General features: G+C 41.4%; 1 protein-coding gene and 1 long non-coding RNA gene across 2 annotated transcripts; one reads left to right on the top strand and one right to left on the bottom strand.

The window, feature by feature from the left end:
• Positions 1-13,940: 13,940 nt before the first annotated feature.
• On the bottom strand, positions 13,941-24,690 carry LOC116914890. Its single transcript, XR_004389786.1, has 3 exons — positions 24,551-24,690; positions 20,096-20,318; positions 13,941-14,109 (listed from the first exon to the last, which is right to left on the bottom strand). It is a non-coding gene; the product is annotated as an uncharacterized LOC116914890 (long non-coding RNA).
• Positions 24,691-33,708: 9,018 nt separating this feature from the next.
• On the top strand, positions 33,709-34,730 carry LOC116914992 (palladin-like). The gene has a single exon (XM_032919400.1). It carries the CDS (start codon positions 33,795-33,797, stop codon positions 34,728-34,730), a length of 936 nt encoding a protein of 311 aa, XP_032775291.1. The 5' UTR covers positions 33,709-33,794.
• The last annotated feature ends 37,359 nt before the right edge of the window (positions 34,731-72,089 follow it).

Below are 72,089 nucleotides of genomic sequence, written 5' to 3' on the forward strand. Positions count from 1 at the left end.
GAAAGAGAACATAGTCAGAAAATACTGGACCAAATTAAATCCAAGAACCATCTGGGCAAACTCTAAACTCTGCACCTCATGTATGATGTCAAAATGATTTTTAGATCTGCAACTCCGTTCTGCTTTGTTGACTGCAACACACTTCATTCTCTTGGGCTGTTTCTACTCCCTGTTACCAGCTTTCCTTGACAGGTATCCCACTGCTCTCTCATCTCTAGCATCTGAGGGTCTCCATAGCAACCCGGCTTCACCTTCATACCTTCCCACAATGGCCTCTCTAGGCCTCCATGAAAGGACACCCCACACACATTCCTGGCCCCAGAGACTTTCCTTAGTCAAGGAGGGAGATTCCATAACTCCTTTCTTGTATCCCTGACTCTAAAGCCAGGATTGTGTGGCCAAAGCAGCCAGGTTCTGCTCCTTGCTGGGCCTGAAACATGGCCCACTTGTTCAAATACATTTTCACCAGATTTCCGGTTTTGATGGTTTCCTTCACTGCCTAACTGGGCTGTCCTGAAACTTCCTCTGTAGACCAGGCAGGAAGATAGACTGACATACTGAGCCTAGCTCGAGCTTCTGTAACCTCAAAGCCTCCACGACACACTTTCTTCAATTAAGGACACATCTACTCCAAACAGAACACACCTCAAACATCTCATTTATGTCCATGTCTTTATTCCTTTCTGAAAACGCTTTGTGGAATATTTTGAGCTCTTAAAGGCCAACTTAGTTAAATAAATACTTATATTTATTTTCTTTAAAAGATTTTTACATTTGTAATCTGTGACACAGGCTCAGCACTTAGTGTAGGCATGATGTTTTTCTTTTCCAGAAAAGGGCACATACTTACTAACTTGTCTTTTTCATTGCTCCCTCTGCCGGGATGGGGGGAGTAAATGACGTTGGATGGGAAGGAGGATCTGGAAGGAATTGTGAAGGGAAAATGTGAACAAAATGTATTACATGAAAAAAATGTATTTAGGCATGTTTAATATACTCTGATTAAGTCACTCCTAGAGCAGGCTCAGTTTGTTTATTTGAATGATACCCGTGGAGTGTTTGTGTAAATGCATATCTTATAAATTTAGTCAGTTGTTTACGTATTTAGAAAACCGTGTCCTAGTGTCTGACCCCAGGCACACAAGAGCAAAGGTTCTACTAGAATTGCAGCAGTGTAGCGGTAGGTGTCATCCCAGGTCAGGGCACACTGCGTGGCTTTGCTGCTTTCCAGTTACTCCATTAATAGCTACTGGGAATGGAAAAAGCACAGGACCCAAAATGATGACTTCATCAAGTCCTCTCAGCTACTGTACTCTTACTACTTAGAGACAACTTGACTTCAGCCACCCTAAGCAGAGTCAACCATATAAAGGGATCAGCCATCGTATGCAGTAAAACTCCCGGAAATCCTGTTCTGCACATAACAGAATATCATTGAAAGTCCTAAAACTAAGCAGTGTCTGTTCAATGTCTATATTTTAGGCATAAGGTTGGGAGTGGAGAGAGGCCTAGGTAATGTGTTTTATTTCACGTGGTATGTATGCATTGTTAAGAAGGAAAGAAAAAGGCTACATAATAAAATAGTGTTTTAACATTTCCAGAAAAATCACTTCTATATGAATTTTATATAACCTCAATCATCAGAGGTCCACATCTGTGATAGTATCCCCATTCAGCCCTTCACCCATGCATGAAGTCCTTCACTCATGCATGCAGTTCTTCACCCGTGCATTTAGTCTTTCACCCATGCATGCAGTCTTTAATTCATACATTCAGTCCTCCACCCATGCATTCAGTATTTAACCCATGCATTTTGTCCACAAGCAACTCAGTATTAACAGTGGTTAGAAGCATCAGGCTTCACTTGTAGAATATTTTCTCTCATGTAGAGAATATTGATTTATATGCATATATGACATGACAGAAGACCTGAGTTGAGACAAAGAAGTCTAAATAAAGGATGACAGTAGGTGGCAACAGGAGGAAGAAAGACAAATATCGATTGATGTTTTCTTTCATATGCAGTCTAGAGGAAAGAAACCTACAGGAATGAAGGAGGAGGGATGAAGGGCAGTAGCGGTGAACAAGAACAAGATAAAGACATTCTTGTATTTAAAAGGTCACATTAAACATTATTTTACACTACAACAACAACAATAAAACAAAGAGCATCAGGTTCTGGTGTCAGGCCCTCTTAATTTATATCTTAGCCTGACAATGACTAATGACTCCTTTGGAGAGTTAAAATACCTTCCTATCCCTCTTCTGATCCATAGATTGGGGATAATCATAGTATCTATTCCACAGATACTGTAATGATTAAGGTTCATGGGCTGTGCTGACACCTGAAGTCCCATTGATGTCTCTGGTCTGTGTTGCTGCTAGAGGCCATGCTGATGTCTATGGCCTGTGCTGTCACGAAGGGCCATGCTGGTGTCTGTGATCTGTGATGCAGCTTTGGGCTGTGCTGATGTCCATGGACTGTGCTGCTGCCAAGTCCCTGCTGTCCCCTGAAGCCATGTGCGGGAAGACTATGATCCATACTGCTGCTGACTGTGAAGGGCAAAACTTCCTTCACGGTGGCATCACCCACTGCTGACTCATGGTTGAGAATGAGAGACATAGAAGGCTTCTGTCACAATCTCTGTCCACCACCCACATCCCACCCCCTTAAAAGGAAAGAGTCTAGACAGGAAGCCATTGAAGAGAACTCTCTAAAAGTTGTGATAGGGATCCTCAACTGTCACTCATCATAATTGATAGCTTCGGGTGGGCAAGCAGGTGGGGATGGGGATGAGGGAGGACTCAGTTTTCTTTAAGAGGATGGTCATTAGGAGTTTGGCCATGTTCCAGTGAGGATATGGGCAACACATATTGGACTTAGCTTTTCTTCTTCTTCTTCTTCTTCTTCTTCTTCTTCTTCTTCTTCTTCTTCTTCTTCTTCTTCTTCTTCTTCTTCTTCTTCTTCTTCTTCTTCTTCTTCTTCTTCTTCTTCTTCTCCTCCTCCTCCTTCTCCTCTTCCTCCTCTTCCTCTTCCTCCTCCTTGGAAAGAACACAGGGATGGGGGCTGGACCTGGAAACTCTAGGACAGGAATGTCATATGGGCACATTGTGTGAAATTCCCAAACAATTAACAAAAATATTATGTTGGAAAAAACTAAAAACAGAGAAAAATTAATACAAATGATAAATAAGTTTTCATAGATAAATGCTTGACATGTCTTCATTTCATGTATACTTATTAAGTAATATTTATGTCTGCAGCAATCCAGGGATCAAAAAGCACAAAGCTATTTATTAATTTGAAAATATAATGAAAAGATAAAACATGTAAACAAAGCATTGTGACAGCCAGATGGCCACTGTTTCATAGAAACTATAAATGACAAGTAATAAATTATATGATAAGAAGACAACCTTCACTTCATGTGGAAATGACAGAAGGACTTTAGAAGAGTCATGGGAGGTTAATGGAAGCTCAAATCCAGATCAAATATTTCATCTAGAAGGAAATATTCCTGCTCCAACATTCAACATTTGGAAAGGACAGTGAGCCCAGACTCTGGGAGACCCTGATTACTAAACTCAAAAGCTGAACATTGCTTGTTTCCAATGAGGAGCTATTAAAGAAGAAGACAGAGAGAAGGATATATATATAAAATGAAAGGAATTTTAAAGATAAGATGTAAAGAAGACCATACTTGCTGTATGCCTTTGAAAAGCTCTGAGATCCTGTTATAAAAATAGGATGACAAAAGAGAGATAAGCAAGAGAGCTCAGTAAATCATCCCACACTCACTATCCAATTCTCAACTGAGATCGCAATCTACTGGGGGAGAGGGAGGTGTTCTGTTATCCACTTCTTCCCCTGGGGTGTCCTGACACTTCTGCAGACCAGCCGGTAAGGACAAATTGGAGTCTGGAACAGGTGGGTCGACAGGATCCCTGTACAGAATGAATGCTGGGGGAGAAGGCCTTCTCAAAGGATTTTAGTGTTACAGCTCTCTTAGATATTATTCAATGAAGCAGCTCTTTTAGACCAGGTTCGATGAAACAGCTTTTGTACACTTTATTCAGGCTGAATCAAAGGATATATATATATATATATGTATGTGTGTGTGTGTATGTATATATACATATATATATTGTAAATTATATTAAATAAAACAGTATTTTACCCACTCTAGGTCCAGCACCTCAGTACCCCAAGATATCTGCTAGGTATCTTGCCTGAAATTCATATCCCAACTCCGTGGCGACCCCTCTGCCGCCACACACTCTCCCAAACTCAATTCTCCACAAGAAAGAACACAGAACATATAACCTTTGATCTAATTGATAAGATATAATTCCCCACCTAAGCATACAAAGCTCTATACACATCCATTCCTTAAGAACATTCATAACAACCTGTAAATACACAGAGTGGAATCTTAACGTCAGCGTCCATGTTCTCTCTGCCATAGCTTTTCCTGTCCCTCCTGTCTCTTCCTCTTTTCCCTTCCAGTCTCCTCCCCGTCCCTCAAACTTTTCTCCCGCCCATCCTTCCTTCTCGTCCAATGACAGGCCTCATTCTATCTTGTACCTGCCTCACCTGTGACATCATCCCACATATATACCTTGGAGAGTAGGAAAGGGTTATTCTTTTTAAATTTAATTTTGTTTTTTTACTTATTCACTTAGTATCCCACCCACTGTCACCCTCCTTGTCACCCCCACAATCCTTTCGCCATCCCCCTTCTCTTCTCTTCTGAAAGGGTTGGGTTCCCCTTAGGTATCCCCCCACCTTGGTACTTCAAGCCTCGATGAGGATAGACACATCCTCTCCCATTGAGGCCAGATAAGGCAGTTCAGCTAGAAGGACATACCCTATGTATAGACAACAGCTCTGGGGATGGCCTCTGTTCCAGTTGTTCAGGACCCACATGAAGACCAGGCTGCACATCTGCTACATATGTGCAGAGAGGCTTAGGTTCAGCCCAAGTCTGTTCTTTGGTTGGTAGTTTAGCTGAGAGCCCCCAGGGTTCAGGTCAGTTGACTCTCTTGGTGGGAAGAGGTTATTCTTAGGGTGATATTTCATTGGCTGAGGTTTAAGGTTCTGCGGATACTTCATTTGCACATAGACACCTTCCAGGAAGTGGAACCTGTAATCTTGCCCAAAATTACTTGGTATTCCTCAGGTAGAAGATGAGGGATCTGACTCTTCAGATCAGATAGAGAAGATGAAGCTCCACTAAGAAAAGGGAGTCCTAACACATGAAACTCAAGAAGGATGACCACAATGCGAATGCTTCACTCCTTCTTTAAAAGGGGAGCAAGAATACCCTTGGCAGGGAATAGGGAGGCAAAGTTTAGAACAGAGGCAGAAGGAACGGCCATTCAGAGCCTGCCCCACATGTGGCCCATACATATACAGCCACCAAACTAGACAAGATGGATGAAGCAAAGAAGTGCAGACTGACAGGAACTGGATGTAGATCTCTCCTGAGAGACACAGACAGAATACAGCAAATACATAGGCGAATGCCAGCAGCAAACCACTGAACTGAGAACGGGACCCCGGTTGAAGGAATCAGAGAAAGAACTGGAAGAGCTTGAAGGGGCTCGAGACCCCATATGAACAACAATGCCAAGCAACCAGAGCTTCCAGGGACTAAGCCACTACCTAAAGACTATACATGGACTGACCCTAGGCTCCAACCTCATAGGTAGCAATGAATAGCCTAGTAAGAGCACCAGTGGAAGGGGAAGCCCTTGGTCTTGCCACGACTGAACCCCCAATGAACGGGATTTTTGGGGGAAGGGCGGTAATGGGGGGAGGGAAACACTCAAAAAGAAGGGGGGGAAGGGTTGGGGGGATGTTGGCCCAGAAACCGGGAAGGGGAATAACAATCAAAATGTAAATAAGAAATACTCAAGTTAATAAAGATTAAAAAAAAAAAAACAGACTCACTTCAAGCCTTACAACACCCTCATAGAAGAAGGGGGAGAAGGCACAGGATGGAGGTTTATGAATGGGAAACTGGGAAAGGGGATAATACTTGAAATGTAAATAAAAAATATCCAATTAAAAAAAACATGAAAAAAAAAAAAGAAAAGAAAAGAAAAGGGAGTCCTCCATTTTGCACTGAGCTCATGAAAGCTGTCCAGACATGACAGACTACAACCTTAGTAACAAGTTACAACAGAGTTAGGAAAAAGACATGGAGAGATTTTTCTGGTAGTCGGAAAATGTTTCTTCCTTGGTTAGATCAGTTGCTGGAAAGTAAATTATGACAGGAGTAAGGGTGTCTAGCTTAGTGGTAGCTGCCTCATTAGTGCCACAGAAATGGAAGTGAAGAGATGATGCTAAGGAATAGGTTGGCATGGAAATAAAGGAAACAAAGGAAAAGAATAAACAATTACAATTCTCTGTTACTTCTTCCCAAGGGTTATTATAGAATAACATAAAATATATAATTTTCACTTTTTTTTTTTTGAAACAGGATTTTACTGTGTAGCCCTAGCTGGTCTGGAATCTCTATGTATACTAAGGTGGCCTTGAACTTAGAGTTATGCCTGCCTCTGCCTTCCACCCAATCTCACCTCTTAATGGTATTTGATATGTCCTATTTAAAAACTCCACTCTAGGCGTAAGTACTCCATCTTCCAGTTTGAATGACTTGATTTTTCTTCCTCCTTTTGATTATTTTACTCCCTAAAGATTTTTTTACTGAGGTAGACGAAAGCACAGTGAAATTTGATCGCCTGCACTCAAACTCGCTTTCCGCCTCAGAAAAAATAATCTTTAGGGTCCAAATGGAGGAAGAGGAAATGATGGGATTGGAAGAGGGAGGAGCCAAGCCTAAAATGGAAAGAATTTTTAAATAGGACAAGTCAAATACCACTAGGAAATGAGAGAACTTGGGAAGGAGAGATAGGCATAGCTCTGAATGAAAGACCAGTTTGGTCTACATAGAGATTCCAGGCCACATAGTGAGACCCTACTCCTACATAAATACATAAAAGATGGGTGGATGGATGGATGGATGGATGGATGGATGGATGGATGGATGGATAGATGATAGATGGTTGGATGGATGAATAGATGATAGATAGATAGATAGATAGATAGATAGATAGATAGATAGACAGACAGACAGATAGTAAAATAGGGTTAGTTCTCGAAAATGCTGCAAGACTACTAAGTAAGAAAGAGAAGAAAGTAGAGAACCTAACAGCTATTGTGTATCTGCTATGGGCTATGGGGTTGTGCTTGGTGATTAGTCATACCATGAGGACAAGAACAGTCTGCCACACTCAGATAATGTATATCCCAGAAGGAAAAGTGTTACTGAAACAGAAGATATCCCCAAGAAACAGACCTTTCAGATTCAACCCATGTGGTTAAGAACAGAACAGCCTGGCAAAATCCTCAAGTCTACATATGCAAAGCACTGGAGTAGAACAAGACTTGGTGTGCTCTAACAAGGTAGGCTGTGCAGTATAAAGGATGCGCTACAGTACCCACATTTCCAGCTTTGAATAAATCAGCTTAGTGAGTTTACAGGGAGCCAAAGGAAAAGGATAACTGCAAGTCACAGAAAGATGGCAGAATATCGTCAAAGTAGGAACATAAACCATGCAGCAAAAATCAGCTAGGGAAGTCCGCTCTAAAGCCAGCAGCTGGCATGCCCAACAGGAAGAGTCTCCAGGCAGAGAGGAGTGTCCTGTGGGGTGATCTTCCAAGTGAAAATAACAAATAACAACAGATAGAGATCACATCCTCTAACGGGGTGCTCACAGCATCCAGTAGAAAACCACAGCCGGACTTCCCATGAGCTCTGTCTTAGCCTCCAAAGGCTAAGTGTCCTATGAGTGAACTCCCCACTTCTCCTACATGCTGCAAACACCTTTTGATTTTTAAATCTTTCAATTCTATCCGTGGGCGTGTTGGCCTGCTTGTCTATATATTCACTGTACGTGTGCAGTGCCTGTGGAGGCCAGAAATGGGCTCCATAGCCTTTGGAAATGGAGTTAAAGTTGTTGGTGAGCTTTCTGGTATTTTTGGTATTAAGGGTAGGCATTAAACTGGGTCCTCTGCAAGTCCAGCAAATGCTCCTAACTGCTGAGCTGTCTCTCTATCCCTTGCAGGTTCTTTAATTTCATGCAGTAAACAATGTGATGTTAGTGATGTTAGAAACAGTTTACCTTCTAGATCTCCCAAAGGCACAACATCTTTATCGGTTAGACTTTTTCCTCTCCCTGCCACAAAGTTTGAGGGACCAGCTCGACCTCAGGCAAAGGGTCCCTGGAGGATATTTTGAGATGAGCGTACTTGGCTTTGAGAAGGGGAATGCGCACACCTTTACTGGTAGGGTCAGCTTCTCAGCCTACACCGCACATGACAGTTTGGCAATATATAGTGATATACGTTCTTGGGAATTAAGAACTTAAAAAATTGTAAGGGCTGGAAGTTAACTCAGCAGTTAAGGAAGCTACTCTTCCAGAGGCTCCAGTACCAACCTCAGATGGCTCACGACCCTCTGTAACCCAGCTCCAGGAGATCCAGTGCCCCTAGCCTGCACATAGACCTGCACTTAAACGCACAGACCCACTCACAGACAGACACAAAAACATACACATAATTTATAATGATTCTTAAACTTTATTTTTAAGGAATGAAAGTGTGAATCATTGGAAATGACGAGTCCAACAAAATCAGACGTCACAAACATTTGAAGAATGATATTTGCAGATAAACCATAAACTGACTTAAAAGGGATTGTGCCTGTAGACTGACTCTCAGATCTCCATCCTTGGAGGGGCAGGAAAGGAGCTTGCAGGAGAGAGGAGGAGAGAGACTACGATCCAGATAACAAGTGTACTGAAGGACAATTAGTGAGAGATCTGGTGCATTGTTCAAAGGCAGAAAGCTAAGCCCAGGAAGAGCTCTGGAAGCATGCAACCAGGATTGGAAGAGGAAATGGAAAGACTTCAGAGCTGGAAGTCAGCCAACTTAGACAAAACAATAAGGCAACAGAACTGCAAGACGTATATTTGAACCCCTGAAGATCTGCATCAAATACAAATGATCTGGGTAGAATGTACTTCTTTATCTGCTTCCCTAATCTGACCCAAAGGTGGACAGCTTTGCTATAGGTCTCTGCCTAAGGACACCCCTCACTTCAACAACCCCAAAATGTGACTTATAAGCACTAATTCTCTCTCTCTCTCTCTCTCTCTCTCTCTCTCTCTCTCTCTCTCTCACACTCACACACACACACACACACACACACACACACACACACACACACACACACACACCATTCCTCACTTGGGAGCTTGGGAGTTCAGATCCTAGACCTACACATGAGGGAGTGGAGAAGAAGGACAGAGTTCAGAGCTCAAGAAGGATGTTTGTGGAGATGCCGGACCTTGGACTCCACCTGTCAGAGCTTCCAGCACGGCAGCTTCTGCACATATAGGATGAGTTTCAGTTTCTTTTCTCCTCCTTGTCACCCTTCTGGTTTCCCTTTCCCCAGTGTATAGGAGACAGAATATCCGTTCAGGACTGGTGTGTCTGAGAACTTTAATGAGTCAACATCAGATGCACAGAAGTGAATAGGACAGAGAACAGGCTGGTAGGACTCTAGAGAAATGGAACACTGAAAGTAAGTGCAGTATACTATGTACTTGGAAATTGTAAGGTGAGATGTGTTTTCTTTTGTCTGGGAGGCACTGGAGAATACAAAAACAAAGTAAAGGAAGGCACAGGCTTCAATTCATTTCTGTGAAAAATGTCTGTCAGCAATTCTACACTGTGGACGTTGGAAACACCAGCCTTCCTCCAGAAAGCACTTCCACTGAGAGAAAAGCGGATCTTCAGTTGTATCCTTGTTCCTGTTGTTAATTTCCTTTAGATGCCACTTGTATAATCTCAGTGCAGTAGTCAATTCATATACCAAAAATAATATATACTATTACCAAATGCAGAACCACAGAACAACAATGATCTTGAAGTGATTGACTTAGCATTTATTCTGCTGAAAGCCTCCTTGATTAAAAAGGATCCACTAAACAACACTACAGTCACAGCCCACAGATGTCAAAGGAGCACACTGGGTCTGTGATATTTCTGCCACAGCCTTTTTCGACACCTGTTGATCATTCAATCAGAGGAAACCTCGGAGCTGAAGATATGCCAACTCTGTGGAAATTCCTTCCCAAAATAGCAAGAGCTGAGCAAATTGCTGGGCAGGCAAGTCCTGGTGGGCGGGGCTCGGGGCTGTTTGCGGTTCAGCAACTGTCTTTCGGGATTGGCATTTTTGCACTGTCTAAATCCTCTGTAGGTCCAACAGCTGATGTCCTCCTTTGTCCTGCTCTTCCTTTCTCATTTCCTGGGGAGTGGCAGCCACGTCCTTCAACAGGCCAGTTCTTTGGAAGCAGTCACTGAAATGGTCACACAGCTGTCTGCAGTTGTCTGACAGTGACCTCTGCACTGGAGTTTGCTGTTCCCTCACTAAGCCTATGAGCTGTCAAAAGAAGCAAACTTTGGGAGAAATAAAACACTGAGGTCTAGCTCTAAGTCAAATGATGTGCTAAAGCCATTTCTAAACATTTGCTGGGTTTGTCTTTCTCTTCCTATGAACAAAACTGGAGGTGGGGGGGGTGTCAGGGGCTCAAAATCCTAGGGAAGTCTTCATATTTCAAAACAATGTTTTAAACTGTGTGCTTGAACTGTAACCGTGTAAAGATTCGTTATGCTTATGTTACATATTCAAACCACAATTTTTGTGTTACCTTTTAAAATAAATAGCTCAAGAAAAATCACATTTTATGGTTACAAAATTTTATGAGTTTACTAAGCCATTCCGTAAAATACACATGTACTTTTGGGAGGGTGTTCTTATAAATTTTTAAATAAGGGTCTCTTTTAATAAGGAATGTGTCCTCAGTAGGTCTAGGATAGAGTAGGTCAAAGGATATGACATTTCCAAGGTAGCCAAATGAAGGTAGATCTTCATATTGCAGACTGTGGTCCAGTGGTGACTGACCAATCAGCATCGGGAGCCGACTAAGAAGACAGGGAGCCTCCGTTAACTATTTATAGTCAACGAAGTTTATTTTTAATTCCCAAGGCAAAACATGCAAAATCACAAAAAAAAAATTTTTTTTCTCTACTTAATATCCAAAGAACTTGAAGAATTCTGAGTTAGCTAACAGGTTATGTACTATGAACAATGTTCTAATGACTGGCATGACTTAAGCTTATTGAGTGAATGGAATCTTTCCTTCATGTTTTTCCTAGTAAGGAATCAGATATGGATTTCAAAGATAAAAGTAGAAGGGAGGCGGGAGGGAGGATAGAAAGATTCCTGGAATCTTACTTCCCAGCAATAATAACTGGCAAAAAAAAATTTTATTGGATGGTAAATTAAAGTTATCTTTTTCATATCATTTTTTTTCTATTTTCGAAATGCATCTTAAAATACTTCATATTGGGCTGGAGAGATAGCTCAGCAGTAAAGAGCACTCTCTGCTCTTCCAGAGGTCCTGAGTTCAATCCCCAGCAGCCAATTGGTGGCTCACAACCATTCATAATGCAATCCAATGCCCTCTTCTGGTACATGAAGACAGTGACAGTGTCCTCATGTACATTTAAAAAAGTCTTTGTAAAAACATTTCATATTGATGAGGAAAACAGAGAGAGTGAAAAACAGTAGCAGTCAACTCTATGATGTCATACGAAAAACAACAAGGCATGAACATGGCAATCAAGTTCTCCATGCATCCTGCTCCAGTTAATGCATAGTTTTGAAGATGAACCACTGTGGTGATACTCTAAACTAGGAGAAGAAAAGAAGCTGTAACCATAGATATGGAGTTGCTATTCACATTGTTAATTCAGACCATAATTCTATATTGAATATATCCCTATGACTACATACTTCTTAATACATTCCACTCCATTTTCCCCATAGACCCAAGGAACATTTATTTTACTGAATAAAGTGAAATATATAGTTCCCTTTTCAGATTTACTTTTATTGGGTATGTGTGTGTGTGTGTGAGTGCGTGTGTGTGTGTGTGTGTGTGTGTGTGTGTGTGTGTGTGTGCGCGCGCTTGTGTGTGTGTATGTACATGTATGCACGCATACCTGTGCATCCCTGTGGAGGCCAAAAGAAGACATTGGAACCCCTGAGGCCAGAGTTGCAGGCAGCTGTGAGCAACCTAATCTGACGCTAAGAACTTGTGAACTCTGGTCCTCTGCGAGCATTCCCAACCGTGTGCCACCTTTCCAGACCCTACACAAAATCCTTAATCTACAATAAAAGGGCGATCAGTGGAATTGTGCAAAGCCAAGAAAAAAAAATTGCTGCCACTTCAAGGGACCATTCCCACCCAAGCATTTTATATGTTGTTTTATCAGAATTCTCTGTCCACGTCTTCTTGTCCCACCACAGGCATGTGTTGCTTCGGGCTTCTTCAGCTGCACCCTTCTCACAGTCTTCCTGTATATTTGGCTATGGAAGATTGTCTGGATAAAATCTTGTATTGCTTTTCTGATTCCACAAAACAAAGTGCCTTTTGGATTGAACTTCTATGGAATTTGTAGGTTTTTTCCTTGTGAGAACTGGCTTGCCACTGAATCGATCCTTCCTGGGACATGTGGAGCATAACATCCCACTTCTTCTAGGGTTGCCTTCCCATCTGATTTCCCCCATCTGCTAAGGCTTGCAACTGGGAGCTGAAGAAATGGCTCCATGGTAAAGAACACTTACTGCTCCTCCTCAGGGAGCCTGCGTTCAGTTCTCAGCATCTACACCAGAGGCTCACAACCACCTGTGACTCCAGCTTCAGGGGATCTGATCCCCTTTTCTGGCCTCTATAGGATCCTGCACACATGTACACATACTCATACACACAAATATACATACATAAGCATAAATAAGTATAAAATATTTCTGAAAAGATTTGTATACTTGTTGATAGTATTTGGTGTTTCATATCTAAGTACTATGTAATATCATAATTAAATGTGTATATATGTACCATGTACATGCGTACATGCTCCTGTGCATATATACTTTAAAATTTGAGTTAGAATCATTTTTCTCACCTTCCAAAATTATATTTTAAATAAAAATGGATGTTAAATTTTGTTTAAAGACATGCTAATAACTTATAGAAATAGCCACATGGCCTTTTCCTTTTGACTTATTAATATGCTGAATTAAATTCTTTACTTTTGCCTCATAAAACAACTATTACAACTTGGATAAATTTAACTTGTAATATATTTTTATTTTAATACACAATTTCCTTCTACTTGTTAATAATTCTTTCAAATATTACCTAGTACTCTTCAAAACAATACTGTGTGCTTTTACTGTATTCAATTTGACGTTATTCAGCAAATAATGATGTGATTGTAATTTAATACATGATTTATTTCATTATTATAAAGGCATGTGTTTATTTTTCTTAAATTACATATGGTCTGTTGAAACAAATGTTTTTGTTCAGCTCTGTGTGGAACTTTACACTTTCTCCCTGTAGGCAGATTTAGAAATGAGATTTATGGAACTAGAAATATAACTTTATGGTAGAGTGCAAGGTTCAAGTCCCAGCACTGTGGGGGCTTGAGCAGAAAATACCCAACGGTGCCCAATGCTCATGTATAAATATAAAGTATAGAGTCTCATCTCACTTTTCACATACAATTTCAATTCTATTTTCATTACTTTGGCCTTGGGTCATTTTATCTCTTATCGTCTTGTGCATACACAGTCTGTCAGGTGCCCTGGAACCAGAAGGGCAGCCACAGGATCAGGCAGCACATGGACAGTGGGTTAAACAAGCCTCAGGAAACCAAGTCTACGGGCAGCATGTGAAGTCCACTGCTGTGCACAGATGAGCACATGCTCAGTGTATGTCATACTTTATTCCGGAGAGTGTATCTCAGCCAGATACAGTGCAAGAGGAAGGTGTCTAAAGATGGGCCGTGTTTGAAGGATTTGTTTCTGAGCAAAGTCTTCATGCCTCCATTTTCATTGTTTCTTGATCAGATTCATTGGTTCCTACTTCCATTGCTGCCACACCATGCCAGTTTACTGATGGAGTTTCCTAAAATGGAGGAAGAAGAAAATATGTGTTCACTAAAAGATTTAAGGGAGAAAGAAGACAAAATGAAAATATCATACATTTCCCCCATGGCCTCTCCATGGATATCGTCTGTACTTTGCATCTCTGCAACTAGAATCTGCTCTAAAGTTCCAGAGAGGCAGCCTCCTGCCAGCCCAGGCGTGGGAAGGAGCCTCCTAGCTGTGTAAAGCAGAGACAAGAAGGAGCATCTCATGCTCCAGAGGGATTTTCTTAGTCTGGACCACAGGTCCTATCCCAGTCCTACCTGCAGTAGTGAAGTTGTCAATTAAGATTATGCACGAGACAAAGTCGGACTGAAGCCTCCCACTGCTGAGTTCCTCTGGGATTCCAGGGTAAATCTCGTCTTTTCTATCAGCAGCCCCTCTGTAGGCATTTCAGTTTTATAACTTGGACTGGTCCTCATAATTACCACTTTCCACCATTTTATATACACTCTCCATCATCTTCCCTCTCCATCTCTGCCCTTTCCAGTTTTGTTAGTCCTTTTGGGATAAAAGCATATTAGACAAATCCTTGTTTGTTTAATTCATGCTAAGGTCTGAATGCCCCTTCCAAGGTCCACATTGAGGCAGCAAAGCCCCTCAGGCTGAGAGGCTGAGGTGTTCTTTTCCTCCTGTGATCTGTAAAATCAATTATTCCTTGTTGTGTTCTCTTGGCAGGCATGGTGACTGATGTACACTTTCTATTGTCTTGAACTCTGATTTAAAATTTAACTGCTTAGTTTTCTTTTAAAGGTGTTGAACTGTATTCCCAACGCAACAATATTAACGGTGTGGCTTAGGAGTGAAATTATGAGTTTTGACACCACAGGGAGGATTAAATACCCTTCTTTAAATTCTCTTGCCTTCAACTTTGTGCTGTGTAATTGGAAGTGTCTCCACAAGAGGATACAGAACTCAAGGTGACAGCTTAGAAACAGAAAAAGGACTTTCCCTGGACAAGGAACCCACGGACATCTTTTAGCCTCAAGAAACATGAGTCAACATCTGTTCTGTGTAAATTAGTTCATCTTTATCATTTTCTTACAACAGCAAAAGCAAACTAAGACAATCGGACTTAAGAGGCGGGTACCACTTTTGCTCTACAAAGAGTAAGTTGTAAAATGTGTAAGGGCAAGTTGGCCATGGAAACACTGTGCCAGGGATCAGAACGGAACAGGGAGCAAAGCACAAACTTCACTATCAGGGACAGAGTTCTTTAGACCTGAAACCAGATCAAAGGTCATGAGATCCAAATCAAGTCTCGGTACTTCCTGAGTTTCCTGGGACCTTCCCTATGATTCTCTCCACGCCCTTAGATCTTACTCTAGAAGACAATCTTAGATCAGAAAAGTGCTTGGCTCCTCCTACCTCTATTTGTTATTAACAAGAGAACAATACAGATTAGGTCACAGTGAGCTGCTGTAAAATAGTTAAGAAAAGGATTTGTGGTGTATATATATATATACATACATATATGTATATATATTTATTTACAGTTGAGACAACTTCATACTTGTATGAGACAATGTTCATTCACCATGTGCTCAGATTTTTCAGGAAATTATTCTTTAAGTGTTTTTAATGCCTCAGGCTCGCACTCTGAACTGTAAGACACAGTCTCCATTTCTTGCACTATTCCATTATGCCTTGGACTATGTCTTTAATACACACTCTAGTCATAAGACCATTTTAAATTAACACGATGAAGTAAGAAATCAATTGGCATATCCACTAATTTGGCAGGTGGCTTAATTTTTAAATAGCTACTGAGTTTACTATTTTGGAAGAACCCACCACATGGCTAAAATTTAATCATCCCAGGGCTCTTCCTCCTAAGTTCTTTTTTTTTTTTTTTTTTAAGTGAAAACCATAAACATACTTATAAATACTAAAGGCCTGGGGAAAGGCTGACAAAGTCAGAGGGTATTATGTTTAAATGTCATGTCATTTTCAATTCATAACTGTGTTTCCTTCTATACTAAGTGGCTTTCATTTCTAAGAACCCAGCCTCAGATCTGGGGCTGCTTCCCAACCCACTACTTGGAGTCCTGATTGTGGCACTCAGCTGAAACATGAGTTCAGTTACCAAATATAGCCGAGTAGAGTAAGAGAACAGATGAGAGTCTCAGGCCACAGTTGTCTCAATCCCACAGACCAAGCAGTCCTTAATGGACAGGCAAGGCAGACCTCCTCTCACCAGGAGAGAGAAGAAAAGCTCCTGGGAAATCCATCGCCCTTGTGAAGGCTTCAAACCAACCAAGCATTGAAAAGTTCTGTACACAGCTTAACACACTTACTGGTAAGACGACACTTTTAAGACTTTTAAAGTTGGAAATATTTCAATAGCTTTGCCTGGCACTGTGATACTATTTGGAAAATGCTTGAGTTTCTTCCTTTCATGAGGATAAGAAATGTAATGTTAATTTTGTATTTTTCCCCCAAAACAGGTAACACATAAACTTTGCTGGATTTCTTTCTGCCCACACTGTCAGACAACTAACTTAAGTTTATAATCTTAGGTGTGCTAAATCATTCTGATCAACTCCAAAAGGGTTAAATAAGTTTGTGTTGGAGTCAAATTTGTCGAGAGGGTATATGTGTTATATTTCATAGTAAATGAAACTGTAGCCATCTTGACTGTCATCCATGTTTAAGCTAAAAACTGATGGCTTAAAATAATAAACCTTGATCTAAAATAAATAAACGTTAAGGTGTCAAAAAAATAAACTTTAGGTTTTAAATATTTTGAGTTATTTATTACCTCTTGAAAGATTTGAAATTAACCAACAGGACATAAGTAAATTAGTTGGGCATAAAACCAGGTAATATAGTTTTAACGGATACATGAATAAAACATTTTTGACTGTGGATATCTACAGTGCCGTCTGTCAAAGATCAATATCAAAACCCAGTCCTGTATTGTGTTGTTTTTAAGCTACTGAGAAAATTGTCTTGAATCCAACACATGATGTTGGTGAAGAATTATTTCAGTCTCATATTACTTTTTAGCATTTTCTAAAAATACTAATTAACTTCTAGTGTAAATACTACAGCCAAATACAAGGTCTATTACTTGGCAATAGAAAACCATTCAAAATCTGTTCCACTTCTCTGTCTATCGAAACCATGTCCTTTTTACATGATGAAGATACTATCCAACTTTTTTTCGCAAAGAAATTGAGTACTCTGCTCAAATATTCAGAACTTTGTAACTGCTAACTGAAGAGGAGGTCAGCGGTCCTATCTAGCCATAACCCGCTCTGTAACTACAGGATTGCACATTCCTGGTCCTGTTGCTCTGGCATTGGTTGTGGGCTGGGGTCCCTTTCTCTGGCTCTGTGTCTGCTCTCTGACCAGTCTTCTTTGTTCTGCAGCTAAAAGTGGATATTTAAATTGCCACAGGTCACACTTCTTCTCACGAGAAGGAGTAAGGATCACTCTGGGAAGTTACCACCATTGTAACTTCTTGGCTTTGGTTTTGTCGGTTTTGTATACTCATTTCTAAAGGTGCAAAGAGGAAATATTTGTGTGTGCAAAATAAGTTGGCCTAATTCTTTAACATAAAGTAACTGATACTCATGCAAGGCCAAGACAAGAGTCCCCACTGCTTAAACAGGGTAGTCTGGGGCCTTTGAAGGACACTGTGATTCTGGAGTTCACCTATGAATCAAGGCCATGCAGAGTGAGTGGCCAGGGCCTGGTAAAATTCCAGCCAAGAAAACAAAAAGTAATCAAAGCATTATGACAATAATTTGCAAGTGACACAGCATCATAGCAGAGACTATAGGAACATCTTGGGTAAACAATTTTACTACACACAGGAATAAAACCTCTTTGACTGGATATCTACAGTGCAGTCTGTCAAATGTGATTTTTGAATGGAAGTGATAAATGAACAAATTACAAGTAAAAACTACAGTATTCCCAGTGGATTCAATATGAAGATGATAAAATGAAGAGGGTACCAGGAAAAAAATCTTCAAGTTCTCCTCATTAAACACAGTCTATGGCTGTGTCATAACTGGATGAACTGTCAGCTTCCGTTTACAATTTAGATAAAATGTCTTACTTTGACAGGGTGGATTGTGTATAAAACCACAGGGTGAATTTGAGATACCTTTTCACAATGGCAATTATCTGATGATCAAAAAGAAAAGAAGTTTGCACATTATTAAACCATGATTTTATAACTAAAGTCATTTTGCATCAAACATAGGATTTTTGTGAATGTTTTCACATTTGGCTGTTGCCCTACAGGGTTCTTTATAATGACCAGAAAAATTACTGAAATGAGGAAAGAGAAAACAGAGATTTAAAAAAAAAGGAAGAAGGAAATAAGAAGCAAGAAATTAGTCTAAAATTAGCCATGATTCTAAAGCAATAAATAAATAAACAAACAAACTTCAAAGCCTCTGTTCTTAGCTTTGACCTTCATAGATAGATTTTCTGAAAAACATCAGCAATATTGAATGGTTTAATCAAAAGCGTTTATTCCTTTTTCTGTGTCTATAAACAAACAAATGAGGGTGCTTAAATATCTAAGTCACTTACACTAGAAAATTTCCGCCTAAGCTTATGACTTGAATTTCCTATATCTATCTAAATCCCACCATAGAGCTGATCGGCTTACACTCTTCCAACACTTGACATTATTTATTCTTATGCATATGTGCGTTTTCAGGGGACTATTGAACCATCTCTCCCTGTCTGAAACCTCCAAGGCACCAGAAGAGTGCTTCTTTCGCCCTAGTACACACGATTAAAGGATATAAGATTCCGTCTCCTTTCTAGCATCAGTTTTTCTTTCAGACTTCTAGCAGCTCTCTGGAATGTCTTGGCCATGGTGTTTCTTGACATATTCTACAGAAAACAATTATTCTCCTCTTTGCTAAACACTTCCAACGATTACCCATAGTATCAGCAGTGGGAAGAGAGAGCTCTATAGTTACACACAAGCTTCAATGCTGAGTCTGCCAGCTCCGAATGCTACACATTGAGCCAAATATTTCAGCCTTTTTCTTTCAGTCTTGGATAATAGAAATACTAAAGTAGAAACATGATGTGTGCTCCATCAGGGTCCGATGATTTACTGTGAGGATGATTAACTCAGAGGCAGTCAGTCATACGAAGCTTTGGTTTTACTCTGCTATTCTTATACTCTGCACTGACTGTGTGTGTCAAGCTTGTCTTTCTTGCACTTTAAATTTAAGAAATAATTCTTAAGCTGAGTGTGGTGCCACATGCCTTTAGTCCCAACACTCAGGAGGCAGAGGCAGGCAGATTTCTGTGAGGTCCAAGACCAGCCTGCTCTACAGAGTGAGGCTAGGACAGCTAGGGCTGGTTATACTAAAAACGATGTCTCAAAAAAACAGAAAAAAAAAACCAAGAAAAGAAAGAAGGGGGGAGAGATGGGGAGAGAGAGAAAGAAAGGGAAATATCTCTGGAAGGTTTCTCATAAGGTTTCATATATATATATATATATATATATATATATATATATATATGTGTATGTGTGTGTGTGTGTGTGTATGTGTGTATGTATGTATGTATATATATATGTATATATATATGCACATATATTTTACTCACAATATAGAGGATTCTCCTAAGTGTCATGAATGTAATTTTTCTGTGCATCAAAGTCAACAATTGTAAAAGTCACGGTTATTTATAACATATAGATGTGCCTATCTTTTTGCTGTTTTCATATTCATAAAGCATTGTGAACCATGTATATATATTACAATTTCAGGACCTCAAAAATAAATGCTTCCCCAAATACTAGGATAGCAATGCTAAGATTTCGTTTTTGTTTTACTTTTTTTTTAACTTTTTATAGATTCCTCGTGACTTTCACACCATTCACTCCAGTTCCACTCATCTCCCTACCACCTCATAGTCACCCTTTGCCCTTACAACTTCCTCTCCAAAATAAAAAACACGAACAATCAAAGCACAGGCCGCACCTCGTCCTGAAAGCTGTAGTTTGTCACAGTGTGTACTGCATTCACACACCTTCTCTTGTAAATGTCCACTGCGATGAGTCATTGGTCTGTTTGAGATCTCTGGCTTCTGTGACAATATTGGATCCTCACAGGGCCTCCTCCCATTTATCCTTTCATTGCTCTGTGTCATGGAGATTCTGCAGCTTCAGATAGCATGACTGGCCTTTTCATGTGTCCCAGCCATCTGCAGATGATTAGATGGTGGAGTGGCCAACTCAAAGCTGTGGACCTGGGCCTGGGTGGTAGTTGAGCTGGTCAGCCTGCCAGCGCTTCCCTACCCAAACTACCAAGGTGAGCCCTCCAGACTGCTCTGACGAGGCCATCCAATGTGGCCATCAACAGGAGGCAGAGTCCTGGTCTCATTCCCTCACCTCCAGAAGCTGACTCACCAACACTCATGCTTCCAGGGCCAGCTCCACTGTGCTTCCCAGTCAAGGCACGAGGCCCTCTCCCAAGTGCTGCAGCCTTGGATGGGCTGGACCACCTCTCCTGCTCTCACACCCTGGAGGCTCACTCACTTGAGCCTTCTCCATCAGGGCCAGCTCCACTGAGTTGCCCAGGTGAGCTGCAAGGTCTGCTCTCCCAGGTGTCATAGCCAGTGAGGGGGCAGGGCTATCGTGCCCTCAGGGCCAGCTCTCCCAACTACCATAGGTGGTGAGGAGGAGGCCATCAGTCCCACATCTAAGCCACCTCAGCTACCTCAGGCTAGATGAGTGTCAGGGCCAGTTCTACTTTTCCCCCAGGATTGGCTCACCCTGTCCTCCTCAACCAAGTCCAGCCCTACTGTGTTGGTTCTCCTGAGGGCTGCAGGTAAGAGACAGAGCCAGCTTTCCTGTTCTCATGACCTCAAGGCCAGCTCTCCCCAGTGGCAGTGCCAGTGTTCCTGAGCTCTCACCCGGGGGGCCGGGTTACCTGCACCCACTATCAGGGTCAGCCCTGCTGTGCTCTCCAGAAAAGGTACAGGGTCAACACTAAAGTGCTGTGGCTGGTGAGGGACGTGGCTATGCTAAGATTTCTTATGTTAGGATGTATGATACACATACAAAATCCAAAATCTTCAATATAAACACTATATGTTCTACATTTTATAGTATAATTTCACAGAATTCAGATGATATTAACTCAAGAAGAAACTGAGCCATAAAATTACACGTATAAAGAACCAACTAATTGAGTGGTAAAAACTTTACAAAATGAGTGAAATATGCACAGAAAGTTAAGAAAATGTGTGATCATAGGAGTTTACACTTGGAAGCAATATCTGTTTAGAATAAGCAAGAATTCTGATAGGTTGTGTGTTCATATCTGTAGGTAGTTGAGCGTCTTGGTTACCTCGTGGTATTGGCTGACCCTCCCAAACCTTTGCAATACCAAATGTTTACTTATGAGCAGGAAATTGACAACATGAACACATGTCAAAATTTACCTGCACGAATTTGCCTGCAAAGCACTGTGGGAAAATACCAGCAGCTTCTGTTTCTCTGGTAGTTTAAGGGAGACGAAAGCCTGAGCCCAATCTCGGTGTGTGGCAGTCATCACCCGTCTCTCCAACAATTGAGAGGCTTCCAATCAGTCATGGTCTATGGACGTCATTAAAAAACATGCCCAAAAGTCAGCCAATCCAGGAAGGATAAGAAGGCATTTAAGTATAAGAAATACAGAACCTGGAAATTATTTCTTAGTTTACTACTCTTACCTCTTCTATTAAATGTTAGATTGTAGATGTGAAGAGCTCAGTGGTGGGGCACTTAGTATGAGTTCTGAGCCCTAATTCTTGGGCCCAACAATGAGCAAAAAGTCAAAGGAATGCTGAGATGTTACTTCTTCCGATGGTTATGTCCTTAGGCTACAGAAGAGAAGCATAACTCATAGTAGGTACCTTTTTAACCATGTCCATATTATATGTTTCAAAGAGTTAGCAAACTTTACACAATTCTGTTGAATATCCTTTATGGGAAATGTTTAGAACCAAAGATGTCTCAGATACTACATTTTTTCAACATTTGTATATACATAATGGGGCACATAGGAGATGGGAGCCCAGAATTATTAAGCAAAACTGTTTTATATATGCTTTACATATGAGGCCTGAAAGTATATTCTCAATGGTATTATTAATAATCACTTTTAACAATTTTCATGCAGACAACAGGACTCAATGGAGAATTTTCTACTTGTGATGTCAGATCAGCCAGTACTTTAAAAAGCATAGGATTTTAGACTATTTGGGGATTTCCGGTTTTGGGATATGGGGGCTCAACATGTACTAGAATTGCTGACAAACAGAATGGGTGACTTTTTTGCTTCTGATTTTTTTCCCAAGACACTTTCCTTGGCTGTTGATAAGAAATGTAAAAGTCAGAATCATTAGAGATAAGTGTTTAATATGCTATCTTTAACGTTTCTAAATGAGCGAGTGGTGTACCTCTTCCTTGCAAATGCCCGTGGTTCTGTCATGAGCAAGTCCATTGGTGGCATAGTTGGATGTGTTTTAGTCTTTCCAGCATGTGGGAATTTATGAAATAACAAATGTACAAGCCAAACCAATTTCTCTGGCTTTAACTGAGAAAGCACTCCTGATTCCACTTAGTATTGATGGTCAATAGCAAACACAGATACGTTGAGTTTTCATTTCTTAGTGTTTGTTGGTTTGTTTGGAGCTGGGGCTTATGTGTGCCATAAGATGAATGTGGAGGTCTGCATAGAGCTTTCGAAAGTTGGTTCTCATGTGAAGGCGGCTCTCATTTCTCCTTCTGCACTGCATACTCCGGGCAAGCTGGGCTACGAGCTTCCAGGTGATTCTCGAGTCACGGCCTTCCATCTTGCCATGGGGATGCTGGCATTGTAGTGTGCAGCCGTCCATCCAGCTTTCTATGTGATTTTCAGGGATCAAATGCAAGTCACCAGGCTGCGCAGTTAGTATTTAACCTCTGAGTCACTTCGACAGCCCCGCTGATCCCCAATCTTAATTACTACAATAATTGTTAGATCATGCATCATACTATATATGTGAGTATTGTGTATGTGTATTCTGCCATGTATGTGGGACACAATGGCTCTTATAAGAGGCTGAAGAGGCTACCCTGTTCAGAGGAACTACACTGAAAGTCAAGGCAGGAAGTTGATACAGATGCAAGGGGGATACTCTATAGAACTGGATCAGAACCGCAGGCACAGAACTGCTAAGAGTGCAGAGCTGTCAAATGAGGGTCTCAATGACAAGTAACTTTAAATGTCAGTTTCAAGTGGCCCATGTGTGTCAGAGGTGAGAAAAACTATTTGACCTGGAGCCTGGAACAGGGGCAGAGGTCTTTTTCAGTAACATTTTTTTCAGTAATGTAATAAGTGAGACAGCTCATTATGAGTAACCAGGACATGGGTTAATGTTCCTGTCCTATCTTAGTCTTGTGCCTATCACGCCTCCTTCTTTTTCCTGAACCCATGTTTCCCATGGAACTATTGCCAGATGACATACAGACCCAGTCTCCGGGCTTCTCTTCTAACTAGCATCTCCTGTGATTGGTTGTAACAATCTATGACCATGAGCTTACTCTCAGCAACTTGGTCCCAGTGGTGTATTGCTTGCTCTTAGAAAGCTGCTTCTTCAGGGATGGGCACAATTTGATGACTTTGATGGCATATGTGTATGACACAGACCCCTGTATATGATCCATGTATAGTGGCACTGCTTAAAGATGAATAGAATTGCCCAGCAGTGGTGGTGGACGTCTTTAATCCCAGCACTCAGGAGGAAGAGGCAGGCAGATCTCTGTGAGATAGGCCAGCCTGGTCTACAGAGTGAGTTCCAGGACAGCCAGGGCTACACAGAGAAATCCTGTCTCAAAACAAACAAACAAACAAACGAAACAAAATCTGAACATTATTCTGTGATGCCTGACCACCACAGAGGCATAACCATGGGTGCATCTGGATTTACCTTAAAGAAGTTGGGAGACAGTGAACTAGATTATTGGGGGGAGGGCGGCAATGGGGGGAGGATGGGGAGGGGAACACCCACAAAGAAGGGGAGGGGGAGGGATTAGGGGGATGTTTGCCCGGAAACCGGGAAAGGGGGAAAGGGAATAATACTCGAAATGAGTATAAGAAATACTCAAGTTAATAATAATAATAAAAAAAAGAAGAAGAAGTTGGGAGAAAGGGGATGCTCTTGAAATATCAGACTACTCTTGTTGTTTCTTTCTGAGCAATATATTAGGAACAACCCTGGGTTTTGATTGTCCCCATGTTCTGAGGCTGCAACAACACAGTAGCTACAGGCCCTGCAAATTCTGGACCTGGGTGCCATCCAGTGGTGAGATCCGGAAGTAATTATAGACGCATAGAAAATAGGCAGTTGACTTAGAATTCTTAGACGGACACACATAGCAGGTTAGGAAGACAAAAGTAATACTTAACCTTGAGACAGTATTGCATGACAAGCATCTTGAGTGTTGAAAAGAAAATCATCCCCTCACTGGATAATCGGAATGAGGTCAGGAAGCTTGTAGAATGAGGTGTCAGGCAGGAGTCAGTGTGGGGAAAGTCTTAGAGAGTTTTTTTTTGTTGTTGTTGTTTTGTTTTTTTGTTTTTGTTTTGTTTTGTTTTGTTTTGTTTTTGTGGTGCTCATTGGGCTCGCAGAAATAATCATTTCAATATTCTAAAAAAGAAACCAAAAGACACAGAAGAACTTTTTGTAAAAAATAAAGCAGTAATTCTTGAGCTTCAAGCTACACTCAGTAAAATTTAAAGTGCAAAAGAGGCATCCACAGGGGGCAGGGGGTGGGAACAGCAAACAGGAGGAAAAAATAACAGCAAGAGGACAGGCTGCTCGGACATTTCCGGTTGGCATAAAGGAAAGTGTGAGGAGGGACCTGTGTGGCTTTGGGTACAGTGCACAGGGCAGGCAGTTGTGTGGGTTCAAGGCAGACTTGAGAATGCCAAGGAAAGGAAATAAAATAACAGAAAACTTCATGAACTGAAGAAAGGTATGGATATACAGAAGGTCAGGGGTCACAAGTCAAATGTAAGTCAATGAGATCTACGCCATGATGGGTTATAATGAAAGCATTTTAACATGATTCTCAAGGGTGGAAGAAAGTGAGCACTCAAGGATGTGAGAGAGGGCGACAGGTAATTACGTAGGTGAAGCCCAATTTACCTGACAACCAATTTCCCAACAAAATCAAATAGTCTAGAACAGTACATCTCAACCTGTGGGTTGCAAACCCTTTGGGGTTGAAGGACCACATATCAGATATTTACATTACAATTCATAACAGTAGAAAAATTGGAATTCTGAGGTAGCAGCAAAGAAAATAATTTTATGGTTGGAGGTCTTCACAACATGAGGAACCCCACTAAAGGGTCAACAGTTTAGGGAGGTGGAAAACCGCTGTTCTAGAAGAAAGTAGCATGAGTTTGTTTTTTCACAGTACTAAAGAAAAATTATCAAGAAATAATTCAGTGTTCCAAAAACCTATGCTTCGGAAATGGCAGAGACACTCCCGGACAAAGAAAAGCTGAGAAAAAAAATTGTATTTTCAACACACTTACAAAACAAACTTACGAAGACATACAAAAGGAAGAACTACAAACTGGAGGAGGGCCATGATAATAGCTAAGAAGAGAGCATAGAGAAGCCGCCAATAGAGTAATTACACAAATTCAGAATATGCTAATGTTTAAACAAGATGCATAAGCCACCCCTAATATGCGAAAGGCAACAGAGAAATGAAAAATGGGGACTGGAGAGATGGAACAGTCAACTAAAGTGCTTGTCTCAAAATTATAGCTCCGACCCCCAGAATCTGTGTGCAAAAGAGGAGGCCCATGGCGTACTCCTGGGATCTCAGTGGTGTTAGAGGTAGAGACTGGAAGCTTGGCTATGCGGTCAACTTCCACACCAATGAAAGACTTGTCTCAAAGGGAAGGAAGCACCCAGTCTTCACATATGCACTGTGTTGGGAGCTGGAGGGTAGGAGCATCCACGAGCTTACCAACAATTCCCAACTCACCGGGAGGAAAAAATGCAAAATGGAACACTAAAATTCAAATTGTGGGAATTGTGAACATCGTATAATCATCTTCTATTAGCTCTTTGTTTAGCCTCTTCTTTGTTTCCTTTTGTATCTCAATCAGCTTGTTAAGTTGCTGTTGGTAAAAAGTATATTTCTATGAACAAAATATTTTTGCCTGTATTTGAGGTGCTATGCTCCCATGCATGAACATGGGTGTGTGTGTGTGTGTGTGTGTGTGTGTGTGTGTGTGTGTGTGTGTGTGTGTTCTGAAGCTGACATGGACTGTCTTCTTCTCCCTATCTCTACTTTTATTGATTGAGATTGGGGTCTCTTAATTGAATCCAGAACTCATCGACCAGCTAATATAACAAACCAGCTTACTCCATGCACCCCCCAAATCTATATACATTTATTTGGGGCTAGGGTTGTAACTCACTGATAGAATGCTTCCTTAACATGCCAAAGGCCCTAAGTCCAACGCCTAGTGCTGAAAGAAAAAATAAATAAATATATATTTTTAAAAGGATAACTGCATTGATAACGTACTACTCAAAGGACTCAGAATCAAATTGCATTAACCAGGGAATTCTAGAAATTTTCCAAAGGAAGTGGACAGATGAACTGGTTAGACAAGCAGGATGGAGAAAGACAAACGGGGGCATTTTAGGCAAAACGGACAATATATGCAAAGTCATGTAAATCTAAAAGAACACAAAAGGTCTAAGGAACAGAGAGGCAGAACCTGGGTTGAGAGCAGTCTGTGTTTAAGAGGGTGTGCCGGAGAATTGTCAGATCGGCAAATTGTCTGTAGGTAAACAACCCAGATAGGCCGTGAAGCTTTTCATACCAGTCAGGAAGTACAAGGAGGAGGCAGAAGGCATTGACCAGACTGACTGTGTAAAAACGGTCTCACTTAAATCTTTGATCCCTAACTGTAAATTGCTTCAACTATATTAATGGCAGACAATTGCCATATTCCTCTGTATGGTTATTTTTTTATGTTTGATCAATCCCTAATATTGGACTATTAAAAATCACAGAAGAAAAACTACCTGACATACCTCGTCTTCCGTGAAGTTTCCCTTGCACTGGAACACAACTCTCATTAGCTGCATGCTCTACCATTCTATGACAGGAAGTGAAAAAGAGGATCATGAGGTTGACTTACATGGGCAGACCCAAGGAGCAGCCATTTCCCCTGGGGGAAGAAGCTAGAACCACACATATTCCAAGAATCAGAATTATGGCTTGAAGCAGTTTTAGGAGAGATGACATTTAAGCTAAACTGAACTGAGGAAAGATGAAAAGAAAAAAGAAGGCTTTTCAGGCCACTCACACTACTGGAGAGGAAGCAGTCAAAGATCAAAAGCTACAGAGGATCCCTCTTTTCCTCAAGATGCTTGTGCTGGGGTTGGGGATTTAGCTCAGTGGTAGAGCGCTTGCCTAGCAAGCGCAAGGCCCTGGGTTCGGTCCCCAGCTCCGAAAAAAAGAAAAGGAAAAAAAAAAAAGATGCTTGTGCTGCTTCCTGAAGGAGAAACACTTTCCTCTGGCGAGTTGCATGTAATTTTAAAAGCTACTGCGTTTGCCAGGGTTCAACCATGCTCTGGCTCCTTCTGGCTTCCCTTTTGCTCTACTGACCTTTGCTCTGGGAAGTGGACCATGCTACCAGTCCCACCAGAGACCCTTGAATCCTCAGATAAAACACACACACACACACACACACACACACACACACACACACACACACACACATTTCTTTACAATTTGCCTCCTTGGCACAATTACTGGGCATTACTTTCTCTCTCCTAGAAAAGTGTGCCCTTACCAATTTATTACCTCTGCCTCTCCACCTTCCCCAAATCTTGGTGGCTAGTCCCACCTAACCCCTGCCAAACATCCTTGGCCACTCACTTGTAGCAGAGGCGGCAGGTCCTAGCTCCCCTGGAGACCTTACATGGTTGCTGCATTCTTACTCCTCCAATGCGTGGCAGGAAAGACCCTCTCCCATTCCTTCTCTGCCTCTGCCTTTTCCTCCTGGGACCCAGAAGTCCCACCCATACCTTCCATCTGGCCTTCTTTACAATCAAGAACCAATTGGGGAACAGGACATTAGAATCACACTTCCCCTTACACTGTCATTTCTCTCATTCCTTCTTTACAGACCAAAAGCAAGATAAGTTGTACTTTTTTTTTTTTGCTTCATAGTCCGCATCTCTCACAGCATCATCAGATTAGAAAAAGCATGATTTAGCATCCAACAGGAAGTCTCAGGGAAATAATGGAGATGTTTGCAGTTGTGTATCATTCCTTTGGAAGACGGTCTTTTCGTTTTTGAAGTGTTGACTGACACAAAAATCTCTGAAGCGCAATTTTCCAGTAACCTCAGGCCACCTAGAAACCTTTTTGTTCATTGCACGTTGAGTGAGCGTTTTACATAGCCCGAGTGCATGTTCCAGCAGCAATAACTGAGCTGAAAATTAAATCTAGAGCAGGTACGCAATCATGCTATTAATTCACTTTTCACTGTGCAAGCAATTTTTAAATGGCACCTAATCCTGACGACTGAATCCTATAAGGTGGCGCCTGTTGAAAAGCTAACATGTGAATTAGTAAGCAGGTGAGACAATATATGCCTGCAGCAAACACTCCCAACTTAGCAGTAAGAATCGGCTGTTTCCCATCATTCACTTGGCTTAAGCTCCCTTATACAATGCTTTTCCTGAAGCTTTAAAACGTATCATAGTATGTTCATCTTATACTAAATTATAAAGGAGTTAGTGATGTATGGAGCTTGTTTCTGATCTTGTTTTATTAATATGATGCATGGTTTAGGAATCTTGCTTGTAAAACTATAATGTAACAGTGCTAAAGTACATGGTTAAGACAGCTATAGATTAACTGCCTGGACCTGAATCTTGGTTCTTCTCTGTGCGGAGGGTCTCACTGTGGACCCTGGCTTGCTGGGAGCTTTCTTCTTAGAACAGGCTACCTCCCAACACCTGGGTACTGGATTATAGACATGTGTAACCATGCAGGGCTGAGTGTTTCCCAGATATACAATTTTTTTCTAGTGAAAATAATACTGACTTGGATTCTGTATGATTCCAAATGCTGTATTTTATTGTTGTATAGATCTTAACCAGTTGTAAGTCTACCAAAAAATTTAAACACTCATAATCACTTACATATGTGTGCAGTCTTCAGTGCCTTCTTCGAAATGGGGTTGTAAACTCTTAAATGGTTTCATGATTAATTAGCTACATAAAATTTTACATGCATATTTGTTTTATACTTGTTTACTTTTACCATGATTCTGTCATCTCAAAATTAGAGTTGAACTGCCTGTTGCTCATAAACAAAATATATTTACATATTAAAAGTGATCTGAGTACAAACTTCCTTCATGAAGAGAACAATTAGGAAGGCTCCATGCTACAGAAGAGTCAAGACAAAGAAACTAGAGCAGCGGCTCTCAACCTTCCTAATGCTGTGACCCTTCAATACAGTTCCTCATGTTTCGGTGACCCCCGACCATAAAGTTATTTCATCGCCACTTCATAACTATAATTTTGCTAACATTACAAACTGGAGTATAATATCTAACAGAAGGATATCTGATGAACAACCCCTGTGAAGGGGTTGTTCGACCCCCAAAGGGGTTGTGACTACAGACTGAAAACCACTGAACTAGAGAACCGTTGAGTTGATAAAGGTAAGTACGATGATAGGAACAGGACAGTGGAGCTCATCAAGCCCAGCTCATCAAGCTAGATAAGCAAGCAGTTCCAATGCCCAAAACCAGATGTTCTTAGATGGTAAACTGCTTCACTTGGTCCAATTGTCATACTTCTGGGGAATACCCCACCAGGTTACTACTGGCAGAATGTGTTGAAATTCACCATGTTCAATATCTTCCTTTGATGACTTCTAAATGCTATCTTGGGGACTTTCTAACTTTTCCTCCTATGATGCTGTAAACAACATCTAGTAAAAGAACATCATAACTAGAGTGACAGAAGACTCACTGCTTCAGTGAGCAAAAGGGGAGTTTAAACTGATGCCCAAATGATACTATCATTTGATTCCAATGATATTCACAGATAAATGTCCTTTACAGAACACCTAGCTGTCTTCTACATCCTTTAAGACTAGACTGCTCCTCCCCACGTTATTCCTATGGTTCCTATGCACTTTTCACATTCTTTTGACACTCTATCAGATGTTTAGATTGCCTTCATGTCATTTGTTTAATGGCTCCAACTTCCCTATTTTATTACCCCATGTGGTGACTTTTTAACTCTTGAATGGAAGGACTATGTCATGATTCTAGGTCAGAAAGCAGTCAGCAAACATCATCCTCTGGAGTTAATCCATCCTATTGACATTTTATGTACAGAACTATGTATTTTTTTCCACTGCAAAACAAAAACCCTTTAGGGCCTTGGCAGATGACTCAGTGGTTAGGAATCTTTACTGCTCTTTTAAAAGACTAGTGAGCACCAATATAGGGTGGTTCACAACCTCCTATATAACTCTAGCTCTAGGAAATATGACACCCTATTATAACAGGACTTTCTCAGACCTGCCAGTGGTATAAATAATGACACAAAGGCTTTTTAACATTTCAAAGCTTAGGCCTTTTAGTTAGGGCAGTCTCCCAGACAGCTATCTAGCTTGAACTGACTAATCCTGGCATTATGTCCCATCATGTGCCTACTTCTACCTCTCTGCTCCACTCTGGTCTCTCAGTTCACCTGTGTGTCTGCTGGTGAATCTTTGAGTCTCATTTCTTCTCCCAGCATCCCTCTTTCAGAAGTTCCGCCCTCTACTCTCTGTGCAGCTATTGGCTGTCAGATCCTTATTACAGCCAATCAGATACCATTGTAGATTGCCTCTAGGCTAGTGAGGAATGACAATACCAAGATCCTCATGGCATTTAGCTCGCTGCCAGTAAAGAATGAACATCGAATATACAGAGACATACCTTCACATAGTGTACCCCAACACTCTAGTTCACCTATGAGGCCACCTGCATGGGCTCATAAACAAGTGTGTGCACATGTGTGCACACTGCACAGGTCTTTAATCCCAACTCCTTTCATAGACTGAGGCTAGAGAACTGCAAGGCCAAGGCCAAAGTCAACCCGAACTACATAGTTAGGCATGTTTCCAAATAAAAACAAAACAGGAATGCTACGACTTTTAAAAATTAACATTTAAGAATCGGTGTCCACAAAGTTTGTGGACATAGTCATGCTAATTAATTTATATCTCATTTATGGCTGCCTTCATGCTGACATACCAGTTAATAAATATAACAGGAATGCTTAAGCCGCAAAGTTAAAAACACAGTACATTTATACATCCTTTCTCGAGAGAGAGAGAGAACAGTTTGGAAATACTTAGTATGGACTGCACATTTACTCTCAGCACCTGAAAGTTAATACGTGATTATTGCTAGCTGTTAGAATTATGTTGAATGAATGAATATACACGATGATGACTGCACAAAAAGAAATGTTGAAATGGTTTATTAGAAACATAAATAAATAAATACATCATAACTCGTAAACACACAAATGCTTGATCTTTCTATTTATACTTATTAAATGGGTGAAATCTGAGATTATACATTTGCCCTTGGTGGATTCGAGCCATGTGTACAAAGTCAGTGTTCTATCAGAACACTGCCTTTGTCATCATGACACAAACCAGAGTCACCTGCAAAGAGCAACTCCAATCAGGAAATGGACTCCGTCAGATTGCCCTGTGGCCATGTCCAGGGTCATGTCCTTGTTTTATGATTGATGTGAGAAGAAGACTGTGGGCAGTGCTACCACTGGGCAGGTGCTCCGGAGTTGTATGAAAAAGTGAGCTGAGCACGGAGAGCAAGTCAGTAAGCAGCATCCCTCCATGGTCTCTGCTTTAGTTCCTGCCTCCAGGTTCTTGCATGAGGAAGCCTTGGCTTCCCTCCATGATGGACGGTAACCTATGAACCAAATAAACTTTTTCCTCCCAAAGTTGCTTCTGCTCATAGTGTCGATCTCAGCAACAGAAAACAAACTAGGACAGTCAGAGTTACTAAAATTCTCAAGCACTTATCTGAAAGCATTGCTGCATTGAGTGTTCCCCCTGACCCCTCCCCCATTGCTGATCCCCAACAGTCTAGAGAGGAGAGGGTGAACTCTTGGGTAGTGGCTTAGTCCCTGGAAAATACATATGGGGTCTTTGTGCCCTTCAAGCTCTTTCCAGTCCTTGGATTCCTTCAACATAGTCTTTGTATTTGCTGTATTCTGGCTGTGTCTCTTGAGCGATCTGCATCTCATTTTGATCATCCGGCTCTTGAGTTTCGAATTGCTGTACATTTGGGCTAATAGAAATACTTATCTATGTGCCCACTGTGGACCTGTCAGTGGGTTTCCTGCCAAAGACATCCTCTCGTTGAAGGGCATCTGCTTTCCAGCTTTGGCTATTATGGGTTTCATTTTATTCTAGGAATCTTTGGGTAATTCAAGCTGATTTGGGCAGTTCAACGTCCAATTCAATGAGGAACCTCCATGTCCCCTATGTGCCCATTTTTTTTGGACCTTTATGACTAACTATGTTGAACATTCCCTGCCTTGTTTATTCCTCTGTTGAAGGACATCCTTTTGGGTATATCCCTCCTTGTCTAGAAATTTTTCCAGTGAGAACCACCTTAGACTTATTTAACAATACTGGTTTGATGTGGAGGTCCTTGATCCACTTGGACTTAACAATGGCATGGATCGTTCTGCATTCTTCTACATGTTCTCCAGTTGAACCAGCACCATTTGCTGTCATTTTTTTCCTGATGGTTTTCTTTGTCAAAAAAAATCAAGTGGTGTGGGTGAAATTTCTACATTTGTTCCATTATTCATTGTCTTTCTGTACTAATACCATGCAGTTTTCTCACTATTGCTCTGTAATACTGTTTGAGATCTCTAGTGATTCCCCCTGAACTTTTTGTATTTTACAATTATCCTGGGTTTTTGTTATTCCTCCATGCTGTCAAGAATTGGATTGGTATTTTGATGGGGATATTTTTGGATACTTCTTGGTAGAATGGCCATTTTTCTTTTAATCAACCATCTGATCTTCGCTTCAGTGTCTTTTCTTAGATCTTATTGTGAGATCCATTGTTTCAGTTAAAGATAAGAAAATTTTTTTCAGTGCCCATGTGTCCTAGTTTTTTTTCAGGGCAGGGTGTTTATAAGCTTTAGTAGTTCTCTGGTGGAATTTTTTGGGATCACTTAAATATGACCTCCAGTTGCTGAGCTACTTAGATCTGGAAGCAGAGATAAGAAGATTGTGTGTTCAAGGCCAGGCTGAGCTACATAGCAAGAGGTTACCTCGAAAACCTAAAATAAAAATTTAATGGATTGTAAGTTGTAAGCACACAAATATTTGGTCTTTCTTCCAATTTATAGAATAAAGAAGATTGCTCTAGTGGCTCATCTTAAAGTTTCTTTCAATTTGTTGTTATTAATGATATGAAAAAAAACAGGGGAAGGGTTATTAACACTGATGAAGATTCTGTGTTGTCTTTCAGAAAGCAAGAACACAGGTTTCCTGTGCCTCCAGCTTCCTGCTACAAGTAACAAGTGTGTGTAGACTGCTCAAATATGTCAGAGACTTCCTCCCACGACTCCTTCTATGATTCCTTATCAGACGTGCAGGAAGAGGGCAGAAGTGCTGACTTCTTCCCAGGCCTCTCTGCTTTCCTCAGCCAGGAAGAAATAAATAAAAGCCTTGACCTGGCACGCAGAGCTATAGACAACTCTGAAACTGAAGATTTTGACTCCGAAAAGGAGATCTCACAGATTTTCAGCAAGTCTCCTACGAGCCTCTGCGAAACTTCTTCCTATGAGGAGAAGAAATCAGGCGAGCAGACTTCCTCAGAAGGACCTCGGGATAATAGGCGAGCATCTGTCCAGCCTCTAGCAGAACAAGCTGAAAGGATCACTTCCCCGGCGGCTTCAAAGAGAAAACCTGGGGTATCACCCCTGCTGGCCAGCCCCAGCTACATCCGGAGCCTACGCAAGGCTGAAAAACGAGGTGCAAAAGTTCCCAATCCAAGTGCAAAGCCCAAGGCTGCCCAGCAAAGCAAGGCTGGCCCTCAGAGCCAACTGTGCGACAAGGCAGCTAGTTTCATCGAGGAACTGACGTCCATATTTAGAGAGGCAGCCAAGCCAAGAAACAGAAGCCCTAATGGTGAGTCCTCGTCACCAGACAGTGGGTATCTGTCTCCTAAAAATCAGCCATCAACCCTGATGAGTGCCTCAGCCAGCCAGAGCCCCACTGCAGACCAGCTAGACCAACTCGAGATGGACGCAGAGGTCAAGCAACCCCAGGGCAGCCTTTGCTACCAGGCCCACAAGGCTGCAGAAGAGACCTTGCCACACACTCACATCCCGCACCCACAGCCCCAGAAAGCCCGCCACTTGCCATCGTCTGCACCTCGCTTCATCCAGAAGCTGAGGAGCCAAGAAGTTGCCGAAGGAAGCAGAGTTTATTTGGAGTGTAGAGTCACTGGAAACCCAGCTCCCAGAGTCAGGTAAGAACTCTTACTGTGAATGTAAAGCGACTTCGTTGACTTCTGGTGTTACTTCAAGGGAGAAGAGGAGAGATTTCTTGGGTTGTTTTTCCTCTGGTCTCTGCAGTAGAATTTTCTCAAAAACCTGCCAGACTAAAAGGAGGCCAAATCGCCAACACCACTAGGTACCCCAGGTGGGGCAGGTAAAGAGGCCATGAGAAATTCCAGCAGGCTGTTATATAGGAGTGCAGATTTTACAGAGCCTAGGCAGTGTAAAATGCGTAAATGGTTTATCGGAAGTGCGGAGAAAGGTGCGTGGTTTTAATCATGAGTCACTGAAGAAGGTAAAAAAAAGACTACCCCAAAGCTAGAGGTACAGAGATGACAGTGTACAGAGATCAAGCAGAGATAAACCCTAAAATAGACATCAGGCTTAAGGAATGGACCAGGTTGCCTTATTAATTAGAGACAGACACACACCCACATCTCCCAAATGTGGCAGGCAGAGTAGGCAGAATTTCTGTGTCAAAGACCAATAAACCAAGTCCGTAGCACGGCAGGCTGGTTTCCTATGTTTAGCGACAGGACACAGCCAAAGATGAGACCGCGAATTGAGTGCAAACAGAGAGCCAAAGAAGAAGGCTACCTCTATGTCCATTGTAACTCCTATAAATTCCTCTTATTAAGCTACAGGGTATATACCTTCTGTGCAATAAAAGTTTAGGAGAGGGCCCTTAAATTCATATCGCGGGGCTTCCAATCAGGGATCTTCCTTGGACTCGCCTCTTAAATCAAGACACTTTTGGGACTTGGTGTCTTTAACCCTGAGATGAAAAGTGTAATAAGAAATCACATTCTGTTTTATAATGTCTGAATTGAATCGTATGTAAAAATAACAGCGCCTTACTGTGGCCTGTAGCTAGTGTTACCCAGGCTCCTTAGGGTGTCTGATTTCTTAGTTGCGAGTCAGGTTTACACTATAAAGATGGGCATTTGTTCAGTTATTTGGAGGCTTCATCCCAACGATGCAAATGTTTAAAAGCAAACTCAAGTAATTTAACTTACAGAAAGAATGGAGTGGACAAAGTCAGCCACGTAAGTCAAAACAGCCGTTGTACGTGCAAGCTCACGCACGCGTCGCTGGCCTTGGTTTCTTACTTTACAATTATCGCTCAGAAGAAAGCATCAGGATAATTCACAAGCTCACAGTCAGTTTTTACTGTAATGTTTGATATTTTTAAGAAATGGACAGCAGGGGGCAGTAAAAACCTTCTTAATGGGTCTTTCAGCCGCTGTGTTCTTGTGTTCTACGTTTATGTGTTTTCCGTAAGAGTAATGGTTTCTTTCAGATTCTATTTTGTTTTTTTTAAAACCCACGGATTTTAGGAGCAAATACTCGCTGAGAAATATATTCGTATGCAAAACAGTGTTACTGATTTTGAAACTTCGTGGTTCGATTTACATTTATGTGCAAAATAGCCTCTTCCAAGTGTAATTCAGTGGCGAATGCATAACTTGTCAAAACTGACCGAAAGCACTCCACTTAGCACCAAAGGACTCAATCAAATGATCAGGCCAGGATCCCTTATTAAAGTTCAGTTAGTTGTCTGGTAACATAGGGAAGCATCAAAATCATGCTTGGGCTTCTTGGGGACAGTAGGTTTAGACATTTAGTTAGTAGCATAGTATTGTTAGTTATTTTCAAAGTACTAAAATCAATGACCGATGTTCGTTAGATATGGTAAACAGTCATTAGATCTTCGGTAAAAATACTCCATTGCCCATTGTCTAGTTAACTGGCCATTTTGTATCCTTTAGGGTTCATTTTTGTTTTAATTTGCTTTAAGAAGAAGGATATAAATCTACAATGAGGCCAGGAGTTTTGTTTTCATTCCTGTTTGAGGGATCTTGGTCATCTTGATCATGCATTTGGAAGTACACCAAACTTCATGATCATTAAACTTTATTGACCACATGAGACATGTGATGGATGGTCCTAGTGGAGAACCTTCTGTGAAGACAATTTTGCGTCAGGAAGAAAACCTTTAATAAAACAGTACTCACAAGGGTACATGAGAAACTGGCTCAGCCTGCATCAGTCCAGGGATACTGGCCTACATATTAGTGACACCTAGTTCATTGGCAGGATACCTTCTAAGGATCTAGAAGTCGTTGATTGTCTTAGGGAGAGGAAGGGAGTGTCAAGGAATCTGAAGCAATCAGTGGGCAAAAGCCCAAGAGATACGGCTTAGCAAACAGAGACACATAGTATTGGGCGGTTGGCAGCTATCCTGGGAAGGGGCAGGGTGTGGCTGGGTGGGGGGCAGACCAGAGAAAAGAATGCACTGTTGGCAGGTATGGCAGCAGGTGGTGAGATCCTGAGGGACTAGAACACTGGGAGAAACTTCACTTGTCAATAGTATATGCAAGGAAGCAGCCAGACCAGGGTTCCAGGAGGACACAGGAAGAGCACAAGGAATTTGCATTCAGCTCTGACGAAATGAGGCCGACGTTTAGTGATTGCCTTTGTGCTGGAGCCAGTATGAACGAACAACTTCCTACAACAGCATGGCTAGGCTACTTACTGCTAGCTTAGAGATCCTTAAAGAAGGCCAAAACTGAGACTGCTCCAAAGCCTCAGACCAGACTTGGTAGCACAAGCCTTTAATCCCAGCACTAGGAAGCAGATAGATCTCCTTTGAGTTCAAGGCCAGACTGGTCTACATAGTGAGTTTCAGGCCAGCCAGGGCTATATGGTGAGTCTCTGTCTTAAAAAGATCAAAACAGAAGAAAACCCTGGGTATCGTCAAACTAATAAATTAGATAAAGGAGCTCCAGTTAAAAGGAGGAGTGGGAGGAACAGTAATGAGAAGGCAGGCCAGTCATTTCATGGCATTCCTACTTTAAACACGCTGTTCCCACTGGTACAATGTGAAAGCAGTGTTCTTTCCCTCCTTTATTCTTACTTCTCCAGACAAAAATCTCAACAATTAAAGGAAAGAGAAGTTGTGTGTACGTAGCATTAAAATTGTATATAAGTTATTTCTTAACAATTTTAGCTTAAATTTTTCAAGATTTTTATTTATTTGTGAGTGTGTTCTTATGCTGCTGAATGTGTGTCTCTGTAAGTGTATGTGCACATGTGTGTGCAGTTGCCCCCTGGGCCAAAAGACAGCATTAAAGACCTTCTGGGCCATATGATGGGATGTGAACTCTGGTCCTCCTGATTGAGCTGTTTCTCCAGTCTCATACAAGTTGAATTGTTACATCATCTGTTTCTCCATTCTGTCCTGTCCTAATGGTGCTCCTTTCTCAGCCTTCAGAGGAGCATGGGGGCGGGATACCGGACACCACTCACCAATCTTGGTCCTCGGCACTCTCGAGTGGATAACTAGTTCATAGAAGGTTGTGATATATACCTATAATCCTAGCACTGGGAGGATAGAGGCAGATTGATCTTGAGTTTTAGATCAGTCTGGACTAGATTTGAGTCTAAATTTAGTCCCAAAACAACATGACTTTGTTATTATAAAAAGAGTCTTCCTCCTCCTTCTCCTCTTCTTCTTCCTCTTCCTCCCCTCCTCTTATTTGTTTTCTGGGACAGAAGCCACTATGTAACCCTGGCTGACCTGGAACTCACTATGCAGGGCTACATAGGACCAGACTGACCACAAACTCAGAGATTCACCTGTCTCTGCTTCCTTGGTGCTGGAATTGAAGCATATACACCAGACTCAGCTTCTGCATTTAAACGTATTTTTAATGGAACTTGTATCTTTTAAACCACTTAAATTTAAGAGGCCCTAGATATGAAACTGTACAGTGATGCATCAAATAGTAAAAAAAAAAAAGGTTGATTAATCACAGAGCCTAGAATGTAAGTCAGGTGGTTTTATTCCTATCATTCGGTCTGATCCATAAGAAGGTCCCGCCACTGTCCTTCTGACTGAACTGCTGTGTCTGGCTCAGTGGCAACCTCCAGAAGTAGAGTGGAGGAAATCATATTCCAAATACTTTCAAAGAGATGGTGGCGTGATATTTTCTACACAAAGAGATCCATAGTTCCTCATGATTGTGTCTCTTTCTCTTCAACCCATTAACGATCATCAGTCAGCACAAATGTTAAAAGATCGTGCATATTCTCTGCATAATAGCTGTAAAGAAATCTAAGTCTTCTAGTTGTGAGCAGCGATCTACACACTTTCATATTCAGAAATTGTAAGGTGAATGCCTACATTTATGAAAGGGAAAATACTTTCAAATACTCAACTACTGAAGTAAAAAGGATCCAGCATACACTTTAATATTCCAGACACGGTTCCTCAAACAGATGCCTATTAGGCCATACTTACCAGTCTTGTAAAGTTTTATTTAATATATGTAATTGCAATTAATTAAATTCTTTTTATAATTAAAACTCAGCACCGTCAGTGCCTCCACATAGTTTACATGAGCAAGACCTTGATCCTCATCAAAACAAAGCAACGAGAGTGTCCATATGAAATCAATACAGCACTGTCTGTGGGCATTTATGTTCCCTAAGGATAGTCATAATAAATAAAACATACCACGGATATTTATCTTAGTAAGACCATCTGTATGGACTGTGGTGGTTTGGGACAATATGGCAGTCACACCAAAGCCAGTAGATTATAGATGTGAAGATACACATGGCTTAGCCCAAGATTATTCCAAGAATAGCCAACATTGAGAACTCTATATGCCACCAGATTATCAAAATAAAAATAATCGACAATTACATTTGGTGTTACTACAATATGACACATGGTTATACGTAATTTGGAGCACAGTTTTAGGATAAGCAGTGAGTTTAAGATGTACACACATGAAACCTTTACATAACATCTCTGTAGAGATCTAATGTAAAGTGTCAAAACTTCCTTTCTAGAAGTTCTAGAAAAAATTATTGCAGTCACCCTTGAGTGTGCTTGTTCTCAACCCCATCTCTGGTCCATCTCCCTTTCAGATCTCCAAACTGTGATTCTTCATTCCGTCACCTCCAGTCTGCTCCCCTCCAAGCTTCATGCTCTCTCTCAGATGCTAGCACTGCCCTCTGATAGACTTCCTTGGGCCTACATTTGTTCATCCATGTCCCCATGACTCCCATCATAGTCCTTTTCAATGAACTGTCATCATAGCACTACATGCAGTGACTTTTTATATATGGAATAAAATGCACTGTCCTGGCAGATCCTAATAAGGTCTCTTCTGTTTGATTTATCCCGGCTTCTTACCACCGAAGAGTCCACATCAGTCTAAGGGAACTTACTGCACCTCCTTCATAGGGGCCCTCTGTGCCTTCTGCTCCTTCTGCGTGGAATGTTCTCTCTTCAAATTTTTCCATAAAGTATCTTTGGGGTATGTCTTGCTATATCTACCCTATGTTAAAATGGGGTGAGAGAGGTCCTGCCCATACCACACAATTGTACTATCTGGCAGTTTTCTCCATAAACTTTTATGACATACTGTGGATTACTGGTTCAATTTTACTATCCATTTCCTTCAACAGAATTAAAAATCCTTGAGTATAAGGACCTACCTTTTTTTGCATTTATTGGTGTCTGTGATCTAAAATGGCATCTGACATCTAATATGTGATCAATAAATACATGTTGAATAACTCCGGGAGTAAATTCCACTCCAAGGTGGAAGAAAATGTTGCCCTGGTGTTCTCAATAAAACTGAAAAAGCTATAAAAGTAAATGAATAAATTAAATCAAGATATATACATAATGAATAAACCAGAGGTGAATTTATCAGATCTGAAACTCAAAAATAAAATACCAATTAAGAGTAAGCAAGTTAAAAAGAAGTGCACAGGGCTGGAGAGATGGCTCAGCCATTAAAGGCTAGGCTCACAACCAAAAAGAGAAGTGCACGGTGGCTCAGTTAGCAAAGTGCTTGGTTAACATGCACAAAGCGCACGGTCTGATACCAAGCACCTGAAAATGAGCACACAAGCCAACAAACACTCGAACAGTGGAAGCAGGAGCCTTATCCATTCATAGCAAAAGGGGGATTGAGGACAGCCTGGCCTCGTGAATATACACAACTGGCGTGAATAAATGGTTTTCTTAAAGTTACTTTCTAAAACAACATCATCTTAAGCCTGCTGAGGTTGTCAGAATACAAACTAGTACACAAGAATGTCAAATGTTACATTAAATATGACAGTAACCACAGAGACAAAGAAGCAAGGGGCCTCGGTTGTGGTCACAGCATAACCTTAAAAGCATTGCCTTTTATCTTCCTTTACCATCTATACTATCTATGCACTGGTACTGTGCATAATTTAGTACAGAAAAACCACCCAGAAGAGCCAGGTGCATATAGCTCAGTGAAAAACCATCTGCCCAGCACATTCAAGGCCCTGGATTCAGTCCCCAGTACCAGAAGAAAACCATCATTAAAAACGTCTTGACGTCTCTAGCAACATGAATTGAATAGGTGGATCTTAGTCATTTTCCATTATAAGTTATTTGTTAACCACTTTTCTGGGTTGTGTCAGTGATATTTTAGGACTTTAAAAATCACTTTTTTGTTTTGATTTTGTCGTGTTCCAATAAAATATTATGTTTTCAGTCTTATGCCAAAGACCTTTAATGAAATACTCTACCCAGGTTTTTGGCTACAGAAGATACAAGAAAAAGTCAAAATGTAGACACTTGAATTCATGCACGTGTGTGGAGTTTCTTACTCTTTTGTTATTGAGTTCTTTTTTTCTTCTCCACATGGGCCTTTTTGTGTAACAAATGTCAAGAAATGTTCCCTAGAACAACAAATTACTGTTGAACTAGAAACCAAAAGATCTCCTTAATGGAGTAGTGCCCTTCGGCGATGTGGAAATGGAACCTTCTCTATGCCTTCTCTGCACATACATATCTGTGCCCACAGACCAAAAGTGTATGGTGGTCTGCTTGATGCTCGGTCTTCCTTCCCACACCTCTGTTCTTTCTCAATCCACTTGTCTCCAGTGCCTGCCCACTTGGAATTCTTCCTTTAAAACATTGGGTTTATCTCTGTGGTAGTTTAAACAGAAGGCTATCATTGATCAGACCGTTGAATCTTTTGCTTCAGATCTTGAGAAAATGGAGTTGCTCTGTATTGCTGACGCAGGAGGTATCAGACCTGGCTGGAATTGCTGTTTCATCGTTTGAACATTTACAGATGGCCAGTTGCTACCTCACCTCATTTCCGGTTTCATTTCCTCTCCCCGGGCAGCACCAGGGTATGTGACAAGCACATTCATGATATCCACAATAAGGCTGCTCACAATGCTGTTTCAGGGAGTCAAGAAGCAAGCTTCAAGGCCTGGAAGATGGCTCAGCAGCAAAGGCATTTACTGTCAAGGTTGATGAGACCTAAATTCAACCCAAATGATGAAGCAGAGAACCAATGGCTACAGTTTGCCCATTGACTACCACATGAACAATGTGGTACATGTGCAGCTGTGCAGGCAATGATCTTCACATGCACACAACACTATATAGATGATGATGAGGAGGAGGAGGAGGAGGAAGATGAGGAAAGAGGAGGGAGATATAGATGATGGATGGATGGATGGATGGATGGATGGATAAGTAGGTAGGTAGGTAGATGATAGATAGATAGATAGATAGATAGATAGATAGATAGATAGATAGAACATTAAATAAATAAAAAGCAACCTCTGTGTTCAAGAAGAAGTAGTATTACTGCAGTGAGGAATTTTTGTTGATGAAAACTGTCATTGATATCAGTCATCAATAGCAGGAACCAAACTGGGAATTCATATCAATTTATCTCTCATTGGGCAAGTTTCCATAGTTGAAAAGAAAACTAATAAACAAACAACCATTAAAGTAAATTCACCTAAGAAATAAAGACATGTATAGTGAATCCCTTCAGAATTAAAAATTGGCTTGCAAAAAAAAAAAAAAAAAAACCTGTCAAAACAGCCGAGTACAGTAGATTGTAGAGTGAGGGAAATTCTGGTTATGCCATGTATCAGATAGGCAACTTGGTAAGTTTAAGCTTTCATGCCTCAATAGCCTTCCTAGTAAAATAAAATAATGACCATACATACTTATACATACTTATAGGGCAGTGTTTAGGTCAACCAAGACAGATAAAGAATTTAAAATTGTGTTGGGCATGCAGTAATATGCTAACATATATTAACATCTCACTTGTAAAGTTATTTTTTAGTGGTTTCTTTGGAACTGGAGAGATGACTAATTGATTAGTAGTGCGTGCTGTATAATCACAAGGACCAGAGTTTGGGCCCCAGCACCCATATGACAAGCCAGGAGTCTCACCAACACCTGTAGCTACAATTCTGATGAACTCAACACTGTGGGTACAGCATGTAAGTACATGCACATGTGCACACGCACACATGCACACACACACATGTACATGTGCGCACACACACACACATACAGAGAGAGAGAGAAAATAGACACACACACACAAAATACAATAACATAATTTATTAAATAAATGTTTTAAAAGGTTCTTACTTTTATTACTGATGATTTGGTAAAAGATCCCCTATCGTCTATCTGCTCAAAAATCATTGTTCTTCTTTTCTGTCTTTAAAATCTTTGCACTTCAATTTCCATTTCTAAGTCCTAAGCATGCACAACACTATGGGGATAATGGAAAGAAACTGCCTCCGTCAGCAGTATAGGACAAACAATGAGCTTGTAAGAAACACAATCACATGCTTAAAGGCATTTCCGTGTCTATTTCCTCAGAGTCCTAGGTTTGACTATCAGGGTCAGACTCCACTAAGAATCCCCTGGAGTCACTGTGTCGAGTCTCTGTATATTTCTACTTTCTAGCAACTTTTACCTTACTTGGCCTTCAGTTTCTTTATGGCTGTGGGGGATGGGAATCAAGTCAAGAAAGAGAGATTTCTTCCAATCCCCACATACACCTAATGGTCTCTCCATCCTCTTGCTAACTTCAGGGCTGTGGAGGTCAGCCATGTATCGTGACTTACAGCCATTGTGGAAAACTCTCCTGACCCAGGCCTCCTGACTGTTGTTTTCTTGAGGTTCTTTAAAGTGTCCCTCCATTTCCTCAGCTTGTCTCAGAGGTACCCGTTAAATATTTCCTAAAGTCCACTGAAAGTAGCTTCCCAACACTTTGCTCCTTGTTTTTGTATCCCAATAATTTTAGCAGGAAGGAATCGTTAAAAATAATTTGAATAACAAATATACACTTTCCCCAAGCTGGGCAGGTTGGCTTTGATTTTGTACTGTCTTGCTTAAGTATTAGAAAATACTGCAAAATGCTCACAAGGAAATGAGCGAGCCTCTGCACACTTAATGGTATGAAATTGTAGTTTCCCAAGAACCCGACTGTGAAGTTTCTGCTGCTTCCACAGCAAGAGCTGCTCACGCTTCCACGTCTTTCCTAGGACACTGATTTCATTTCTTCGTGACCCGCTTCTTCATTTGCCTGGGGCAATGCCTCACTATGAAGCACGCAGTGTGTGCACGTATAATTACAGCTATTACAAGCTCTCTGCAAACACCACATTCTTTTGACTGTTAGGAATGACATTATAAATGTAACTGTGGCAAATAGAATTATGCCTGAAACCCACCACGGCTTGCTGCGTTTAAAGCAGGATGCAAAACTATCCTTCTCATTGGCGTATTCAAATGGTGTGTTGCTATAGGAATACTTTTCCTGCTTCATTTTAGTTCTTTGAGCCAAAATTTAGTGATATGTTGAATAATCTGCTAGAATAAAAGTGAACCACCATTCCTTGACAGAAAAGTCACAAACGCACAGGAAGTCATTTTGTTCTCTTCTGTATGAGTCCCAACAGTGAAGGCTACCTCTGCATATGCTCTCAGCAGCCAGTGTCTAGTAGTCTGTAATATTCAGCCCCAAAGCATAACCAAGGACACCATAGGAAATAAGGTTTCTTCCTAAGGGGACGGCATTGAACCTTGGCTGCAAGAATTGGAAAAGTGTATCTTCTGAGAGAGAAAGAGCTTTGGGGAAAGGGTCTGACAGTTAATAGAGGAGAATGTTCCAAAAAGAAGGTAGAGGGACAAGGAAGAGAAAACAAGAAAAGAAAAGAAAAATGTTAATAATAAAAAAGAAAACTCCCATTATATTAAAATGGATTCTTTCTTTAAAAGAAAGAGTTTCAAAATCATTTTTTACCAGCATAGAGGTAATTCCAGTCTGCATGTTGATTGCTTCTCTAAAAGCAGGTGCCTATGGATGGCTTCCTTCCATTCCCCAAGGCAATATCAAGGAAACCCGAAAAAGAAGGGCACCATGATCAATGATTTCATGGTCCTCCTCAGAAAATGTCATACCGTGTGCACCCCTGGCCAACTCAGTGTTGACACGAGGGAGCATCGACAACATCTTTACTGGTAGAATAAACACAGTTGATGCAGCTTTGGGGAGCAGAGCAGTGGTGCCATGGGCCAGGCCTCGCTCGCTCACTCACAAACAGAGCAGTAATGCCAAGAACAGAATAAATATGATTTGTAATCCAGCATGGTACTATTTAACTCTTATATTCCATTGCCAGCATTTTAATTAGGAACGCACTGGCCTGTGTTAGCCAGAACCCTGCTACATGGAATTATGCTGTGCCAAGGGTAAGGACAAGTCATCATCACTGCCTGGAATACAGTTGGGAAGGGCCATTGCAACAATGACAGCATTTAGTTCCATGATTGTGGATAGGCTTTTGCTATGAAAGACCACTGTGACTCCAACACAAGACGGTAGCTTTTACGACACAAATAATTTTAACCCTGGACAGGTAGCTATTGGAAGGAAGAGACAAGATTAAAGAAACTGTCTTCTGCACCATGTATGAGCATTGTTAACATGGGGAGTCACTGAGCATATCAAGACGATAGGTAACCTCCGAGTTGGCAGAAATAATGTCAGGTGCCATGGGGGAGTGGTCAGGTAAGCAAGGAGAGTCTCTCAAATGCTGTTGTGTCCCTCTGGGGACAATTTCACTAACTAGAAGTAGACACCAGTCCTTTGTACACAGTCAGCTTTGTGACATCCCAACCAAATCATGTCTACTCCAGATTTTAACATTTGGGTGAAATGTTTAATAGAAGTAGATTGGAGCCTATGGTGTGACTCTATTTTGCCATTTCTTAATGGAACCTACTAATGTACCACCTCATTAAAAAGTCACCAGTCGTACTTCTATAGGAAAAACAATAGTTTAAACATCAAGTACCCCACACAAAAAAAGAACAAGTGTCATCCCTCCAGTGTGAGAGCTGTTGTATTTGGATTGATTTTTTTTCCAAACCCTAACAGGTTATTGCAAGACAAATAATGAATCTGTTAACAAGGCGTGTCTGTCTTACTGCGAATCAAAGCAATTTTATAAGCACTGTATCATCTATAATATATACCTGCAAGAGTTATGTTACCAATTAAAAAAAAGCTTACTACATCCCTAGTCCCTTTCATCTTCAAGTCTGAAAATCTGAACATTGATTGGTCCACTGTACCATTGCACAATGCCTTTAGCTCCTTGGAATCTGAAGGTGTGTTTCCAACAAGGTCTAAACACGGCTCTCTGCCTTCCAGCTGCTTCCCACACAACCTCAGGTGTCCGGACACCATGTTCTCGAAAGACAAGGCTAGCTCTTAGCTACCTTAGGTTCAAAGAGGGTTCTGTGGACCCAGCAGCTTCTAGACTCTACATGGGGTCTTCCTCAAGTTCTCAACTGTCACACAGTTTTTTCGCTCTTTCCTTTGATAGGTTTCTGGCTATCAGATTTTGATAAATCAGAAAAAGATTAAGCCCAACCAAAGCCTGTCTTTTATTACAGTTTGCTCCGGTTGAAGCATGCAATTTTCTCACTCATAGCCATGGAATTAGAATAAACTATGATCCAAACTGTAAGAGCAGTTTGTTTTGTCTCCCCTCTCCTCATTGGCATTGTAACCAAGGCCTGTTTCCCTGACACTTATAATTTCTTTCTTCCTCCTTCTCCTCCCTCCTCCTCCTCTTCCTCCTCCTCCTCCTCTTCCTCTCCTCCTCCTCTCCTCCTCCTTCTCCTCCTGCTTCTCTTTCTTCTGTCAGGCCTGCTTACACTCCAGGTATGTTTATAGAAACAGAACTTGGTTTTCATTTTCTTTATTCCAGCATGACATATATCTGAACTAATCATCTGTGCTTGAGATGACAATCAGAGGTAGCGACTAGGACGCTAGCACCTGACTGTGTTCTCAGGGCCTTCCCTACATGGATATATTTCATCAGTTGGATAGAGTAAATGTATCATAGATGATCAGAGTGGTAAGGGAGACGCAAGTCGGAGGTTATGAAACTACAGGAGACCAGTGAAGGCCCCAAGAAGGGACTCAGAAAGAGACAAGGTAGAAGGTTAGAGGCAGATGACATGAAAAAGTGTTCTGAGAAGAAATGAAGAAGGCCAAGTTGGAAATGGCTGAGTGCTAGAGACCACAATGACATCTATATCCCAAGTGTTTCCAGACCAAACATGTCAGGAAAAGAAATCAGCAAGCGAGAGTTTCCCCCTTTGCCAGCCGCTCCTGGCATTAGTCTGAGCTACTCCTGCGCATGTGGTTATGCGACCACGATAACAAACATTTAATATTGATGTGACAGCAATCATTCTGAAGGGGCATGAGTCATGTTTTAAAAGATGCTAATAGGATTAGTGTAATGAACTCGGGATTGCTTCCTTATGATTCTGCGGATGGGTACTGCAGGGAATGAAGAGAATGCCTAGTGCTGTCTCTTTCCATTTGCCTTCATAAAGTCTTTCATAACAGCTCAGAAAGAAAATTCAACAGAGATTCCTTTGGATCAGGCTGATACAACACTGATTAGGATTATTGAATCCAAATCCAGCTGTATGTTATTTAATAATAGGGATGCACTCTAAGAAGCATGATGATTTTGTTATTACACAAGCATCTCAGTATGTTGGCACAGTTCAGATGGCATAGGTCAATGCTGTGGTGTGGCCCTGATCTGTAGGGTCTAAAGGATGATCTGCAGTGGCTGTCATCTTCTGATTTGAAATGAAAAGTATAGCATTTACATAAAAGCTAAAGTAAAACAATGAATATCAAGAGATGGATAGATACCAAAATATTACCAAGTCAGGTGCTCAGAATATTCTGCAGAAATAGTAAGAAACACTCTCTAAGGGAGCCAGCGGGAGTCCCTAGTAGAGAATCCTGGGCAAAGCAGGTGTCCCCTTGGTTGGGGCTCCCAAGTGAAAAAACTAATAACAGTATATAGAGGTAACACCATTAAACTGAGTGCTCGCAATGCCTAACACAAATGGACTGGGGAAACTGAGTCAGCCAGCTGGCCTTCCCCACTGAGGAGGTGCTCCCTACCCTCTTACTAGTGAGCTTCTACTAGACTGAACTGCTCATTCCTCTCTGCCATGCAGGCACGGGGACTGGGGTAAGCAAGTTTTGTTAGGAATGCTTTCCTGTTCGGCTGTTTTCAACAATGATATGTTTCCACTTAAGCTTTTTTTTTTAAACTTTTTGCCCTTCTGTCACACAATGAGGGGGACCAGCCCCAAACAATATGCTTGGAAGACATTTAGAATCAAACAGGATCAGATCTGAAACAGGGAAAGGAGCAACTCTAGTTTCCAGAACCACTTTCACGGTGGGTTTAAACAACACAGGGCAACTTACCTACATACATTGCAGGCCTCTTGATGCAATTGTGAGATATGAGGCGGCTGACAACATAACATGGCATACTATTTTACAGGGAACTTTTTTAAAAACTTAATTTTAAATTATGTGTGTATGTATGTCTGTGTGTAGGTATGTGTGAGTACAAATGCCCGAAGAGTCATCAAGTCCTTTTGGCTAACTCTATAGTTATAAGCAGTTACAGCCACCTGACGGCACGGGTCCTGGGAACTGAACTTGGGTCCTCTGTAAGAGTAGTGTGCTCTCTCAATGACTGAGCCATCTCTCAACCCCACTGTGAACTTCTTATATGTACATATAAGAAGAAACTTGAAAAAGTGCCATAATGACTAGAAAAGATGATGCATCTTGTACAGGCATTTACTGCCAACCATGATGACCTGAGTTCCATCCTTAGGAGTCACTGGCAGAAGGACAGAATGGACTCCCAAAAGATGTCCTTTGACCTATACATGGGCATAGCTGAACACACAAACAAACATAAAAATCCTGAGGTTGTAACATGTATTTATTGACATTATCAAGTATTAGGATAAGTAAGTAATTCCGTGCGCTAGCTGTTCTTTGACGTGACAGGCAGAATGGTCATTTGTTTACACAGTGTCATCACAAGCATGCCAGTATGCATGGTGTGGCATTATGACAACTGTAATTAGTGTCTTAGGGCCACAGAAGTTCGTAGCTGCGTTAAAAAGTTTATAGAATCACCATTACATACAAGCAATCTGTTATCTAATGAGATGTTATTGACAAGAGCATTACTGCACTTCATGGCTCACCTAGAACTAAGACAGGAGGGCTGCACAAGGTGAAAGTCATCCTAGCATTTGTGCTAAGTTCAAGGCACCCTCAAAACAAACAGAAATATCCATCAACTAATCTGAGGATCCATACATTCTCTGTAACCACTTTTTGCTCCATGATACCCTGACTGATCGACTTTCACAGTACTCTACAAAGTTGTCTCCACTCTTCTTGCCCTGAGAGGTTCTTCCGCCTAAACAACATCAGTAGACATCTGTAGGCCTGTGGTTGCGTGGAGCCCTTCAGACCCTGAGCAAACCAAAGGGAAGGGAACTTGGGATATTTAGTATATCACATTTTTTATGGAAACGGCGTGTGTGCATACAGTTTATTCGGGGTGAACCAAGGGCTATATATATGAAGCCTGGAGAGCAGGAAGTGGTTCATTTAAGGTTGGAGTTTCACTCGGTGAGGCTTATGATTCTGGAGATGGCTCATTTTCAGAGAAGCGTTCCAGGAAGCTGAACCCAGAATCTCCCAAGGCTTACCTGAAATTCCCTAGGTAGGAGATTCAGGTTGGGCTCCCCAGATCAGGCAGAGAAGAGGAAGCCCTGCTAAGAAAATGGATTCCTTCCTTTTTCACTGAGCTCAGGAAAGCTATAAACATGGTAGACTCAAGCTTTAGTAGCGGGTTCCTGAGATTGAACTCTGATTACACGCCTTGGAAATAGGTGCCCTTTACCTGTTCAGCCACCTTACCAGGCCAGAAACCTGCATTTTAAAAGTTGTTTAGTGTGTGTGTGTGTGTGTGTGTGTGTGTGTGTGTGTGTGTGTGTAAGCATGCACCTATGTGTTTCTATGTGCTCAAGGAGGCCAGAAGAGGGAGACGATCTTCTAAACCTGGAGTTACAGGCAGTACTGAGCCACCTGACTGAGCACCAAACAGAACGGAAGTGAATGCTCTAGACTGATGAGCCATCTCTACAGCCCCAAGGTGTTCATAGCAGTGTTTCCCACACTTGCATGTCCAAGTGTGATTTTTCTGTAACAGGGTCTCATGTAGCCCAAGCTGGCCTTGAACTTGCTATGTATATTACTTTCTTATGGATCCCTGACCCTCTTAGACAATACAGGTCTCCACTGTGCTTGCTAATTCACGACACTGCCCTCATTCTTGATCCTTCTAGAAGGAGCAATCTGCCTCAACCCGCAAAGTTGTCTCTAATCTCTTATGATTTTCATATGTTTTGAGGCCTTTACATTTAGTCAGCTGATTTCACCAAATCACTTGCTGTTTGAGACTTGCCCCATCAGTCTGTCCTCAGGTTACACTTCTCTCAGCCATATACTCCTAGCTCATCCTGTCTAATGACAACCTATTGCTCTCCCCCACCCCATTCTCTTCCTCTCCTTGTGCTCCCTACCTGTAAACCCCAACCCCATAACCAAAGCCTCACCTACCTCTGTTCTTACCTGTAATTGGCTGTCAGTCACTTTTATATAACCAGTCAGAGAAGATTGTAGAGCAAAGTTTACATAACATTATTTTCTCATTATTCATGAGAAAGTGCTCCTCTGGACTGCAGCCAGATTTTGGGAGCCAGTATTTAACATTTGAATATATAGCAGCACCAGACCAGCCCCCGACAGATGTCATTTATGCAATAGCCTTACTCTTGAGTAGTCTGGCATCTTCTGTCAATGCGAAATAGGATGAATAATGCTCATTTTACAAATGAAGAAACTAAGAATAGAAGGACACATTTACAGTGTTTGAATGAACATGCCCCTCATATGCTCATAGGATTGAATACTCGGATCTGAGTTGGTGGGACTGTTTCAGACATCCTTGTTGGAGAGGGTGTGTCACTGGGGGTAGGCTTTAAGGTTTTAAAAGACTCACGCCATCTCCACTATGTCCTCAGCTGACTACTACTTGTGACTCAAAATGCGAACTCGCAGCTGTTCTTGCCACTGTGCATTTGCTCCACCATCACAGACCCTGAAACCATGATTCCAACTTCTTCTCTGAGTAGCATTGATCGTAGTGTCTTCTCACAGCAATAGAACAGTAACTTAGACATATAGTTAAGACTATATCTGAATTACCAACCCCAAAGTTTGTTTTTTGTTAATTTATGATCATTACTAAGGTATATATTTGAAAAATTCCCAGTGGACAAATTCCCAATGTATTAATTTAATGCAATTTATTGTTTTCTGATCCTAATCTTTGGAGACTCTCCACCACAGCAACCCTCATAAGCATCTCCTTCTATCTAATATAGTCTTGGATGAAGAAATTTCTAATAAAGACAATGAATAGAGGATAGTGTGGAATGAATAGTGTAATAAAAAGGGTGATCATTTGAGTTAAGTCAAAAAAGGGGGTAGGAAGACAAGTCCAGACTAAACGAAAGGAGAAAGTCCCTGGCATAATGTCAGAGGGACCATTAACAATCGCGTTCTGCCCTTTAAGACCTGACGCCTTTCTTCAGTGTTGAGCCAGAGGAAGAGAGGAAAAGGTCTGTCTGTTAAGCACTCACTGTCATGGGATGAAGTTAAGAAAGGCAGAACCTTCGTTCATCACTACATGAAAGAGAGAAACAGGGACATTTTTATACCCAGGACTTTACGTTTTGCTTGCTTTACTAAAAATCAAGTACAATCATCTCATAATCAAAGCTTTGGCCAATTTTATTCTCAAACCCTGCCTAAAATCTAACTCAACTGTGGTTCCTATAATAGAGCATCGTTATAGAAAGAAAAAGACTATCACAAAATCAAATACAGTTGGTATAACTCTAATTCAAGTAGTTGCTTGCAAAAGTAGCAGTTACCGATATTTTTCAAAATAAATAGTAGGTTAAAATGAAAATAAAATGCTTAATGAAGCGATTCCTGAAGCTCAAGTAAAACACCTTCTTTCATCCCCTAAATTATTGGCCCATTTATTTTCATTTTATGTATATCTGGTGTCTGTGCAAAAATGTAAAACCTCAAACTAGTTGCATAATTATCTATTATTTTTATAATCATATTTTATTACGTCATTGTAGCTGGCATTCAGGTTCTATGTACAACAGTTGGTTATTACAAATAATTGAGAAGACATAAAAGTAGTTCAGTAGCCAAGTGCACTCACTGAGTAATCCTGAGAGTTAAGCTTGGATTCCAGGACCAATATAACAAGCCAGACATCTCACACATGCCTGAACTACCAGCTTTGATGGATGAAGACAAGAGGGTTTTCTGGAGCTTGATTTCTTCTAGCCTTGCTGAGGATGTGAACTCCAGGTTTAGGGAGACCCTGCCTCAAAAGCATAGCTGGAGAGGAATAAAGAAGGATAGTGATAAAGAGGCCTATTCTGGCCTCTGTGCTTGTGCACAGGAATGCACACACATACATGTGCATACATCATATCAACACATATGCACACAAATAAAAAATATTTTGTAGAAAGTTGGAAGAAACCTGTGATGTCAACTAAGTCTCTAGAATTGGTAGAATGAGTAATTTGACAATAACAGGGTAACAGAAACTAAATCTCACTTATCTATTACAACTAGGAAAAGGACATGTGGCTAATTATAATTAATAATCTCAGCTTTCTCACTAAACAAAGTATTTTTTACGAGTAGATTTATGAGATTTTCACTCATACTGTTTCTGTATACCAGCGGTGGAATTTTGAAATCTGTTGTTCATGTGATGAGATATTAGAGAATACGAAGATGGTGCCAACCACTTCAGTGTGAACAGACAGCATAGATATTTATAGTTAAAAGTCTCTGCCTCTCAAGACAGCAATGCAGTTATACCCTGCCCTTGCCCGTTTTATAATCTATGAAGTTCAGACTATTTCTTCTACATCCTTCCTCCTCTGCCGGGCTCCTGTGCTGATTCTGCACTGCAGTGCAACGACTCAGATGTGGAAAGTCAGCATCCCTTTGAGTTACACATTTAAATTCCTTTATTCACACTTATGAGCCTAATAGACACCACAGAGAAAGTAGAAAAATCAGATGAGAAGTGTCCATCACAAAATGCCCAATATGTAAGTAGGGTATGAGAGTAGACAATTCCAGGTGTTGTATGTCACTTTCAGACATTTTATTTTATTTTTTATTTTTCATTGGATATTTTATGTATCTACATTTCAAATGTTATCCCCTTCCCCCCCTCTCCAATCCCCCTTCCCCTGCTTCTGTGAAGAAGCTTTCACTCCCACCCACCCACTCCCACCTCAACACACTAACATTCCCCTACACTGGGGAAATGAGCCTTCACAGGACCAAGGGCTTCTCCTCCTGTTGATGCCAGACAATGCCATCCTCTGCTACAAATGTAGCTGGAGCCATGGGTCTCTCCATGTGTACTCTTTGGTTGATGGTTTAGTCCCTAGAAGCTCTGGTTGGTTGGTATTGTTGTTCTTCCTATGGGGTTACAAACCCCTTCAGCTCCTTCAGTCCTTTCTCTAACTCCTCCATTAGGGTCCCCATGTTAACTCCAATGATTAGCTGCAAGCATCCTCATCTGTATCAGTAAGGCTCTGGTAGAGCCTCTTAAGGGACATCCATATCAGGCTACTGTCAGCAAGGACTTCTTGACATCAGCAATAGTGACTGGGTTTGGTGATGCATATAAGATGAATCCCCAAAGGTCATCTCTGGATGACCTTTCCTTCAGCCTCTGCTCCACACTTTGTCACTGTATTTGCTCATGTGAGTATTTTGTTCACCTTCTTAGAAGGACTGAAGCATCCACATTTTGGTCTTCCTTCTTCTTGAGCTTCATATGGTTTAGGAATAGTTTCTTGGGTATTCTAAGCTTTTGGGCTAATATCTACTTATCAGTGAGTGCATGCCATGTGTGCATGCCATGTGTGATTGAATTACCTCACTCAGGATGATATTTTCCAGTTCCATACATTTGCCTAAGAATTTCATGAAGTCATTGTTTTTAATAGCTGAGTAGTACTCCATTGTGTAGATGTACCACATTTTTTTCTATTCCTTCCTCTGCTGAAGGACATCTTGGTTCTTTCCAGCTTCTGGTTATTATAAATAAAGCTGCTATGAACATAGTGGAGCATGTGTCCTTGTTATATGTTAAAGCATTTTTTGGGTATAGTCCCAGGACTGGTATGGCTGGGTCCTCAGGTAGTACTATGTCCAATTTTTTGAGGAACCTCCAGACTGATTTCCAGAATGGTTGTACCAGTCTGCAACCCCACCAACAATGGAGGAGTGTTCCTCTTCCTCTAAATCCTCACCAGCATCTGCTGTCACCTAAGTTTTTGATCTTAGCCATTCTACTAGTGTGAGGTGGAATCTCAGGATTGTTTTGATTTGCATTTCCCTGATGACTAAGGATGTTGAACATTTTTTTAGGTGTTTCTCAGCCATTCGATAATTCCTGAGTCGAGAACTTTGTTTAGCTCTGTACCCCATTTGTAATAGGATTATTTGATTCTCTGGAATCTAACTTCTTTAATTCTTTGTATATATTAGTTATTGCCCTCTATCGGGTATAGAATTGGTAAAGATCTTTTTCTAATCTGTTGGTTGCTACTTTGTCCTATTAACAGTGTCCTTTGCCTTGCAAAAGCTTTGCAATTTTATGAGGTCCCATTTGTTAATTCTTGATCTTATGGCATAAGCCATTGGTGTTTTGTTCAGGAAATTTTCCCCTGTGCCTGTGTTCAGGGTTCTTCCCACTTTCTCTTTTATTAGTTTGAGTGTATGTGGTTTGATGTGGAGGTTCTTGATCCACTTGGACTTGAGCTTTGTACAGGGCAATAAGAATAGATCGATTTGCATTCTTCTACATGCTGACCTCCACTTGAACCAGCACCATTTGTTTAAAATGCTGTCATTTTTCCATTGGATGGTTTTAGCTCCTCTGTCAAAGATCAAGGGACCACAGGTGTGTGAGCTCATTTCTTGGTCTTCAATTCTATTCCTGTGATCTCCCTGCCTGTCTCTGTACCAATACCATGCAGTTTTTGTCATGATTGCTCTGTAATATAGCTTGAGGTCAGGGATGGTGATTCCCCTGAGAAGTTCTTTTATCGTTGAGGATAATTTTCGATATCCTGGAGTTTTTGTTATTCCAAATGAATTTGCAAATTGCTCTTTCTAACTCTGTGAAGAATTTTGATGGGGATTGCATTGAATCTGTAGATTGCTTTTGGCCATTTTTACTATATTAATCCTGCCAACCCATTAGCATGGGAGATCTCTCCATTTTCTGAGATCTTCTACAATTTCTTTCTTCAGAGACTTGAAGGTCTTGCCATACAGATCTTTCACTTGCTTGATTAGAGTCACACCAAAGTATTTTATATTATTTGTGACTATTGTAAAGGGTGTCATTTCCCTAATTTCTTTCTCAGCCTGTTTATATTTTGAGTAGAGGAAGACGACTGATTTGTTTGAGTTAATTTTATTTCCAGCCACTTTGCTGGAGTTGTTTATCAGCTGTAGGAGTTCTCTGGTGGAATTTTTGGGGTCACTTAAGTATACTATCATATCATCTGAAATAGTGATATTTTGACTTCTTTCTTTCCAATTTGAATCTCTTTGACCTCTTTTTGTTGTCTGATTGCTCTGGCTAGGACTTCAAGTACTATGTGAAATAAGTAGGGAGAGAGTGGGCAATCTTGTCTAGTCCCTGATTTTAATGGGATTGCTTCAAATTTCTCTCCATTTTGTTTGATATTTGCTACTGGTTTGCTGTGTGTTGCTTTTGCTATGTTTTGGTCTGGCCTTGAAATACTGATCTTTCTGAGACTCTTATTGTGAAGGTGTATTGAACTTTGTCAAATGCTTTCTCAGCATCCAATGAGATGATTGTGTGGTTTTTTTCTTTGAGTTTGTTTATATAGTGGGTTATGATGATGGATATCCATGTACTGAACCATGCCTGCATCCCTGGGATGAAGCCTACTTGATCATGGTGAATGATCATTTTGATGTGTTCTTGGATTCGGTTTGCAAGAACTTTATTGAGTCCTTTTGCATTGATATTCATGAGGGAAATGGGTCTGAAGTTCTAACAATCAGTGGCCACTGTGCCAGGTGGGATTTCACCAAATTCCTCTGGTCTTAACCTATCTCGCTTCTGTTCTTACCTCTCTACCTCTACCTCTGCTTCTCAAACTTCACCTTCCACCTACCTAAATTTCAATAAAAATTCCAAATTCTAAATCCTTTGCCTACTGATATTTGCTCCTTTCTCTAGAATCTTGGCATCAATTGACCCCAGATATGGCCAGAAAAATAATTCTTCTGGAAGAAATTCTTGTGCAAACTACCATCATATCTTTTGAATATTCTCCCTTTTGTCACACAACCCTAACTCAAGGCATGAATTAAAAGTGCTGGCAAATAACAATGTTACAATGTTATTAACAATTGCTTATTCAGTAAGATTATACATGTGTTGACCTATGTAATTGCAGAACTCTATGATGAACTGTTTTCCCTGTTCACACATTTGTCAGAGTGTTTGAAAGCAAAAGTACTTTAAAGTAATAAAAATATTACCTAAAATGACTGCATGTAATTTTTAAGCTAATGATAAATTTGGAGCAGATGGCCAAGCCCTGGACTTGATTATTTTGCTCAGATGAATTATGGGGCCAATAGATGCCTTCAAGTTCTTGGAGAGAATGTAAGGTATAGATGGAATGTATCCTACGGCAGAGAACTGTTAAAAGAAGCAAAGTTCAGAGCTGGAGCAAAGCTGAAAGGTCACTGGGGTAGAAGAATATCCAAGAGTGACAATGGATGATGCCACAAGTGTTTTTGCTGTCTGAGAAGTGAGCTGAATGTATGCTGGCCTAGAAAATTCAGACTCAAGCTCATAGATGAAGCAAAAGAGTCAGGCCACATTTTAGAGATACTCATTTATATATTTAAAAAGCTGATGGAGGGTTGGGGATTTAGCTCAGTGGTAGAGCGCTTGCCTAGCAAGAGCAAAGCCCTGGGTTCAGTCCCCAGCTCCGAAAAAAGAAAAAGAAAAAAAGCTGATGGAAAACTCTCCCTTATATCATCCATGGTCACACAAATCATTTAATGTTGATACAAACAATGTCTTCATGAGATGTTGAACATTAGGTCAACAAAGTTGCTACCTTGTTGAGTGTACATCTAACACTCTAGGATCCCTGGAGTAATTTCTTTCCTTGGCAATTTTGGGTTTGAATGTCACAGGCAAAAATCTTTTTTTCCATAGCTCTTCTCTCATATTACTGCACAGGGAAATATGTTCTTTACTGCCACCAAGGATGCAGACCAGGTTATGCCAGTGATCCTAGGTCACTGTACATAAATGTGATGCAGACACCAAGGATCTCAAGGCTGCGAAGGAAAGTAATCAACTTGGAAGAACTCTGCTTTTCCATATACATCAAGATAAGCAAATAAGACAAATCTGAAAAGGAGATGAAAAGACTTCACAAAAAATATTTAAATAAAAGTTTTTAAAAATCCTATTCAAAACTAGGAAGAAACATCTATAAGTACAGCAGAGTATCACTAGACATCACTTCATTCACATGTTTCTGCCAGTCCTGTTTGGTTCTATCCTCGGTTTCTGGGCCATCTGGCCTCTGGTTTCTGGTCCTCTAGACAGTGAAGAGGTGGGCTGCCTCTCATGGCATGGGTCTCACGGTAGATCAGTCATTGATTGGTTACTCCCACAATTTTGTGCCACCTTCACCCCAGCACATCATGCTGACAGGAAAAATAGTAGGTCAGAAGTTTTGTGGCTGGGTTAGTGTCTCAAAACCTCCACTGGAAGTTTTGCCTGGTCACATGAGGTGGGTAAATCAGGCTCTGTATCCATCACTGGAAGTCTTAGCTAGAGTCACCCTAATAGATTCCTTGGAGTTTCCATTGAACTAGGTTTCTTGAAATAACCCCAATTCCAGTTGTCTCTCCCAGTACTCTTTTCATCCACCCTCTCCCCACCTTAACCCTCCTGTTCCCACCCCCCACCCCCCATCCACCCATAATATTTATTCTATTTCCTCTTCCCAGGGAGAACCATGCTCCCATTCTTGAGCCCTCCTTGTTGCTTAGCCTCCCTGGTCTGTAGGTTGTATCATAGTTATCCTTTACTTTGCAGTTGATATCCATTTATGAGTACACGCTATGTCTTCTGGGTCTGGATTAACCCAGGATGATTTGTTAATTTGCTACAAAGTTCATGATGTTATTGTTTTTAACAGCCAAGTAAATGTATCACATTTTCTTTATCCATTCTTTGGTTGAGGGACATTTATGTTGCTTCCAGTTTCTGGCTATTATGAAAGAAACTGCTATGAGCATAGTTGAACAACTTGTGGTAGGATGGAATGTCTTTTGTGTATATGCCCAGGAGTGGTATAGCTGAGTCTTGGGGTAGATCAGTTCCTAATTTTCTAAGAAACTGCCATATTGATTTTAAGAGTCAGAGAGGCTTCATCCAATAACTGATGTAAACAGATGTAGAAGCCCTCCCTCAAACATTAAGCAGAGTTTAAAGAATCATACTGAAGAGAGGGGAAGAAGGATTGTAGGAGCCAGAAGAGTCAAGGATACCTTGAGAAAACCACAGAATCAACAAACCTAGACTCATAAGGGCTCACTGAGATTGAGCTGACAATCAGAGAGAGCGTGCATGGGTCTAACCTAGTCTCTCTGCATATGTTATAGTTGTATAGCTTGGTGTTTTTGTGGGACTCCTAACAGAAGGAGCAGGGGCTGTTTTGATATTTTTGCATGCACTAGGGACCCTTTTCCTCTTACTTGGTTGCATTATCCATCGTTAATATGAGGGGAGATGCCTACTCTTATCAAAGCATCTTATGCCAGCTTTGGTTGATATCCCTGGGAATCGTTTCCTTTTCTAAAGAAAAATGGAGGAAGAGTGGATGGGAAAAGAGAAGGTGAGGAAGAATGGGGGGGGAGTAAACTGCATTCAGGATGTAATATATGAGAGGATAAATTACTTTTAAAAAAGAAAAGCCCAGCATATGTTATTCTATATAAATAAGAATGTGATTAATGAGCGTAATAGGTCATAAAGAAATTTAAGGCAGAATTAACAAAACATCCAGTTTGAGAAATGGCTCAGCTGTAAGAGCATTGGCTGATGCAAGTTATAGGACTTGAATTTAACTCCCCCTTCCCCTCAGCATCCACATAAAGGTCTGGCTGAAATGCAGACCTGTTGCTCCAGTGCTGGGGCAAGGGATGGAGGCAGGGGGATCATTGGGGCTTGCTGACAACCAGTCTGAGGGGGAAGGGGCTCATGGCAAAGTTCAGCTCCAGTAAGAGACCCTGTCTTAAGTGAATAAGGCAGAATTGTGATACAGCAGTACACGTGACATTATCCTTTGGCCTCCTCACAGTACACATGTATGTGAATTTGTGTGTGCCCGCACACAAACACACACACACACACACACACACACACACACAGTGCCCCCGCATCTGCAACCACACCCATACCCAAACCCAAACATGCATTCTCGAGCGTACAAATACATACCAAAAGTTTTTAATTCCTCAATCCTTCCACCAACTCTTCCTCAAGACTCCCCAAGCTCCATTTAATGTTTGGCTGTGGTTCTCTGCATCTCTTTCCGTTGGATGCTGGGTGGGGCCTTTCAGAAGACAGCTATGCTAGGCTTCTGTCTACAAGGATAACAAGAGTATCATTAGTAGTGTCAGGGATTGGTTCTTGCCCATGGGATGGGTCTCAATTTGGGGCAGCCATTGTTTGGCCATTCCCTCTGTATCTGCTCTATCTTTGTCATTGTGCACCTTGTAGGCCGGACAATTTTGGGTTGAAGGTTTTGTGGGTGGGTTGTTGTCCTTCCATCCACTGGGATTCCTGCCTGGCCACAGGAAGTGGCCACTTCAGGATCCATGTCATATACTGCTAGGAGTCTTAGCTAAAGTCAACTAACCTGGACCGTTGGAGGCTCCCAGATACTGAACTGCCAACCAAAGAGCATTTGCTGGCTGGACCTAAGCCCCTGCACATATGGAGCTTGGTCTTGATGAAGGTCTCCCAACAACTGGAGAGAGGGCTGTCCCTGAACCTGTTGCCTCCCTGTGGATCCTGTTCCCCTAACTAGACTGCTTTGTCTGGTCTCAGTGGGATAGGATGTGCATAGTCCTGCAGTGATTTGAAGTGCAGGGGTGGGGATACCCAGAGGGGAGCTGTGCTTCTCAAAGGAGAAGGGGAAGGAGAAAAGGAGGATAAAGCAACCATAAAGGAACAAATTCAGAAAAAAAAAATCACAGAATAAATTTGGTAATTTCATGTGTGATACACTGTTTTTCTTAGGCAGTTGATCACACACACACACACACACACACACACACACACACACGCACACAAGATTACAATGAGGGTTGGGGAGCAGCAGAAACTAGAAGGAGGTTTGTGAGGTCATGGTCCAGCAGCAGAATTCCCTAAGGAGAAAACAGAGCTAGCATGGAGTGGGGCTCTTGGAAAGAAATACTAAATAGCCATTATCTTTTTCGAGAGAATGACTTGAGTCCTCAGGAAGAAGAATATCTATCAAGCACTGCACACAGTGAGTGTACAGAGATTGACAGAGAGCACTGCACACAGTGCACAGAGACTGACAGAGAGCACTGCACACAGTGCACAGAGACTGACAGAGAGCACTGCACACAGTAGACAGAGATTGACAGAGAGCACTGCACACAGTGCACAGAGACTGACAGAGAGCACTGCACACAGTGCACACAGACTGACAGAGAGCACTGCACACAGTGCACAGAGACTGACGGAGATCACTGCACACAGTGCACAGAGACTGACAGAGAGCACTGCACACAGTGGACAGAGAGTGACAGAGAACACTGCACAGAGTGCACAGAGACTGACGGAGATCACTGCACACAGTGCACAGAGACTGACAGAGAGCACTGCACACAGTGCACAGAGACTGACAGAGAGCACTGCACACAGTGCACAGAGACTGACAGAGAGCACTGCACACAGTGCACACAGACTGACAGAGAGCACTGCACACAGTGGACAGAGACTGACGGAGAGCACTGCACACAGTGCACAGAGACTGACAGAGAGCACTGCACACAGTGCACAGAGACTGACAGAGAGCACTGCACACAGTGCACAGAGACTGACAGAGAGCACTGCACACAGTGGACAGAGACTGACAGAGAGCACTGCACACAGTGCACAGAGACTGACAGAGAGCACTGCACACAGTGCACAGAGACTGACAGAGAGCACTGCACACAGTGCACAGAGACTGACAGAGAGCACTGCACACAGTGCACAGAGACTGACAGAGAGCACTGCACACAGTGCACAGAGACTGACAGAGAGCACTGCACACAGTGGACAGAGACTGACAGAGAGCACTGCACACAGTGCACACAGACTGACAGAGAGCACTGCACACAGTGCACAGAGTCTGACAGAGAGAACTGCACACAGTGCACAGAGACTGACGGAGAGCACTGCACACAGTGCACAGAGACAGACAGAGAACACTGCACACAGTGCACAGAGACTGACAGAGAGCACTGCACACAGTGCACAGAGACTGACAGAGCTCTTATTTTGTCCTCTGGATAAAGCCGTACTTCCAAAACTTCTGAAGAAGCAATGGCTTTTGTGTGGGGAGAGCCAAGGATGGAGGAGAGATTTTGAGAGCTATATGGCATGGTGTTGGTGGCATTTCACAGGGTAGAATGTTAAAGAACTTGCAGTACTATGGACAGCAGCTTGAGAATTATTCCTTCAGAACCCGTGTACTAATTGTCCCTATTGAAAAAGCCCAGCAAGTTTAGGCAAACAAGGAAATTACATCACCGCTGCAAATTATCTGTCAGCTAACCGTTCCATGTGATATCTATATTACATCACCTACAGAATCTAAGTTCTAACCTTTCACCCATTAATTCTTAAAATGAAAGAAAGTAGACATAGAATGCAAGTCTCTCAACAGTCTTCGGACAAAATCAGGGATTTGGGACACAATCCAGGCCCATGTTCTCTGTGCATAAAAATACAACTATTGTAACTGACAAAACAGATCTCATAAGCAAGATGGTGTATCATTTTACACCAAGATGTGAGGCACCTCTGTGTCAGAGATTTCGCCCTGTGGGTTTTAACTTTCTCTCCTTTGTCTTAATGAACAGGAGAGCTCTGTAAAATTGTCCTGAATCTTGCCTTAAATTTTAAACCTTCTTGTTACTTCTTCAACCGTTCTTTTCAATAATCTTTTACTCCATACCCATGACTCTTTCCTGCTATTCAGGCCTCTCCTGAAAGCCCTTTGACATCTAGTGCTCACTTCTGCCTGTAATGTAATGTAAGTTGATTCGTTTTGCCCCACCAACACAAGAAAATAAAAGCAAACGACATGTCAAAAATCCTGCTTACCTCAGTCTGTAATAAACCCTGAGAGGGGTCTGCTTTCTTCCTTGACCAGGCTACTGGTCTCCTGAGACCTAAGAGCTTACGTCACTCTGTACCATTCCCGCCACCATGATTATGTTCCTGAATTACCTTTTATACTATTTTAGAGTTGAAACTTTTCATGGATGTATGAATCACCTCTCCTACAGACATATATCTAAAAGATACTGTCCTTGCAATTTCAAGCTGTTTATGTGGAGAATACAACCTACCGAGGGCATGTTTCAGACATTAAAGGCAAGCAAACAAACAAAACAAGCAAAACTCCCTGCCTCCAGCCTTTTAAAGTGCTAAACAAGAAGCATATGCTTGACTCAACCCATCAACAATCACATCTTCTCAATGGCGGGATATGGTAAGTGTCCATGCAACTGTCACTTACCACTTCTAAGACTGTTCTCCTCTAGTCTGCTGAGGAGTAAATTGTTTAGCTGTGATGTTGCATATCTCCAATTAATTCTCAATTTAAAGACCTTATAATTATCTTATATCAACCAGCCAAGAACATAAATACCTCATATTGAATCATACTTACGCTAATAATAAGACCCTCAAGGTTTGGCATCGATGTTTAGCTCAGATAGGCTTCCAAAAACCATGATGATGAATCTCAACTCTCCAGACATCTTGAGTTTGCAAATCTTGGCTGGAAAGATTGTGAGAACAAGGTTTTTTTTTTCAAGAGCTACAGTGTCTGTCTCCAGACCTGGCTCCAAATCAGACTGCAAAGGCAGATGAAATGAGAGGAGAAATTTTATCTAAATATTTCAGAGCTCCAAAATTGGGTAAAGATTTATAGGAAGCAAACCCTTATTTTCTTTCAAACTGGTTAAGTGCAGTTAACATCTATGTTCAACCTGTGATTACAGTAATAAGTTGTACTGTTCCCCTACCTTAACATAAGAATAACTATTCAAGTGACTTATATTTATATTCTTCGATCCTTTCCCCGTTTTAATACACTGGAATGGCAATACAAAAACAAGTTGTGTTTTTATTTAAATTGTTTTACTATATGGGCACCATAACCAAGTACTTACTCGTGGTTAAGTAGTATATTAAAGTTAAAGGAAAAACAAAAACAACAATAAAAATAACAACAAAATATGAGCTGAAGCAAACTGGAAGTCAACCTTTACAGCACGTATGATCGTCCACATTCCTCGACACTGGAAATACAGATTTAGTCAGGTTTCCTAGAGAAGTTAGCCATCATGTTTTTGCTTTAGCTGAAGCATAGTGAATGTTTCAAATCTCTTGCCAGAAAAAATTAAAATAGAATAAAGGTGAAGCCTGGGGAGATGGCTCAGTGGATGAAGGTGCCTGCCATCAGGTTTGATGACCTGAGTTCAATCCTCCAGCCGCACACGGTGACAGGGTCAAATAGGCTCCTGTTGTCCTCTGACTTTTCATGCCCTGTGGTGTCTCTGCACACAAATCTGTAAATAAATATAATTATTTTAATCAGAAAAGAAAAAGGTGAGCATACGGAACAAATCCAAAGACTTAGCAGATTCAGAAATGTCCGAATGTAAGTTTGAAGCCTCAGGTGATGCAAGTTCAGGCTAAATTTGCTTTAAAAGTAAATGAAGTTGATACTGATTTTAACCCTGCATCGTCCTTTTATCAAATGTCCTGCACCCATTCCACGGCATATCTCCTCTTCAGTCTCCAGAATTCAAGCAGCCACACAAAGTTGGACACATAATAAATCGTAAGGGTTTTTAATTGAATTTCAAATTATACTGGGAGTACTTTACAATAAACCCAGGTCTTTGGGGGAAAATCTTCTCCACAGTGAACTTCCTTCTCTGTCTTGGAAGCCATCGTCCAAGTCCATAACCTCATGCCCACATCAGCCTGAATTTTAACCTTCCCCAGCCCTCCCCTGAGAAAAGAAGGGAACTGTTGACCTGCAGAAAACAGTCTTTCACAGATTTGGGTAAATTTGTAACATAATAAAGTTAGCTCTGGGCTCAAATTTTGACATTTAAAAATAAATCCACCTGAGTACCTGCTATGTGCGGAATTTATTTTCACATCATGCGCCGTTTCCTATAATCCTCACAGCAATGGGGGAAAATGGACCCAAGAAAATGGAACCAATGTGTGTGGGTGGGAAACGGTACACTCTGAGTCCCAACAAATCAAGTCTTTCTACGTTGTGGGTGAACTCAGGTTTCCCTGAAAGCCTAAAGCTTGCACAGAAACCTCATCCTTTCTTTCGTTTCCTTTCCTTTTTTCCTTGGAGAGGAGCTGTGTAGATCACAGCCCAGACAGCACACACACTAAACATTCTCCCACACAGCTCACCTTTCATCTAATAAATTTCATCTGATTACTTAATTGTACCTAATTAATTTCCCTGAAACACAGCATCCAGTCTCAAAATCGAATGTCTCAAAATGACCTCCATTGTTTCTGTTGATTCTTCCAAGACAGCAGCCTACAGGCGGCTTGGGCACACTTTATGTGAAGAGAACTAGTCACATTATAGTTCAGCAACCTTAAATCCAGAGGTGGGAGAGATGATGGGTTAGAGCGGAGGAGCACATGCACCAGTGTTCGGTACCCAGGACCCATGGCTGCTGTCTCACAGCTCCAGAGAATCAGACACCCTCTCCTGGTCTCCTCAGTCACAAAAGCACACATTCTCAGACCCCTCCCCCCCCTCCTTCCCTCCTCAAATAAAACTAAAAAGGAAAAAAATCCCTTAAAGTAACTAATTGTTACCTGTTATGCTAACATGTCATTGCTGGTCTTTGGGTGGGGACAGGCCCAGTTCTAGTTTTGCCCTGGCGAATGTTTTAATCTGTTCCCCCCCTGGCTGATGCTTTAATCTGTTTCCAGGAAGGCCTTGTACAGTACAGTCCCCAGCCTGCTGCCATCAGATTCCTTCTCAGCTTTTCACATTCCCGGGCAGAGATAAACTGCAAGCAAGCCTCCCAGATCATGAGGCTTTCCCTTTGGATGAGGGGTGATTAAGTTTGATCTGTGTCTGCCGCTGCGGTCATTTCCTTTCTCCGGGCTTCCTTCTCTGCTTCTGAAACATAAGACTTGCCGCCCAATGGGTGTCTTACTCCTCTGGTCGCTGGGGTTACCCTAATTATGTTTTCATCCTGACACTGGCTTTCTTTCAGAGGGCAGGGCTGGGACCAGTGGGTGACAATTCCATTTCAGTTAAAGTGACTTCCAGCTGGTAAGATGAGAACAATTTGAAATTAGTATTGGTGTCTTCATATTTTGAAGGGTTGCTTGAGTGTGAGAGTGTATGTGTTGTTTTGTTTGTTTGTCTTTCTTTCTTCTTTCTCTTTCTAGCTTCTTATTTTACCCATTAAGGAGTCACCTGTTAACACTGGGTGATGAGAAGTGAATTCCATTCTGTGCCAGAAAGCCTGCAGGTTATTATACATTCTCTCTCACTGAACCAAAGCCCGTCAGAGGCCATTCCCGAACCATCCGAGCTTTTAATGGATAGGAAGAAAAACTCACTTGCTGTTTGTTTGTGTTCTCAACACTGTGACCAACACTCTGAGAAGCCGGTTTTCAAAAGGAGCCTAGGCTAACATTTTCAGTGTTTTCCTCTCATGCTCCATTAGCCCCCTTGTTTCAGAGCCCCTGGTGAGGCTGGGTGTCATGGCAGAGAAGACTAAGACAAACAGAGATGCTCATTGCATAGTGGATAGAAAGCAGAGACAGGCTGGAAGTGGGTGGCATATGAAAAAAAAAAAAACCCTTCTGGAACATTCTCCAACTCAGTTCTACATTGTAATGACGCCATAGGATTTGGAAATTATCAAGGGGTTAATCCACTCATTAGGTCAGAGAACTAATGATCCAGTCACCCATCAGGGATGGGATCCACCAGTTGGAGACAAAGCCTTCAGCAAATGTTTGAGAATTTCATAAGCAAGCCATAGCCATGCTGGAGTGATAAGGGCCGATTTTGCATCATGGTGTTGTCAGATTAGCAGCCAAGCGATGAAGCTTTTATCAGGTGTTACTGCTCATTTCACTTCTCCCTTCCATCCCCTGCTTCCCCCTCCCTTCCGCCTTCTCTCTCTCCCTCCTTCTTTCTGCCATCTCCCCATCTCTCTCTAAACCATAGAAAAGCAGAATTATTCCAAGCTGTTGAATGCTTGTGAGGGAGTAGTTGTTCTCAGAATTCCTCCTGCCAAAGACGACTGCACTGTCTCCCTGCTAATGAGTACAGTTCCTTCCTGTGAAACTTAGATTTTAAAGAAAGCAATGGGCAGTGACACACAAGCTCACTTCAAGGTCTGTGCAACCATGTGGCCTCCTTTTTACTTAAGGATCCAGTGAAGGTGGGGAGGGTGTCCCCTATCTCTACCCAGCTCAAGCTGGGAAGATTTGAAGACGTAACTGCTTTCCTCCATCTATTTCTGTTGTTTAGGGTTCTGTTTGTTTGTTTGTTTTCCCTCTCTTGTGAGCTGTTCAGATGCAGTATTGGGTAGAGCTTTCTTAATATATGTTATGTACATATATGAAAATGCCCTTTTATGACACAGTACTATGAATATATACTGTCTTAGTCATTGTTCTATTGTTGTGAAGAAAAACAATGGCAACTCTTATTTGAAAAAAGCATTTAACTGGGGCTGGCTTACATTCAGAGGTTTAATCCATTATCACCATGGCAGGAAGCATGACAACACAGGCAGACATGGTGCTGGAGGAGCTGAGAGTTCTGTATCAACATCAGCAGGCACAGGAAGAAAGAGAGAGGTACTGGGCCTAGCTTAGTATTTGAAATCCCAAATCCCAGCCCCAGTGACAAAACTCCTTCCAACAAGCCCACACCTGCTCCAACAAGTTCACATGTCCCAGTCCTTTCAAGGAGGCAGCCTCTGAGCCTACATGGGCCATTTTCATTCAAACCACCACATTCACAACGAAAAATACTTTACAAAATACTTCTCTCTTCATTGTCTTATTTTCATAACACCTATTTTATTGCAAAAGAAATGTAACTGAGGCTGGGGATTTAGCTCAGTGGTAGAGCCTACCTAGGAAGTGCAAGGCCCTGGTTGGTCCCCAGCTCTAAAAAAAAAAGAACCAAAAAAAAAAAAAAAAAAAAAAGATTGGTAAATTAAAAAAAAAAAAAAGAAATGTAACTGAGAACTGGATTCTCTCTCCCTCTCTCTCTCTCTCTCACACACACACACACACACACACACACATGCATGCTCGTGCTAGCAAACCTTTTAAAAAATATAAACCATGTGACTACCTGACTCAATTGTTTTAAAAAAAATGAAAATTATTGAATACTTACTAAGTGTCAGCACTGATCAGGAATGTAGGAGTGGACAAAACAGAGAAAATATTGTGCCCTCTGGAGATGATATTTTAGTTGCAGGGGTGAAAGAAAAGAAATGGTGGATTTCTCACCTAACATCTATCATGAATGTGTTCAAACTCTAAGGTTTACATACTGAATTTATCTAATAATCACATCTGTGTGCATTCTTCACAGATTATACTGACTCTACACTCTTTGCACACTTAGGGAAACTGGGGCATGAGGAAACTTTACCCAGGAGACCCAGGGAGGATGACCCCCCATGTCTGAGATACTGGTCTTGTATTTGGCCCTGGGAACTTGTGTTTCCATGTTTAAAAGAGTTGCCCCTTTTCTCAATGGTGATTTTGTTTCTGTTTTTGTTTTTTTGTTTTTTGTTTTTTTTTTTAGTATACTTAGAGAATCATGAAATAAAAAAGGCTAGTTTATACTCATTTCTAGTATCAGCAAGATTTCATGTTTACTGTTTTTCCTCCAATATATTCAGAAAATTCCAAGGGTGGTCACTGAAATTTTTCATTGATTATACAGTTGGTCTCATGTGTCAGTCCAGGCAAATTAGCAGAGGGGACTCTCATTTGTCATACGAGGACTGTGTTTGTATAGGTAGCCTTTTTACTGAAGGTTGTTTGAGCTATCTCCCTGCATGGGCAAGCACCATACATGTGCCTATCATGAGCAGGAGGCAGAGTGAGAAGTCAGTGAGAAGTCAGTCTTGTCCAGATGAATGCAAGGTCAACGTCAGATGCAGCTACTCCAACGTTCTAATAACGGGGCTTCCAGCCTTGATCCCAGTCCAGAGTGAAACCATTCCGTTCCCCCAGAAGCTCTTGTGCTTTCACCTCCTCTGGTTTTCAAACTCCGCACACCTATTCACTCTAAAGCCCCAGGCCCCGACCATAAATAGCTACTTCCTCCTTGCTTTCTTTTCCTAAAACTAGAGACCTTCTCCTGTGCCTCCTCCAGCTGATGCTGCATGAAAAAAAAGGATATACTTATTAATTTTCACACTTAAATCTCTATTTTAATCTGAGCCCATTCTTTATCATCCGTTTACACTGTCTACCTTATATCTATTCCGTATGGTACAACTATTGCCTCACCCTCTCTCTGGCTCGAAGAAGACATTGTTGTGATTAAGGCTGTTCGTGGGTTAATATAAAGACCACTGAGTTTATACAATAGGCACTTTCCACCGCTGAGAAGAACAGTCTCCAGTTATGTGTGTTTACAGTGGGGACAAGCTGATGGAAAGGTCACTTCTACACCAGTTTTTTTAATAACTATTATGTTAATTTATTTAAACAATGTGGAAAAGCTGCCATTTTCCCAGTTTAGCAAAAGCATAAAATAACAGTCGACTACACAATTCTACCCTAGGAAGAAGAGATTCTGCGAGGGGAGGAATCACCGCGTTTTGCGAAACCCAGCATCTTAATGACTTTTGTATGTGTCCAGTTGGCTCTAAGCTGACTTTGGGCAAGTGCCACACATAGTAATCTGAGAAACATGTGGAATTCCTGCAGGACACCTGAGAGGAAACGAATGAAGAGGGAAAGTAAGAGGGAGGGGGAACTGCCAGCGAGATCAGAGCACTAAAAACATATCACAGGTTGTCTAAAAATCCCCAGAAGCAAGAATGGCTAACAAGAAAAATAAAGGAACTTTTAGGAAGGTGGATATCTGTTTTTCAAGTTAAGATTTTTACTGTGCCTGCTTTGTAGACCTTTCTTGTCTCCCTCAGTGAATGGCGAAATTCTGTAGCACACGGAAGACACGTTCTCTGCAAATCACAATAAGAAGCAAAAATAGCTATGTGCACAAAATATAGACAAGGCATAGCTAGTACAAGATACTGTCTGGCACCCCACTTATCCACAGAGAATATATCCCAAGATCTCCCACAGGGTGTCTGAAGTAACAGGTAGTACCAATCCTATATAGACTGTTTTTTTCCAAATATAAGAGTTTAATTTATAGACCAAATGCAAAAGGCAATTAATAAGCATAGCAGTCTCCAGTAATTTTTAAAATTATTTTCTAGTCTAAATCTTCCCCTGAATCTGTGTAACCACCCCTTGCAGTAATACCCCTTGGTATTAATCCAGGGGAGCCAGGCTTGATACAGTCTCGATGCTCCCTGGTGCTAACAGTGCTGTGAATTAGCACATGTCTGTGGCTCGTGTCTTCCACCCACATCCTAAACCCTGTCATGGACCACAGCGCTAACTTTTTATGTCTTCTCGCCAGTGTGTGTGAGCTGCAAGTGAATCTCATCGTGTCCTTTGAGGCTGTTATTAATAAAACCAGGGTTACTTCAACACAAGCATTGCACACCAGCTGACACCACTGTCTAGTGGGGGGGTTGCAGTGGTACTGTGAACACTGGATAAACGATTTGTCTCGTAAGTAGGATAGAGTGAGAGACGGATTTTATCACACTACTCAGAATAGCGTGTGATTTAAAACTTATGTGTTTAGTTTTGTTTCATTTCTGGAGTTTTTCCTTTGACACCTTCAGATTTCAGTAGGCCATGGCTAACTGAAATCACAGAAATCAAAGGCAACTAAAGCTGAGAGGTACTGGATGGACTGCAAGCCTTTGTTGTCAAATAGCATGACATAGGCCATGTTGTCATTTGCCTGTGAAGAGAGCATATCAAAAGATGCCAACTGGTCATTGCCAGATGCATACATGTGAAACCTTGGATGAGGAGGAAGGACTATCTTTCATTTCCTGAGTCGGGATCTTAGAGCCTTATCTGCCATGATCATTTAAGCCTCTGGATATTCACTGAAGTATCTCACAGGCATTGCCGCTCCCATGGGTCTGAGAACTATCAGATATGATCTAGGGTGAAAGACCCACCAGCGGACGGATGAGCAGCCCTTGTCAACCTTGAAAAACAATGTATATGTTTGTTATTGTCCCATTTAACAAGTGATAATTACAAGGCAAAATTGGTAATGGTTTACTTCCGGCACAGAGAGGAACAGATGGCCACTCTCATTTCCTGAGATGTATTATACGGCCAACAGTGGTATAAAGTCACTTTAACTTGCACTTTGTAACTCCATCCTCCAGTGCTGAATATAAGTCACCAACTATGCTTTTTCACAGGAATAAGCATAGTTCCCCTCACCCTGCCACCCTCATCTTTACTTTGATATTTCAAAATAGACTCTAAACCTAAATTTTCTCCCTATAAGATGTCATTTGGAGCTTTCTTGGCCAGTCTTTCAACTTGTTAAAATAATTTGGAGTTCTGATTCTCTCATCCCTGGGTCAGCTGTAGATGTGAACCATATGCCTTCACCTCACCATGGGTTGTAAGGTGTAGAAAGAAAACATCTGATACAGATTTGGAAATGATTGTTCATAGTTAGACAAGAATCTTGCAAGCTCTGGACCAGTAGTAGTAAATCCTTCAGTATCTCAATTTCTCTAAAACAAACCTGTGACAAACTTTCCTAAGATTATTATGAAAACTGGGTGATATGTATGTATGTATGTATGTATTATATATGTATATGTATGCATTGATGGAATGGTTAGCTTCCCTGTCTTCTCATAGGACAACACTGTGACCAAGTTATGATGAATGTGAATCCCTGTGGATTCCTGCCAGGAAAATCTCCATTCCTGTAAACCCCTGATACAATGATCAAACATGTCGTTCTTTTAAAAAGTAATTGACCTTATTTATGTGTATGTGTGTGGGTATGTGCACATGAGATCAGATACTGACGAAGGTCAGGAGAGGGTATTGGATCCCTAGAGCTGGGGCTACAGGTGTTTGTGATCTGCCGAGTGTAGGTACCAAGAACCAAACTTAAGTCCTCTCCAAGATCAGCATGTGCTTTTAACCTCTGAGGCATCTCTCCAGCCCCTGAAACACTGGCTTTTTGAAAACTACTGCACATGCTCTTTCAAGTGTTCAACAGAGAAAACTGAAAACAACATAGGATCTCATCTTAAACTATTGACTTTTGTCCATCTGTCTGTGTGTCTGTGTATCTGTCTGTTTTGTGAAGGATGAGAAATTAGGAAAGTCTTCAACCAGCAAAGGTATTGCACTCACCCTCATGGCTCCAACTTAAAA

Source organism: Rattus rattus, chromosome 13 (assembly GCF_011064425.1).
Source record: "Rattus rattus isolate New Zealand chromosome 13, Rrattus_CSIRO_v1, whole genome shotgun sequence".
Taxonomy (NCBI): domain Eukaryota; kingdom Metazoa; phylum Chordata; class Mammalia; order Rodentia; family Muridae; genus Rattus; species Rattus rattus.

Excerpts from the sequence above, each read along its gene's own strand:
- LOC116914992 (XM_032919400.1), top strand. The coding sequence starts at position 33,795 with ATGTCAGAGACTTCCTCCCACGACTCCTTCTATGATTCCTTATCAGAC.